The 72089-nt window shown below is 39.8% G+C and overlaps 2 non-coding genes across 2 annotated transcripts; one reads left to right on the forward strand and one right to left on the reverse strand.

The window, feature by feature from the left end:
• Positions 1–35188: 35188 nt before the first annotated feature.
• On the reverse strand, positions 35189–35292 carry LOC112764034 (small nucleolar RNA R71). The gene has a single exon (XR_003182983.1). It is a non-coding gene; the product is annotated as a small nucleolar RNA R71 (small nucleolar RNA).
• Positions 35293–51263: 15971 nt separating this feature from the next.
• LOC112764635 (small nucleolar RNA R71) lies at positions 51264–51370 on the forward strand. Its single transcript, XR_003183268.1, has one exon. It is a non-coding gene; the product is annotated as a small nucleolar RNA R71 (small nucleolar RNA).
• Positions 51371–72089: the final 20719 nt, after the last annotated feature.

The raw sequence follows: 72089 nt of genomic DNA on the forward strand, positions 1-72089 counted from the left end.
CAGAAAAAAGGGGAGGTCTCAGTCGTTTGCCGACTCTGCGACCTCCGGCTATGCTAAGATACAGCTCTCTGACAAGGATAAGGCAGATCAACTACTGCCTACTGCCGACTTAGAGAGATTCCCTAATCTATACTATAAGCTTTGCTTCCTGCTCTTTCAACAGTGGCACCTCAATTTGGAGAAGAAGCTGGCAATTCCCTCCGATTTGAGGCGGTCTATTGAGCTTTGAATTGAGGGGATGGGCCTGTCCTTCGTGGATAAAGAGCTACCACGAGTGAACGAGACATGGGTTCATGAATTTTACTGTAATTTCTTTAGACCGACCCTTGAATCAGTTCACTTGAGAGGCGGGCAGATTATGATGATAGAGGCCGACATTGAGGATGCACTCCACTGTCAGCCTAAGGTCGGTGATAGAGACGCTTTTCAGAGAGCTGAAGCGGAGAACATTGTCTGACATATGATTATGATGCCTTGAGGAGTGTGATTGCTCACCCGGATGCACCTTGGGAGATGGATGCCAACAAACTAAAATGCAAGGGGATGATGTTTGATTATTTGACGAGGGAGGCGAGGGTATGGCAGCAGATTCTTGCTCACTATGTCATACCTACCACGCACTTCACTGAGATTCTGGTGGACATGCTCGTCTTGATTGGATGCATTATCAAGGGGAAAGAGTTGTACTTTCCCCCACTGATCAAGAAGTTCATGTGGTGAGCCCATGTCAGAGGCACACTCCCATTCCCTACTTTGGTCACAGAGATGGCTCAACGAGCTGGAGTACCATGGCTTCCAGATGATGAGTCGTCACCCGTAGTCCACAAAAAGAAAGAGTTATTCCGTGGAGGACTTGGGTGAACGACAGACCACCAGTCCTGTGGAGAGCCCGAGCATCTACAATAGTACCACCAGCTGCAGCACCAGTACCACCACCATCAGCACCCCAGCCGATATACTGACTTGTGTAGCACCTCATTGAGCTCATGGAGCAGAGTGAGCGTCGCAATAGGCGACGATTTGAGCATGTGAGTCGGATGCTAGCTTCACTGGGCGTTGTCATGCCCTCTGATTCTGACACTTCTTCTGATCATTTTGAGGCGGATGAGGGGGTTCGGGAGGAGGAGGCCCAGCAGCCAGAGGCACGTACACAGATCCAGGCTCCCACAGAGACACAGCAGGTCCTTGTGGAGTCACAGCCTCAGCCTCATCCAGCAACAGATGTTGACCTTCTCACCCAGTCTCAGTCGTAGCATCGAGGACGATGTTGTCTTCTAAGTGTAAGGAGGTCGTTGTCGTCGACGTCGGCGGGAATTTCTATCTTGGATGACCATTTTGAGACTTTTGTTTTATTTAGCTTTATTCTGTTTTATTTTTAGTATTTGCACATTTTACATTATTGCACTTTTTGGGATTATTGTATATATTAGCTATTTTGAATACTTTTGTTTAGTTTATTGCATTTGGCATCTTTTATTTGTATATATATTTTTAGATTTCTAGTTTGAATTGCACTTTTAGTCGGTAGTATATATATATATATATATATATATATATATATATATATATATATATAGTTAATTTAGTTCATTGGTTGTGATTGGAAAATATGGATTATTGAGCTTAGTTTACCCTTTTGCATGTGAGAAATTGGTTTGATTGAAAAAGGGAGTTAAACTAAGGAATTTTAAAAAAAAAATTCAATCACAACATTGCATATATATACATAATAAGTTTAGTCAAAATAATGAAAATTTTCAAGAAATTTATCTATAGAGCATTGACATCTCAATTGATTGAAAAAAAATTTTAGAACTTGCTTGAATTATATATTGTGGAACATGATTTTTGAACTAAGAAGATAAGCATGTGAGATTTGAGCTTAATTATGTGGTTACATCATATAACCACTTACTTTCATTCTGGTGTGATTATTCTCTTCCTATTATTGTAATTTTTGATTTGTTTGTTTCTATATGTCCATTATTTTGTGTATACATGCATTTATATGATTGAGGCTATTGTTTTATTTAGCTCACTTACCCAACTAACCTACCTTTTGTCTTCCATTGTTAGCCAATTTTGAGCCTATGCTTAACCCAATTGTTCTTAATTTTAGCACATTACAAGCCTTAAGTGAAAAATAATAAATGTCCCTTGTTTGGATCTTTGATTAGCTTAGGCTAGTAAGAGTGCTTATCATTCAAGTTTGGGAGAGTTGGGAACATTGGTTGGGATAAAAAGGTGTTTTTGTATTTTGTGTCCAAATTTTGGGAATTGGGTACATACTCATGCATTAAATATGTAAACCATATGCATTGACGTTCTTGTATATGTGATGAGCGGATAATTTGTACGCTTTTGGCATTGTTTTTAGTATGTTTTTAGTATGATCTAGTTCGTTTTTAGTATATTTTTATTAGTTTTTAGTTAAAATTCACTTTTCTGGACTTTACTATGAGTTTGTGTGTTTTTCTGTGATTTCAGGTATTTTCTGGCTGAAATTGAGGGACCTGAGCAAAAATCTGATTCAGAGACTAAAAAGGACTGCTGTTGGATTCTGACCTCCCTGCACTCGAAGCGGATTTTCTGGAGCTACAGAAGCCCAATTGGCGCGCTCTCAACGGCGTTGGAAAGTAGACATCCTGGGCTTTCCAGCAATATATGATAGTCTATACTTTGCCCAAGATTTGATGGCCCAAACCGGCGTTCAAAGTCACCCTCAGAATTCCCAGCGTTAAACGCTGGAACTGGCACCAAAATGGGAGTTAAACGCCCAAACTGGCACTAAAGCTGGCGTTTAACTCCAGAAGGAGTCTCTACACGAAAATGCTTCATTGCTCAGCCCAAGCACACACCAAGTGGGCCCGGAAGTGGATTTTTATGTCATTTACTCATCTCTGTACACCCTAGGCTACTAGTTCTCTATAAGTAGGACCTTTTACTATTGTATTGAGATATCTGGGTAGTTATCTTTGTTTTGATGCTATCTTAGATCATTGAGAGGCTGGCCATTTGGCCATGCCTAGACCTTGTTCTTATGTATTTTCAACGGTGGAGTTTCTACACACCATAGATTAAGGTGTGGAGCTCTGCTGTACCTCGAGTATTAATGCAATTACTATTGTTCTTCTATTCAATTCCGCTTGTTCTTGTTCTAAGATATCACTTGTTCTTCAACTTGATGAATGTGATGATCCGTGACACTCATCATCATTCTCACCTATGAACGTGTGACTGACAACCACCTCCGTTCTACCTTCGATTGGGTGAATATCTCTTGGATTCCTGATACACGATGCATGGTTGATCGCCTGACAACCGAGTGCTCGCCTGACAAACGAGCCAGCCATTCCGTGAGATCAGAGTCTTCGTGGTATAGGCTAGAACTGATGGCGGCATTCAAGAGAATCCGGAAGGTCTAACCTTGTCTGTGGTATTCTGAGTAGGATTCAATGATTGAATGACTGTGACATGCTTCAAACTCCTGAGGGCGGGGCGTTAGTGACAGACGCAAAAGAATCACTGGATTCTATTCCGGCCTGATCGAGAACCGACAGATGGATAGCCGTGCCGTGACAGGGTGCGTTGAACATTTCCACTGAGAGGATGGGAGGTAGCCACTGACAACGGTGAAACCCTTGCATAAGCTTGCCATGGAAAGGAGGAAGAAGGATTGGATGAAGACAGTAGGAAAGCAGAGAGACGGAAGGGAAGGCATCTTCATACGCTTATCTGAAATTCCTACCAATGAATTACATAAGTATCTCTATCTTTATCTTTATGTTTTATGCGTTTATCACCATACCCATTTGAGTTTGCCTGACTAAGATTTACAAGGTGACCATAGCTTGCTTCATACCAACAATCTCTGTGGGATCGACCCTTACTCGCGTAAGGTTTATTACTTGGACGACCCAGTACACTTGCTGGTTAGTTGTGCGAAGTTGTGTTTATGCCATGGTATTGAACACCAAGTTTTTGGATTCATTACCGGGGATTATTTGATTTATGAAAAGTATTGATCACAATTTCGTGCACCAAGTTTTTGGCGCCGTTGCCGGGGATTGTTCGAGTATGGACAACTGACGGTTCATCTTGTTGCTTAGATTAGGTATTTTTTTCTTCAGAGTTCTTGAGAATGAATTCTAGAGTTTCATGATGATCTGTTGAAATCTGGCTGGCTGTGAAGCCATGTCTAATTTCATTGGACCGAGGTTTCAACTTATCATCACAAAAGCTTATTGATCTCTATCAATCTTGCTTTTGGAGCAGTGATCTGCTAAGGCTTGGCTGGCCATTGGCCATGTCTAGTGTTTTGGACCGAAGCTTTCCTTGAAAGCTTGGCTGGCTGTGAAGCCATGTCTAATTCCTGGACCGGAGTCTTAGACTAGCATTGCATTGATTCCTGGAATTCTCATTAAGAATTTTGATACCTTTATTTTCTTTTTCCACTTAATTTTCGAAAAAAAGCACAAAAAAATTTACAAAGTCATAAAATCCAAAAATATTTCTTGTTTGAGTCTAGTGTCTCATGTTATGTTTGGTGTCAATTGCATGCATTCATTCATGTGTCTTAGTGATCTTCAAGATGTTCTTGATGATTTCGTACTCTAATCTTTAAATTCTCTTGACTTGAGTGTTTTGTGTGTCTCATATGCATTCTCATTAGTGTCAGTAGTATACAAACTGCTAAGTTTGGTGTCTTGCATGCATTGTTATTTGATTCTTGTTGCATTTTGATTTTTCCTTATTATTAAAAATCCAAAAATATTTTTAATTTGTGTCTTCTCAAGTCAATAATACAAAGAATTGAAGATTCAGAACATACAGCAGAGGAATTACACAGAAAAAGCTGGGCGTTCAAAACGCCCAGTGAAGAAGGACAGACTGGCGTTTAAACGCCAGCCAGGGTACCTGGTTGGGCGTTTAACGCCCAAAAGGGTATAGTTTTGGGCGTTAAACGCCAGAATGTGCACCATTCTGGGCGTTTAACACCAGGATGGCATAAGAGGGAAGATTTTGTTTTTAATGCAGATTTTTTTTCAGTTTTCAAACTTTTTCAAAATCAAATCTTTTTCAAATCATATCTTTTCAATCATATGTTTTCAAAATCAATTTCTTTCTATTTTTAAAAATAATTGCTATCAATTAATGATTTGATTCAACATTTCAAGTATGTTGCCTTTTCTGTTGAGAAAGGTTTAATGTTTGAATCATATCTTTTCTTGTTAGCCAAGTTTTTAATTTTCAAAATCAAATCTTTTTAAAGTTTTTTTCAAATCATATCTTCTCAATCACATCTTTTTAAAACTAATCATATCTTTTTAACCACATCTTTTTCAAAATAGTTTTCAATCAAATCTTTTTGATTTCTAATTTCAAAATCTTTTTCAAAAATCACTTGATTTCTTTTCCACTTTCATTTTTGAAAATCAATTAGTGTTTTTCAAAAATGTTTTCAAAATCTTTTACTTAATTTTCGAAAATTACTTCCCTTCTTCTCACATCCTTCTATTTATGGACTAACACTATTCCTTAATGCAAAATTCGAACTCCATCTCCTTTGATAAGTTCGAATTTTCTACTTCTGTCTTCTACTTTTCTTTTCCTCTGACACCTAAAGGAATCTCTATACTGTGACATAGAGGATTCCACATTTTCTTGTTCCCTTCTCTTTCTTATGAGCAGGAGCAAGGACAAAAGCATTCTTGTTGAGGCTGATCCTGAACCCGAAAGGACCTTGAAGTGAAGCTAAGAGAAGCCAAGGCACAACTTTCTGTAGAGGACTTAACAGAAATCTTCAAGGAAAAAGAACACATGGCAGCCGAAAACAACAACATTGCCAACAATGCAAGGAAGGTGCTGGGTGACTTTACTGCACCTACTCCCGACTTCTATGGGAGAAGCATCTCTATCCCTGCCATTGGAGCAAACAACTTTGAGCTTAAGCCTCAATTAGTTTTTCTAATGCAACAGAATTGCAAGTTCCATGGACTTCCATTGGAAGATCCTCATCAATTTTTAGCTGAATTCTTGCAAATCTGTGACACAGTCAAGACTAATGGGGTTGACCCTGAGGTCTACAGACTTATGCTATTCCCTTTTGCTGTAAGAGACAGAGCTAGGACATGGTTGGACTCACAACCTAAAGAAAGCCTGGACTCTTGGGAGAAGCTAGTCAATGCCTTCTTGGCAAAGTTCTTTCCACCTCAAAAATTGAGTAAGCCTAGAGTGGAAGTCCAAACCTTCAGACAGAAGGAAGGAGAATCCCTCTATGAAGCTTGGTAAAGATACAAACAATTAATCAGAAAGTGCCCTTCTGATATGCTTTCTGAATGGAGCATCATAGGTATTTTCTATGATGGTCTCTCTGAACTATCCAAAATGTCTTTGGATAGCTCTGCTGGAGGATCTCTTCATCTGAAGAAGACGCCTACAGAAGCTCAAGAGCTAATTGAAATGGTTGCAAATAACCAATTCATGTACACTTCTGAAAGAAATCCTGTGAACAATGGGACTAGTCAGAAGAAAGGAGTTCTTGAGATTGACACTCTGAATGCCATATTGGCTCAGAACAAAATATTGACTTAACAAGTCAATATGATTTCTCAAAGTCTGTCTGGAATGCAAAATGCACCAAGCAGTACTAAGGAGGCTTCATCTGAGGAAGAAGCTTATGATCCTGAGAACCCTTCAATGGAAGAGGTTAATTACATGGGAGAACCCTATGGAAACACCTATAACCCTTCATGGAGAAATCATCCAAATCTCTCATGGAAGGATCAATAGAGACCTCAACAAGGTTTCAACAACAATAATGGTGGAAGAAACAGGTTTAGCAATAGCAAGCCTTTTCCATCATCTTCTCAGCAACAGACAGAGAGTTCTAAGCAGAATAACTCTGACTTAGCAACCATGGTCTCTGATCTAATCAAAACCACTCAAAGTTTCATGACTGAAACAAGGTCTTCCATTAGAGATTTGGAAGGACAAGTGGGTCAGCTGAGCAAGAAAATTACTGAACTCCCTCCTAGTACTCTTCCAAGCAATACAGAAGAAAATCCAAAAGGAGAGTGCAAGGCCATCAACATGGCCGAATTTTGGAGGAAGGAGAGGCAGTGAACGCCACTGAGGAAGACCTCAATGGACGTCCACTGGCCTCCAATGAGTTCCCCAATGAGGAACCATGGGAATCTAAGGCTCAAAATGAGACCATAGAGATTCCATTGGACTTACTTCTGCCATTCATGAGCTCTGATGAGTATTCTTCCTCTGAAGAGGATGAGTATGTCACTAAAGAGCAAGTTGCTAAATACCTTGGAGCAATCATGAAGCTAAATGACAAGTTATTTGGAAATGTGACTTGGGAGGATGAACCCCCTTTGCTCACCAAAGAACTGGATGACTTGTCTAGGCAGAAATTACCTCAAAAGAGACAGGATCTTGGGAAGTTTTCAATACCTTGTACCACAGGCACCATGACCTTCAAGAAGGCCTTGTGTGACTTAGGGTCAAGTGTAAACCTCATGCCTCTCTCTGTAATGGAGAAGTTAGGGATCTCTGAGGTGCAAGCTGCAAAAATCTCACTAGAGATGGCAGACAATTCAAGAAAACAAGCCTATGGACTTGTAGAGGATGTTCTGGTTAAAATTGAAGACCATTACATCCCTACTGATTTCATAGTCCTAGAGACTGGGAAGTGCATGGATGAATCCATCATCCTTGGCAGATCCTTCCTAACCACAGCAAGGGCTGTGATTGATGTTGATAGAGGAGAGTTGATCATTCAAGTGCATGAAGAATCCTTGGTGTTTAAGGCTCAAGGATATCCCTCTGTCACCATGGGGAGGAAGCATGAAGAGCTTCTCTCAAAACAGAGCCAAACAGAGCCCCACAGTCAAACTCTAAGTTTGGTGTTGGGAGGCCACAACCAACTTCTAAGTTTGGTGTTGAACCCCCACATTCAAACTCTAAGTTTGGTGTTGGGAGGTTCCAACATAGCTCTGAGCATTTCTGAGGCTCCATGAGAGTCCTCTGTCAAGCTAATGACATTAAAGAAGCGCTTGTTGGGAGGCAACCCAATGTTTTATAATTAACTATTTTCTTTTGTTATTTTATATTTTTTTAGGTTGATGATCATGAGAAGTCACAAAATCAATGAAAAGAGCAAAAACAGAATGAAAAACAGGAAGAAAAATAGCACACCCTGGAGGACGCACCTACTGGCGTTTAAACGCCAGTAAGGTTAGCAGATGGGCGTTTAACGCCCAGTCTGGCACCATTCTGGGCGTTTAACGCCAGAAAGGGGCACCAGACTGGCGTTAAACGCCAGAAAAGGGCAAGAAGCTGGCGTTAAACGCCAGAAATGGGCACCAGCCTGGCGTTTAACGCCAGAAATGGCTAAAAACGCAATTTTGCTTGCCATTTGGTGCAGGGATGACTTTTCCTTGACACCTCAGGATCTGTGGACCCCACAGGATTCCCACCTACCCCACCACTCTCTCTCTTCTCCACCCACTCACCAATCACCTCAACACCTCTTCCCCAAAAGCCCTTCACCTATCAAATCCCATCTTTCTCTTCCCCACTCACATCCATCCTTCATAAAACCCCACCCAAACCCACCCATACATGACCGAACCCTACCCTTCCCCCACTCCTATATAAACCCTCCTTCACTCCTTCATTTTCACACAACATACACACCACTTCTCCCCTTCTTGGCCGAAAATAAAAGCCATTCCCATCTCCTTCATTTCTTCTTCTTCTACTCTCTTCTTTCTTAATTTGCTCGAGGACGAGCAAACCTTTTAAGTTTGGTGTGGTAAAAGCATTGCTTTTTGTTTTTTCATAACCATTTATGGCATCCAAGGCCGGAGAAACCTCTAGAAAGAGGAAAGGGAAGGCAAAAGCTTCCACCTCCGAGTCATGGGAGATGGAGAGGTTCATCTCAAGGGTAAATCAAGACCACTTCTATGAAGTTGTGGCCTTGAAGAAGGTGATCCCCGAGGTCCCTTTTTCACTCAAAAAGAGTGAATATCCGGAGATCCGACATGAGATCCGAAGAAGAGGTTGGGAAGTCCTTACCAACCCCATTCAACAAGTCAGAATCTTGATGGTTCAAGAGTTTTATGCCAATGCATGGATCACCAAGAACCATGATCAAAGTGTGAACCCAGATCGAAAGAATTATCTTACTATGGTTCGGGGGAAATACTTGGATTTTAGTCCGGAAAGTGTAAGGTTGGCATTCAATTTGCCCATGATGTAAGGAGATGAACACCCTTACACTAGAAGGGTCAACTTTGATCAAAGGTTGGACCAAGTCCTCACAGTCATATGTGAAGAGGGCGCCCAATGGAAGAGAGATTCAAGAGGGAAGCCGGTTCAATTGAGAAGGCATGACCTCAAACCCGTGGCTAGAGGATGGTTGAAGTTTATCCAACGCTCAATCATCCCCACTAGCAACCGGTCCGAAGTTACCATAGACCGGGCTATCATGATTCATAGCATCATGATTGGAGAAGGAATAGAAGTTCATGAGGTTATAGCTCAAGAGCTTTATAAGGTGGCGGACAAGCCCTCTACCTTGGCAAGTGGTGGACGAAATTGTATCTCTTTATAGAATATGATAATAGAGCCTTCGTCCAACTAACCAGCAAGTGCACTGGGTCGTCCAAGTAATACCTTACGTGAGTAAGGGTCGATCCCACGGAGATTATTGGTTTGAAGCAATCAATACTTATTTTATTAATCTTAGTCAGGAGACTAAAGAAGTTATTTGGATTTATTTGTAAAAAGCCAAACTACAAATTTCATAAAATTGTAAGTTAAAATAATAGAGTTACTTGTTGTGCAGTAATGAGAAACATGTTGGAGTTTTGGAGATGCTTTGTCCTTTGAATTTCTACTTCTCCTTGAAATCCTCTTCTCACACGCAGATTCCTTCCATGGCAAGCTCTATGTAGGGTGTCACCGTTGTCAGTGGCTACTTCCCATCCTCTCAGTGAAAACGTTCCTATGCTCTGTCACAGCACGGCTAATCATCTGTCGGTTCTCAATCAGGTTGGAATAGAATCCATTGATTCTTTTGCGTCTGTCACTAACGCCCAGCCCTCAGGAGTTTGAAGCACGTCACAGTCATTCAATCCCGGAATCCTACTCGGAATACCACAGACAAGGTTTAGACTTTCCAGATTCTCATGAATGCCGCCATCAATCCGGCTTATACCACGAAGATTCTGTTGGGGAATCTAAGAGATATTCATTCAATCTGATGTAGAACGGAGGTGGTTGTCAGGCACACGTTCATGGATTGAGGAAGGTGATGAGTGTCACGGATCATCACCTTCTCCACAGTTAAGCGCGAATAAACATCTTAGATAGGAACAAGCGTGTTTGAATGGAAAACAAAGGAATTGTATTAAATCATCGAGACGCTGCAGAGCTCCTCACCCCCAACAATGGAGTTTAGAGACTCATGCCGTCACAAAGTATGTAATTTAGATCTGAAAATGTCATGAGGTACCAGAAATGTCTGTAAAAGTTGTTTAAATAGTAAACTAGTACCCTAGGTTTACAGAAAATGAATAAACTAAGATAATTGGTGCAGAAATCCACTTCTGGGGCCCACTTGGTGTGTGCTGGGGCTGAGACTAAAGCTTTCCACGTGTGGAGGCCTTTCTTGGCGTCAAACTCCAGGTTATGACGTGTTTTGGGCGTTCAACTCCGGATCATGACGTTTTTCTGGCGTTTAACTCCAGACAGCAGCATGAACTTGGCGTTTAACGCCAAGTTACGTCGTCTATCCTTGCGCAAAGTATGGACTATTATATATTGCTGGAAAGCCCTGGATGTCTACTTTCCAAAGCCGTTGAGAGCGCGCCAATTGGACTCCTGTAGCTCCAGAAAATCCATTTCGAGTGCAGGGAGGTCAGGATCCAACAGCATCAGCAGTCCTTTTTCAGCCTAAGTCAGATTTTTGCTCAGCTCCCTCAATTTCAGCCAGAAAATACCTGAAATCACAGAAAAACACACAAACTCATAGTAAAGTCCAGAAATATGATTTTTGCCTAAAAACTAATAATATTCTACTAAAAATTAATTAAAACATACTAAAATCTACATGAAATTACCCCCAAAAAGCGTACAAAATATCCGCTCATCACAACACCAAACTTAAACTGTTGCTTGTCCTCAAGCAACTAGATAAATAAAATAGGTTTTAACTGAAATAAAGAAGTAATAATATTCTCGAGTTTTAAATGAAGCTCAGATTCTTATTAGATGAGCGGGGCTTGTAGCTTTTTGTCTCTGAACAGTTTTGGCATCTCCCTGTATCTTTAAATTTTCAGAATGATTGGCATCCTTAGGAACTCAGAATTCAGATAGTATTATTGACTCTCTTAGTGTAGTATGTTGATTCTTGAACACAGTTATTTTATGAGTCTTGGCTGTGGCCCTAAGCACTTTGTCTTCCAATATTACCACCGGATACATAAATGCCACAGACACATAACTGGGTGAACCTTTTCAGATTATGACTCAGCTTTGCTAGAGTCCACAGTCAGTGGTGTCCAGAGCTCTTAAGCACACTCTTTTGCTTTGGACCACGACTTTAATCACTCAGTCTCAAGCTTTTCACTTGGACCTTCATGACACAAGCACATGGTTAGGGACAGCTTGGTTTAGCCGCTTAGGCCTGGATTTTATTTCCTTGGGCCCTCCTATCCATTGATGCTCAAAGCCTTGGATCCTTTTTACTCTTGGCTAGTGCCCATGGCTTGTGAATATTGTGTTGTTTTTTTTTTTTGACTGCTTTTTCTTGCTTCAAGAATCAATTTTATGATTTTTCAGATCATCAATAATATTTTTCGTGTTCCTCATCCTTTCAGGAGCCAATATTCATCAAATTCAAAGTACAAATTATGCACTGTTCAAGCATTCATTCAGAGAACAAAAAGTATTGCCACCACATATAATTAATTATAAATTTTATTATTAAGAACTCGAAAAATATAGATTACTTCTTTATTCTAAAAAAAATCTACTACTTTATTCATGCCTGATGATGATGAGAAAAATAAATTATAGCTTAATTGGAAATAAAATCAAAATAGACATACTAATTACTACTAAATATCTCCTAAGGTGAATTTTTATAATAATACTATCACAAAGTTAAAGCTAGAATTAGAACTTAACAACCTGTATTTTGGGGAGTGGATGTTCCTCTAGTCTGTAGGGTGCCTTCAAGAATTAATTTCTGACGCTTCTGCTCCCTTAAGTTCACATCCTTGCTCTTCTTGTTCCCTTAGGTGCCATGATCTTGATGAGTTTTAGCTCAGTGATCATGGCAACTCACACCAAACTTAGAGGTTTGCTTGTCCTCAAGCAAAAGAAATGACAGGAGAGGAATAGAGGGAAAGGCAATTTTGAAATTCAGAAGATATGATGAGTTGAAAAAGATTTGAAAAAGATTTAGATTGGAAAAAGACTTGGGCTTTTGAATTAAGATATATTTGATATTTTTGAAAAAAGAGATTTTAGAAATTAGTGTTTTTAGAAATTAGGATTAAAAATTTTGGAATTGAAGGATGACATTTTGAAACATGTTTATGCAAGAAATCATGAATTGAAACATAAAAATTTAGAAAAATTATAAAGAAAAACGAATTTTACCTCCTCCCCACCATCCTGGCGTTAAACGCCCAAATGCTGCTTCTCCTGGGCGTTCAACGCCCAGCTGATGCTTCTTTCTGGCGTTGAACGCCCAGATGGCTACCCTTACTGGCGTTGAACGCCCAGTGGGTGCTTCTTTTGGGCGTTCAACGCCCAAAATGTTTCTCACTGGCTTTTTCACGCCAGTGAGCTTCCAAATTTCCCTGTAACTCTGTGACTTCAACCAATTGCTATTTCACCTTTTGAAGATACTGTAGCATCTACCTGTAAAACGAATAAAATTAAATTTTGTGATTGGCTGGGTTGCCTCCCAGCAAGCACTTCTTTAATGTCATTAGCTGGACTATTACTGAGCTTTTAATCAAGTCTCAGTTTTGAGCATTCTTGCTCAAAATTGCCTTCAAGATAATGTTTAACTCTCTGTCCATTAACAATGAACCTTTTGTTAGATTCATTATCCTGAAGCTCTACGTATCCATATGGTGATACACTTGTAATTACATATGGACCTCTCCACCGGGATTTTAATTTCCCAGGGAATAATTTGAGCCTAGAATTGAATAACAGAACTTTCTGCCCTGGCTCAAAGACTCCGGATGACAATTTCTTATCATGCCATCTTTTTGCTTTCTCTTTGTAAATTTTTGCATTCTCGAAAGCATTGAGTCTAAATTCCTCTAGCTCATTTAGTTGGAGCAATCGTTTTTCTCCAGCTAACTTGGCATCAAGGTTTAGGAATCTGGTTGCCCAGTAGGCCTTGTGTTCCAGTTCCACTGGCAAGTGACATGCCTTTTCATACACAAGCTGGTATGGAGAGGTCCCTATGGGGGGTCTTGAATGCTGTTCTGTATGCCCACAGAGCATCATCCAAGCTTCTTGCCCAATCCTTTCTACGGTTAATTACAGTCCGTTCCAGGATTCTTTTAAGTTCTCTATTTGAGACTTCAGCTTGCCCATTAGTTTGTGGGTGATATGGAGTAGCCACCCTGTGGTTGACTCCATAACGTACCAGAGCAGAATAAAGCTGTTTATTACAGAAATGAGTGCCCCCATCACTGATTAACACTCTAGGGACACCAAATCTGCTGAAGATATGTTTCTGGAGGAATTTTAACACTGTTTTAGTGTCATTAGTGGGTGTTGCAATAGCCTCCACCCATTTGGATACATAATCCACTGCCACCAGAATATAGGTGTTTGAGTATGATGGTGGGAAAGGTCCCATGAAGTCAATGCCCCATACATCAAACAACTCAATCTCCAAGATTCCTTGTTGAGGCATGGCATAACTGTGAGGCAGGTTGCCTGATCTTTGGCAACTATCACAGTTAAGCACAAATGCTCGGGAATCTTTATAGAGAGTAGGCCAGTAGAAGCCACTTTGGAGGACTCTTGTGGCTGTTCGTTCACTTCCAAAATGTCCTCCATACTGTGATCCATGGCAATGCCAAAGGATCTTCTGTGCTTCTTCTTTAGGCACACATCTACGGATTACTCCGTCTGCACATCTCTTAAAGAGATATGGTTCATCCCAAAGATAGTACTTTGCATCTGTGATTAATTTCTTTGATTGCCTCTTACTGTACTCTTTGGGTATGAATCTTACTGCCTTGTAGTTTGCAATGTCTGCAAACCATGGCACTTCCTGGATGGCTAGTAGTTGCTCATCCGGAAAGGTTTCAGAAATTTCAGTGAGAGGGAGGGACGCCCCTTCCACTGGTTCTATTCGGGACAGGTGATCTGCTACTTGATTCTCTGTCCCTTTTCTGTCTCTTATTTCTATATCAAACTCTTGCAGAAGCAACACCCATCTGATGAGTCTGGGTTTTGAATCCTGCTTTGTGAGTAGATATTTAAGAGCAGCATGATCCGTGTACACAATCACTTTTGATCCTACTAAGTAGGATCTGAATTTGTCAATGGCGTAAACCACTGCAAGTAGCTCTTTTTCTGTGGTTGTGTAATTCTTCTGTGCATCATTTAGCACACGGCTGGCATAGTAAATGACATGCAGAAGCTTGTCATGCCTTTGTCCCAACACTGCACCAATGGCATGGTCACTAGCATCACACATCAGTTCAAATGGTAATGTCCAGTCTGGTGAAGAGATGATTGGTGCTGTAACCAATTTAGCTTTCAGAGTCTCAAATGCCTGCAGACACTCTTTATCAAAGATAAATGGCATGTCAGCAGCTAGCAGGTTGCTCAGAGGTTTGGCGATTTTTGAAAAATCTTTTATAAACCTCCTATAGAATCCTGCATGCCCCAGAAAGCTTCTGATTGCCTTAACATTAGCAGGTGGTGGTAATTTTTCAATTACTTCTACCTTAGCTTGATCCACCTCTATTCCCTTGTTCAAAATTTTGTGCCCAAGGACAATTCCTTCAGTCACCATAAAGTGACATTTTTTCCAGTTTAAAACCAGGTTAGTCTCTTGGCATCTTTTCAGAACAAGTGCTAAATGGTTAAGACAGGAGCTGAATGAGTCTCCAAATACTGAAAAGTCATCCATGAAGACTTCCAGAAATTTTTCCACCATATCAGAGAAAATTGAGAGCATGCACCTCTGAAAGGTTTCAGGTGCATTGCACAAGCCAAATGGCATCCTTCTGTAAGCAAATACTCTAGATGGACATGTGAATGCCGTTTTCTCCTGATCCTGGGGATCTACTGCAATTTGATTATAACCTGAGTATCCATCCAGGAAGCAGTAGTATTCATGACCTGCTAGTCTTTCTAGCATCTGGTCTATGAATGGTAAAGGGAAATGATCCTTTCTGGTGGCTGTATTGAGCCTTCTATAATCAATGCACATACGCCACCCTGTAACTGTCCTTGTAGGAACCAGTTCATTTTTTTCATTATGAACCACTGTCATGCCACCTTTCTTAGGGACAACTTGGACAGGGCTCACCCAGGGGCTGTCAGAAATAGGATAAATAATCCCAGCCTCTAGTAATTTAGTGACCTCCTTCTGCACCACTTCTTTCATAGCTGGATTCAGCCGCCTTTATGGTTGAACCACTGGCTTGGCGTCATCCTCCAGTAAGATCTTGTGCATGCATCTGGCTGGGCTGATGCCCTTAAGATCACTAATGGACCACCCAAGAGCTGTCTTGTGCGTCCTTAGCACTTGAATTAGTGCTTCCTCTTCCTGTGGCTCTAAGGTAGAGCTTATAATTACAGGAAAGGTTTCACCTTCTCCCAGAAATGCATATTTCAGGGATGGTGGTAATGGTTTGAGTTCGGGTTTTGGAGGTTTCTCCTCTTCTTGAGGGATTTTCAAAGGTTCTATTATTTTCTCTGATTCCTCCAGATCAGGCTGAACATCTTTAAAGATGTCCTCTAGCTCTGATTCGAGACTCTCAGCCATATTGACTTCTCTTACCAGAGAGTCAATAATATCAACACTCATGCAGTCATTTGGGGTGTCTGGATGTTGCATGGCTTTGACAACATTCAACTTGAACTCCTCCTCATTGACTCTCAAGGTTACTTCCCCTTTTTGGACATCAATGAGGGTTCGGCCAGTTGCTAGGAAAGGTCTTCCTAGAATGAGAGTTGCACTTTTGTGCTCCTCCATTTCCAGCACCACAAAGTCAGTAGGAAAGGCAAAGGGCCCAACCTTGACAATCATGTCTTCAATCACGCCTGATGGGTATTTAATTGAGCCATCAGCAAGTTGAAGACATATCCTGGTTGGTTTGATTTCTTCAGTCAAACCAAGCTTTCTGATAGTAGATGCAGGTATTAGGTTGATACTTGCCCCAAGATCGCATAAAGCTTGCTTGGTACAAACACCTTCTAATGTGCATGGTATCATAAAGCTCCCAGGATCTTTAAGCTTCTCAGGTAAGCTTTTCAGAATGACTGCACTGCATTCTTCAGTGAGGTAAACTTTTTCAGTTTCCCTCCAATCCTTCTTATGACTTAAGATCTCTTTCATGAACTTAGCATAAGAAGGTATTTGCTCAAGTGCTTCTGCAAACGGAATCTTTATTTCAAGAGTCCTGAGATAGTCTGCAAAGCGGGCAAATTGCTTATCCTGTTCTGCTTGGCGGAGTTTTTGAGGATAAGGCATTTTGGCTTTGTATTCCTCAACCTTAGTTGCTGCAGGTTTATTACCTACAGAAGTGGGTTGGGAAGCCTTTTTAGAAGGGTTGTTATCAGCACTTGTATGTGGCTGATCACCCACTGGTATTTGAATGCCAGTTGTGGAAGCTGGGGTGGCGTTAAACGCCACCTCCTTGTTTGTTACTGGCGTTTGAACGCCAGAACCATGTTCCTTTTGGGCGTTCAACGCCAGATCCATGCTTGTTTCTGGCGTTGAACGCCAGGAATGAGCATGGTCTGGGCGTTCAGCGCCAGCTTTCTCCCTTTCTGGGCTCTGCCTGTCCTCAGAGGGATTTTGAGCAGCTATTTGTTCATTTCTTGTCTTCTTGCTGCTTTGAAGTGAGGTATTTAATGTTCTCCCACTTCTTAATTGAACTGCTTGGCATTCATCTGCTATTTGTTTTGACAGTTGCTTCTCTGTCTGTTTTAATTGCACTTCCATGTTCCTGTTAGCCATTCTTGTTTCCTGTAATATTTCCTTGAATTCGGCTAGCTGCTGAGTTAGAAAGTCTAATTGCTGATTAAATTCATTAGCCTGATCCACCGGACTGAGTTCTGCAGTTACTGTTTTAGCTTCTTCTTTCATGGAAGATTCACTGTTTAGATACAGATGCTGATTTCTGGCAACTGTATCAATAAGCTCTTGAGCTTCTTCAATTGTTTTTCTCATATGTATAGATCCACCAGCTGAGTGGTCTAGAGAAATCTGAGCTTTTTCTGTAAGCCCATAGTAAAAGATGTCTAATTGCACCCATTCTGAAAACATTTCAGAGGGGCATTTTCTTAGCATCTCTCTGTATCTCTCCCATGCATCATAAAGGGATTCATTATCTCCTTGTTTGAAGCCTTGGATGCTTAGCCTTAGCTGTGTCATCCGTTTGGGAGGGAAATAGTGATTCAGGAATTTTTCTGACAGCTGTTTCCATGTTTTTATGCTGTTCTTAGGCTGGTTATTTAACCACCTCTTAGCTTGATCTTTCACAGCAAATGGAAACAGTAATAATCTGTAGACATCCTGATCTATTTCCTTATCATGTACTGTATCAGCAATTTGCAGAAATTGTGCCAGAAACTCTGTAGGTTCTTCATGTGGAAGACCAGAATACTGGCAGTTTTGCTGCACCATGATAATGAGCTGAGGATTCAGCTCAAAGCTACTAACTCCAATGGAGGGTATGCAGATACTACTCCCATATGAAGCAGTAGTGGGGTTAGCATATGACCCCAGAGTCCTCTTGGACTGATCATTCCCATTTAATTCCATAATGGAATAAAAGAGATGATATGTATGTTGCTATTATTTATTTTATAGTAGTGGAATAAATAAAAATGGAATATATAAAAAGAAGTTAAAAATATATTTATTTAATTTTTTTTTTAAAAAGTGTTTTCGAAAAAGTAGTTTTAAAAATTGGTTAGAAAATAAATTTTTTTTGAATTTTGAATTTTATAATGGAAGAGAAAAACACACAAAAGACACAAGACTTAAAATTTTTAGATCTAGTGCTCCTTATTTTCGAAAATTTTTGGAGGGAAAACACCAAGGAACACCAAACTTAAAAATTTTAAGATCAAGACACAAGAAAAATTCAAGAACACCTTGAAGATTCACAAGAACACCAAGAACAAAAGAAAGAACACCAAACTTAAAATTTTTAGAAAATCAAGATAAATTTTCGAAAATTATAAAAAGATTAACAATAAAACACCAAACTTAGAGTTTGGCACAAGATTAAATCAAGAAAAATTATTTTTTGAAAAAGATTTTCAAAAGTATTGGTGCTCCCTTATCAAGAATATGACCCTTCTATTCTAGCCAAATGGGCAGCAAATATAACAATTGTTTTGAAAAAGCACAAGAAAAACAAGAAAAGACTCAGAACAAGAAAAATTAAAGATCAAACAAGAAAAATAGGCAAGAACAACTTGAAGATTAAGGAAAAAAAAAACAAAGGATACTCACACGAAAATTTCAAAGAAAAATATAAAAGATGCAATTGACACCAAACTTAGAACAAGACACTAGACTCACAAAGAATTAACAATTAATAAAGAAAAATAATATTTTTGAAAAATATTTTTAAAAAAAAAAGGGAATAAAGGACTCAGATTTAATGACTCTGTAACATCAATACTATATTCCTAATCTAAGAAATAAAATAAGTCTTCAATTGTTCAAACTCAATAATCCCCGGCAACGGCGCCAAAAACTTGGTGGACGAAATTGTATCTCTTTATAGAATATGATAATAGAGCCTTCGTCCAACTAACCAGCAAGTGCACTGGGTCGTCCAAGTAATACCTTACGTGAGTAAGGGTCGATCCCACGGAGATTATTGGTTTGAAGCAATCAATACTTATTTTATTAATCTTAGTCAGGAGACTAAAGAAGTTATTTGGATTTATTTGTAAAAAGCCAAACTACAAATTTCATAAAATTGTAAGTTAAAATAATAGAGTTACTTGTTGTGCAGTAATGAGAAACATGTTGGAGTTTTGGAGATGCTTTGTCCTTTGAATTTCTACTTCTCCTTGAAATCCTCTTCTCACACGCAGATTCCTTCCATGGCAAGCTCTATGTAGGGTGTCACCGTTGTCAGTGGCTACTTCCCATCCTCTCAGTGAAAACGTTCCTATGCTCTGTCACAGCACGGCTAATCATCTGTCGGTTCTCAATCAGGTTGGAATAGAATCCATTGATTCTTTTGCGTCTGTCACTAATGCCCAGCCCTCAGGAGTTTGAAGCACGTCACAGTCATTCAATCCCGGAATCCTACTCGGAATACCACAGACAAGGTTTAGACTTTCCGGATTCTCATGAATGCCGCCATCAATCCGGCTTATACCACGAAGATTCTGTTGGGGAATCTAAGAGATATTCATTCAATCTGATGTAGAACGGAGGTGGTTGTCAGGCACACGTTCATGGATTGAGGAAGGTGATGAGTGTCACGGATCATCACCTTCTCCACAGTTAAGCGCGAATAAACATCTTAGATAGGAACAAGCGTGTTTGAATGGAAAACAAAGGAATTGTATTAAATCATCGAGACGCTGCAGAGCTCCTCACCCCCAACAAGGGAGTTTAGAGACTCATGCCGTCACAAAGTATGTAATTTAGATCTGAAAATGTCATGAGGTACCAGAAATGTCTGTAAAAGTTGTTTAAATAGTAAACTAGTACCCTAGGTTTACAGAAAATGAATAAACTAAGATAATTGGTGCAGAAATCCACTTCTGGGGCCCACTTGGTGTGTGCTGGGGCTGAGACTAAAGCTTTCCACGTGTGGAGGCCTTTCTTGGCGTCAAACTCCAGGTTATGACGTGTTTTGGGCGTTCAACTCCGGATCATGACGTTTTTCTGGCGTTTAACTCTAGACAGCAGCATGAACTTGGCGTTTAACGCCAAGTTACGTCGTCTATCCTTGCGCAAAGTATGGACTATTATATATTGCTGGAAAGCCCTGGATGTCTACTTTCCAACGCCGTTGAGAGCGCGCCAATTGGACTCCTGTAGCTCCAGAAAATCCATTTCGAGTGCAGGGAGGTCAGGATCCAACAGCATCAGCAGTCCTTTTTCAGCCTAAGTCAGATTTTTGCTCAGCTCCTTCAATTTCAGCCAGAAAATACCTGAAATCACAGAAAAACACACAAACTCATAGTAAAGTCCAGAAATATGATTTTTGCCTAAAAACTAATAATATTCTACTAAAAATTAATTAAAGCATACTAAAATCTACATGAAATTACCCCCAAAAAGCGTACAAAATATCCGCTCATCAGCAAGGTTAGCCTTCCCTCATCTCATTTGTCACCTCTGTTTTTCAGTTGGAGTTGACATAGAGGGAGACACCCCTATTGATGAGGACAAGCCCATCACTAAGAAGAGGATGGAGCACACAAGAGACCCCACTCATCATGAGATCCCTGAGATACCTCAAGGGATGCACTTTCCTCCACAAAACTATTGGGAGCAACTAAACACCTCCCTAGGAGAATTGAATTCCAACATGGGACAACTAAGGGTGGAGCATCAAGAACACTCCATCATCCTCCATGAAATTAGAGAAGATCAAAGAATCATGAGAGAGGAGCAACAAAGACAAGGAAGAGATATTGAGGAGCTCAAGCACTCCATAGGATCTTCAAGAGGAAGAAAGAGCCGCCATCACTAAGGTGGACCCGTTCCTTAATTTCCTTGTTCTTTATTTTCCTGTTTTTTGAATTTTAGTGCTTATGTTTATCTATGTTTGTGTCTTGTGATCATTAGTGTCTTAGTGTCTATGCCTAAAAGTTATGAATGTCCTATGAATCCATCACCTTTCTTGAATAAAAAACGTGCTTAATTGAAAAAGATAAGAATTGCATGAATTTTGAATTTTATAACAGTTTAATTATTTTGATGTGGTGGCAATATTTTTGTTCTCTGAATGTATGCTTAAACAGTGCATATGTCTTTTGAATTTGTGGTTCATGAATGTTGGCTCTTGAAAGAATGATGAAAAAGGAGACATGTTACGGAGGATCTGAAAAATCAATAAAATGATTCTTGAAGCAAGAAAAAGTAGCGATTCAAAAAAAAAAGAGAAAAAAAAGAAGAAAAAGAAAGAAATAAAGTTGTGATCCAAGGCAAAAAGAGTGTGCTTAAGAACCATGGACACCTCTAATTGGGGACTCTAGCAAAGCTGAGTCACAATCTGAAAAGGTTCACCCAATTATGTGTCTGTGGCATGTATGTATCCGGTGGTAATACTGGAAGACAGAGTGCTTTGGGCCACGGCCAAGACTCAATAAGTAGCTATGTTCAAGAATCATCATACTCAACTAGGAGAATCAATAACACTATCTGGATTCTGAGTTCCTAAAGAAGCCAACTGGTGGACGAAATTGTGATTCCTATTTTCTTGTAATTGGATTTTAGAAATTGGCACTAGTGGACACAACTCCGTTCAACTAACCAGCAAGTGTACTGGGTCGTCCAAGTAATAAACCTTACGTGAGTAAGGGTCGAATCCACAGAGATTGTTGGTATGAAGCAAGCTATGGTCACCTTGCAAATCTCAGTTAGGCAGATTAAAAATGGTTTATGGGTTTTCGAATAATTAATAATAAAAAGAAGAAATAATAAAAGGGATAGAACACTTATGCAGATTTATTGGTGGGAATTTCAGATAAGCGGATGGAGATGCTGTAGAGCTCTTGGACGCCTGTTCTCCTACTCCTTCTACTCAGTCCTTCTTACTCCTTTCCATGGCAAGCTTTGTATAGGGGTTCACCATCAACTGTGGCTACTTTCATTCCTCACGGGGAAATATCCTGTGCGGCTGTCACTCGCACAGCTAACCAGTCTGGAGGCATCACCCATGGCTGATGGCTACATCCCATCCTCGCAGTGAAAACTATGCTAACGCACTCTGTCACAGTACGGCTAATCACCGGTTGGTTCCCGCTCCTACTGGAATAGAATCCCTCTTTTGCGTCTGTCACTAACGCCCAGCAGGTTAAAGTTTGAAGCACGTCACGGTCATTCATTACCGGAATCCTACTCGAAACACCACAGACAAGGTTGAACTTTCCGGATTCCCAGGATCCTACTCGGAATACCACAGACAAGGTGAGACTTTCCGGACCCTCATAAATGCTGCCATCTATCTAGCTTATACCACGAAGATTCTGTTGGGGAATCTAAGAGATACACATTCAAGCTCTGTTGCATGTAGAACGGACATGGTTGTCAATCACGCGCATTCATAAGTGAGAATGATAATGAGGGTAATCTGACTCATAACATTCATCATGTTCTTGGGTACGAATGAATATCTTGGAATAAGAATAAGAGAGATTTGAATAAAAGAAGATAGAATTTCATTAATACTTGAGGTACAGCAGAGCTCCACACCCTTAATCTATGGTGTGCAGAAACTCCACCGTTGAAAATACATAAGCAAAGAGTTCAGGCATGGCCGAATGGCCAGCCTCCCTAACATGATCAATGATCCCCTAAGATGAAGAATAAAACAAAACTGAGATCAAAGATGTCTAATACAATAGATAAATGTCCTATATATACTAGACTAGCTACTAGGGTTTACATGAGTAAGTAATTGATGCATAAATCCACTTCCGGGGCCCACTTGGTGTATGCTTGGGCTGAGCTTGATCATTCCACGAGCTAAGGCATTTCTTGGTGTCAAACTCCAGGTTATGACGTGTTTTGGGCGTTCAACTCCGGATCATGACGTTTTTCTGGCGTTTAACTCAAGACAGCAGCGTGTACTTGGCGTTTAACGCCAAGTTACGTCGTCAATCGTCGAATAAAGTATGGACTATTATATATTGCTGGAAAGCCCTGGATGTCTACTTTCCAACGCCGTTGAGAGCGCGCCAATTGGAGTTCTGTAGCTCCAGAAAATCCATTTCGAGTGCAGGGAGGTCAGAATCCAACAGCATCAGCAGTCCTTTTGTCAGCCTTCTTCAGAGTTTTGCTCAAATCCCTCAATTTCAGTCAGAATTTACCTGAAATCACAGAAAAACACACAAACTCATAGTAAAGTCCAGAAATGTGAATTTAACATAAAAACTAATGAAAACATCCCTAAAAGTAGCTTAAACTTACTAAAAACTATATGAAAACAATGCCAAAAAGTGTATAAATTATCCGCTCATCACCAACCATTCTGAATTTCAAAGGATAGAGTGAGATGCCAAAACTGTTCTGAGGCAAAAAGCTAAAAGCCCCGCTCATCTAATTGATACTAACCTTCATAGATGTTTTTGGAATTCATTGCATATTCTCTTCTTTTTATCTTAATTGATTTTCAGTTGCTTGAGGACAAGCAACAATTTAAGTTTGGTGTTGTGATGAGCGGATAATTTGTACGCTTTTTGGCATTGTTTTTAGTATGTTTTTAGTATGATCTAGTTAGTTTTTAGTATATTTTTGTTAGTTTTTAGTTAAAATTCACTTTTCTGGACTTTACTATGAGTTTGTGTGTTTTTCTGTGATTTCAGGTATTTTCTGGCTGAAATTGAGGGACCTGAGCAAAAATCTGATTCAGAGACTAAAAAGGACTGTAGATGCTGTTGGATTCTGACCTCCCTGCACTCGAAGCGAATTTTCTGGAGCTACAAAAGCCCAATTGGTGCGCTCTCAACGGCGTTGGAAAGTAGACATCCTGGGCTTTCGAGCAATATATGATAGTCCATACTTTGCCCAAGATTTGATGGCCCAAACCGGCGTTCAAAGTCACCCTCAGAATTCCCAGCGTTAAACGCCGGAACTGGCACCAAAATGGGAGTTAAACGCCCAAACTGGCACTAAAGCTGGCGTTTAACTCCAGAAGGAGTCTCTACACGAAAATGCTTCATTGCTCAGCCCAAGCACACACCAAGTGGGCCCGGAAGTGGATTTTTATGTCATTTACTCATCTCTGTACACCCTAGGCTACTAGTTCTCTATAAGTAGGACCTTTTACTATTGTATTGAGATATCTGGGTAGTTATCTTTGTTTTGATGCTATCTTAGATCATTGGGAGGCTGGCCATTCGGCCATGCCTAGACCTTGTTCTTATGTATTTTCAACGGTGGAGTTTCTACACACCATAGATTAAGGTGTGGAGCTCTGCTGTACCTCGAGTATTAATGCAATTACTATTGTTCTTCTATTCAATTCCGCTTGTTCTTGTTCTAAGATATCACTTGTTCTTCAACTTGATGAATGTGATGATTCGTAACACTCATCATCATTCTCACCTATGAACGTGTGACTGACAACCACCTCCGTTCTACCTTCGATTGGGTGAATATCTCTTGGATTCCTGATACACGATGCATGGTTGATCGCCTGACAACCAAGTGCTTGCCTAACAAACGAGCCAGCCATTCCGTGAGATCAGAGTCTTCGTGGTATAGGCTAGAACTGATGGCGGCATTCAAGAGAATCCGGAAGGTCTAACCTTGTCTGTGGTATTCTGAGTAGGATTCAATGATTGAATGACTGTGACGTGCTTCAAACTCCTGAGGGCGGGGCGTTAGTGACAGACGCAAAAGAATCACTGGATTCTATTCCGGCCTGATCGAAAACCGACAGATGGATAGCCGTGCCGTGACAGGGTGCGTTGAACATTTCCACTGAGAGGATGGGAGGTAGCCACTGACAACGGTGAAACCCTTGCATAAGCTTGCCATGGAAAGGAGGAAGAAGGATTGGATGAAGACAGTAGGAAAGCAGAGAGACGGAAGGGAAGGCATCTTCATACGCTTATCTGAAATTCCTACCAATGAATTACATAAGTATCTCTATCTTTATCTTTATGTTTTATGCGTTTATCACCATACCCATTTGAGTTTGCCTGACTAAGATTTACAAGGTGACCATAGCTTGCTTCATACCAACAATCTCTGTGGGATCGACCCTTACTCGCGTAAGGTTTATTACTTGGACGACCCAGTACACTTGCTGGTTAGTTGTGCGAAGTTGTGTTTATGCCATGGTATTGAACACCAAGTTTTTGGATTCATTACCGGGGATTATTTGATTTATGAAAAGTATTGATCACAATTTCGTGCACCAATATGCTTTAGTTTGAAAAAAATAAAATAAAATAAAAATGATGAAAAAATAAATAAATAATAAAATAAAAAAAATATAGAAAAAGAAAGAAAAAGAAAAGCAATAAAAAGGAGACAAAATACTCCAAAGTAAAGTTCAATAACATCAATGTATATGTGTGGTGATAAAAAAGAGGATGCATGAATGTGTAAAAAGGTGAGGATTATGGGTAGTTAGGTTAGCTTTGAAATTGTATAGGTTGTTATATAGGTTAGGTGGGAAGTTTAAGTTAATCAAAGATTCAAATTCTAGCTCACTTAACCATATACAATCCTACCTTGACCCTAGCCCCAGTACAACTTTTGAGAAGCCCTCATGATATTGTATGCATGCATGAAATAACTGTTGATTGTTAGATGAAAAACAAATCTTGGAAAGCATGATTAGGGGAGAATTGAGTGAATCAACCCTATACACTTGAGTGACTAGGCGGATACACATCCGGAGAGGGTTCGATTGCTCAATTACATGTTTCCACCATGATCATCCCTTTCTTACAAGTTTGTAAAATCTTTCAATAACTCGATTCAATTGTAGGTTTGATTTTATTGCTATTGCTTTAGGCCCTATGCTTATATATGTTTTCTTGGAAATTGACTTGTTTTGACCAAGTGATTACATGCATTTAGATAGGTTGCATTTAGATAGTATATTTGCATTGAATAAAGGTCATAACCCTTGTTTCCTTCTTGATTTTAGCATGAGGACATGCTTGGTTTAAGTGTGGGAAGGTTTAATAAATCCCAATTTTGTAGTTTATCTTGTGCTTATTGTGGGGGATTTTATCACCTTTTCCCATATTTATTCAATGAAATAGCATGGTTTTGTAATTCTCCCTTAATTTGTGCTTAAGTGTAAAAACATGCTTTTTAGGCCCCTAAATTGGTAATTTTAATTCACCTTTGATTCCACTAGATGCCTTGATGTGTTTGTTAGTGAATTCAGGTTGAAAAGGCTAGGAATGGATCAAAGGAGTGAAGAGAAAAGCATGCAAAGTGGAGAATTCATGGAAAGTCAAGGATTTGGAGGGCATACATTGATGCGTATGCGCAACAGGTGCGCACACGTGTATATGAAGTCGCATGGCGACGCGTACGCGTGGATGGTAAAATGTCAAGCGACGCGTATGCGTGACCCATGCGTACGTGTTGATGCTCGCACGTGACCTCGTTAAAGTGAAAATGCTGGGGGCGATTTCTGAGCTTCCTAGGCCCAAATCCAACTTATTCCAAAGAGTATTTCATGCAAAATTGAAGATTGAACAGGGGGGAGCACTTAGTTAGTCATGATGAGCCTTTAGTTAGTTTTCTAGAGAGAGAAGCTCCCTCTTCTCCTAGAATTAGGTTAGGATTAGGTTATTCTCATCTTAGATGCAGGGTTAAATTCTTGTTTTCGTCTTGTTTCCTTTACAATTTCTTATTCCTACATTTTTGTTCTTTTTAGTTCTCTTGTTAAATTTCCCTTTTCATGCCTCTTTTATGATTGATGAACTCTCGTTGGATTTGCCTTTTCAACTAATGCAATTGATGTTTCTTTTATGTTTTTATGGTTAATTGCTTTGTTTATGGTTGATTGCTTGCATTGGGTAGTTGTTAGATTTTATGTTTTTTTGCAATTTATTGTGCTCTTCTTTATTGCCTTCCAAATGGTTGACAAAATGCTTGGTTGCATGTTAGAGTAGCTTTTTGAGCATTCTTGATTTGGAAAGAGAAATTGGGCAATCTTGAGCCATGAACATCCAATCTATGTTGGTGATCTAGAGTTGTTAGTTAATATGATTTCCATTGACTCTAATCTCTTGCTAATTCAATTAGTGGGTTGATTAGGACTTTTGGACTGAGATTAGCTAGTCTTATTTGACTTTCTCTCGTGTGAATATAATATTATACCTTCTTCCAACATTGGAGATGACGAAATAAGATAAATTCTTGTTAATTATTGTATTAGTGATTAGGATAGAAAGCCTATATTCTTAATTCTTGCCATGAATGTCTCTTTTCATTACTTGCTCTCTTTATTTGCTTGATTTACTTTTCTTGTCCATTTTATTTTCTTGCCCCTTTTATAAACCAAACCCCTTGTTCCTTCAGAGCCAATAATTGACCACTTCATTGCAATTCCTTGTGAGACGACCCGAGGTTTAAATACATCGGTTAACTATTCATTTGGGTTTGCACTTGTGACAACCAAATTTTGATTGGGAAGATTGTTTGTTGGTTTAGAACTATACTTGCAACGAGATTTCATTGAGAAATTCTTTACCACAACACTACTCTCTTGTCAATCAAGAGACCGGTTCTGTCCCTCCCACAGTAGGGACACTTACCCAAGCCTGTTCTGCACCTGATCTCCCACCTGAACATCAAAGCATCGTGGAAGAAACCCTAAGAGGGACAACGAGCGTGCAGAAACCCACGTTCAGACTTTCTGCCACCCCCCGAAAGAATGAAATGTCATGGTGAGACCTGGAAAAGCGGGGGAAGGAAAAGATGGGACCCCATTGTCATGGAAGCAACCCTTTTCCACCTCTCCATCCTTAAAGTCTGGTTGCTGAAATACTTTGACAGGCCGACGAACCTGAGATATGAGGGACTAAAGACCCCCAGGAACACGTGATGGCCTTCGAAGCCAAAATGAACCTTGAAACGCTTTTGTTCCAAATGCTCATTGCGGTGGATATCGTGCAAGATGTCTTTGAACAATTCGGGAAGAGGACAGAGAATGGGTAAATCAGTTGATGAGGTTGGTAGACTTGGTGGTGGTGCTATGGGTGTCTTCCTCTTGGAGGGGGTGGTTAATTTTTTCAAATCGCCCCTCGGGATGAACTTGTTGCCTTTAGCAACCATGAACATGATATCTTGCGGACGCCATTCTACCCCTGCTACTATTGCTAAACGCATCACTATCGATGGAAAAAGAATGCTGACGTTCTTTTTCTCAATTAGGTTCCATGTGCGTAATTAAGGCACAATAGCTATGCTCTCCTTTCATAATAGCCCGAAGTAGTAACGCAGTCTTGAATCTCACATGGATAACATAAGTGCTGGGAATGATATAGTCCGCTACAATTTGATACCATATACGAGCTTCGGTATTCAGGTCGGAGTAAGCTATAGTCGCAGGAACAGAATTTCTCCTTTTTCTAAACTCCCAAGAAGTACCAGGACGGCCAATTCTTTGAAGTATGGGAGTCAGAGACATCCTCCCCTTAGACGCCTTCGCCTTAATCCAAGGATAGTCATCCTCTTCGGGCGGAGCGTGGGGGATCTTCAGAATAGCTTCAAGAGTCTAGTTGGAAGTATCCAACCTCTTTCCCCGGAGGAGTACCGACTCTGCTTCCCATCTTTGGTAATTGGCGTAGAATTTCCGCACCATGGTTTCATTGACTTTGATTGGGTCTTGCTCTAAGAACTCCCAATGAAGTGAGGTAATCCACTCATGGATAACTGCTTTGTACTTGATCGGGACCTTGAGTGTCCGTTCCCAATGGATTAACCTTTTCTTAAAGTTGTCGTAATGGAACTGTGCTCTTCGGTTGATCAAGATGTCCGGTTTGTGACTCGGTTGATCCATGAAACATGGTAGTGATGCGTGGGTTGAAGGTTTCACAACCGGTAAAGTGACCGGTTTTTTACCCTTTTTCCGCATCCTACGAGAAAGCAGAAGAAAATTGAGGTTACAGGACAACAACAAATTTAGAACAAGGAGGAAACACTTAATAATATCTAGAAAACTAAATTCTTAATTGGAAGCTTGATGATAGTGTAATTCACATGAATGACGGTGTATATATTCCAATGGTGCGCACGGTTGGAACATACACACCGGCCACATACAACGGCGATCACACTCTCAATTTAATTAAAGGCTCAAAGCTTCACAATTAAGTGCTCATGTTGCAAGAAAGTGAAATATAGACATGCAAGAAACTCTAACCAATACCAAAAGAGGAAAGTCAATTGTTCATCATCGACAAATGGTAATCACATATACAATGTTCTTTAATTTGAGGCCAAAAGATGCTTGATCAAGACACCATTAAAAGGTTGAATGTTTGTAAAAGGATTACCTAATTTAGATTCCAAGATGAACATTGAACTTAGATTCTATCAACACAATGCAATTGCTACTTATGCTCACTCATTGACAAAATACACAATTTCTTGGCAAACATGGGAGGTTTAACTCAAAGCATGTGAGCATGAAAATGCATTGGTGACACGAATTCATCAACATCAAAATTCACAAATGAAGTTGCACAATTCACATATAATGCCTAACAAAAGATAAATTGAAAACATATGATGGCCAAGTCATATGAATCAAACAAAACGTTCATTGAGGCATTTTATCGAACATACGGTATGCAATGTGCAAACCCATCACAATTAAGCTCAAAATTGACAACAAGCAACCCAATAATCAAGAAATAACACTTTGCAATACGAGAAAATAATAAGAAGAAAGCAACAAATTTAATCCAAACAACATAAAAGAAATTAAAGAAAATGCAACAATATTAGCAAAAATAGGAAGAAAGAAAGAAAAAAAAGAAAATAAAACCAAGAACCTTTGGTATGAAGGTTGAGTAGAACAAGAACTAGGCAGGAACAATGGCACTTCTTATAGCCACTGCGAAATCACGGCCGTTGGCTCGGCCGGAAGAGAAAATTCATGATGGTGAATAGAGAGAGAAGAAGAAAAGAGAAGAAGGAAAGAAGAGAGAAGAGAAATAAGAGAAAAATAGAGATATGGTGGTGGTGGCTCGGTGGCTGACGGTGGCAGCGGACCGGCGAGACTGGGCAGAGGAGAGGGGGAGATGAGAGAGAGCAAGAAGAAGAAAGGAAAAGAAAAGAATGCTGCCCCTCAACAGGGCAGCTCACACTATTAACGCCCAGTTCGCAACCTGTGCGGACGCACAATACCTGTGCAAACACACAAAAGTGACAACTTAGGGAGGGAGCGAACGCACACAGCGTGCGATAACTGCAACCAGAGAGGTTGCAAAAGGGCGTGCGAGCGCACCAAAAGGTGTGAACGCACAGAAGGACTCTTTCTCTCTCTTCTCTTTCTTTTTTTATAACTTGAGGACAAGAGCATATGCGTGCGTGCACGCAGATCCGTGCATACGCACAGATGATAAGAAAGGGGAAAGTGTGCGCTCGCACAAGCCGTTCCCTCGCTCCCACCAGAGGGGCTTACAAGCGGTGTGCAAACGCACACGTCTGTGCGGCCGCACAAACAAGACACAAAAGGGAACGTGTGCGTACGCACGCAGCTGTGCGCACACACAGAGCAGAGAAAAGGGGTAGTGCACACGCACAGACTGTTCTGGCACTGCCACCAGAGGACTTGTCAAAGCGAGTGCGGACGCACAGGCTTGTGCGCCCGCACAGATGGCGAAAAAGACAACTTTGTGTGCACGCACAGGGTGGTGCGGACGCACAAATGCCCTGTTTCAGAAAATTCTTTTCTCTATAAAACTAAGGTTCTCAACCTTGGCAAATCAAAATACCAACCCCAAATCATTCAAACAAGCATACAATCACAGTCCATAAGGAATTCTAACCTCTTTAACTTCAAAGTTATTAAACCAAACCTACGCTAATCACTATATGACAAAAAATCAAGTAATTCAAAAAGCTATAAACAAGAGATAGAGTTAGAAAAATGTCACCATGGTGGGGGTGTCTCCCACCAAGTACTTTGGTTTAGAGTCCTAAGTTGGACTTGCATAGCTTCATTGGTCACTTAGGAACTTCTCCAAGGAGAAAAATCTCCAACTCCTTGGCATTCTTGGGTTGAGTATGATCCTTTGAATTTGACTTCTTGGTAACCTCCTCTTTTCCTTGTTCCTTGATATCCTCAATCACTTTGTCTTCAACTATGTCACACCCAAAAATAGAATAGGCCTTAAGAATGGGTTTGTTGGACTCCTCCAGGGTGAACTTGACTAACCTGCCATCCGACTCAAAAGAATAGACTCCCGAGTGTGCGTCTAGCTTGAAATGGGCCGTCTTCAAGAATGACCTTCCAAGGAGTATTGATGATGGGTTAGTCAAATCAATAGGTGGAGTCTCCAAGATGTGGAAGTTGATGAGCGGATAATTTATACGCTTTTTGGCATTGTTTTTAGGTAGTTTTTAGTAAGTTCAAGCTACTTTTAGAGATGTTTTCATTAGTTTTTATGTTAAATTCACATTTCTGGACTTTACTATGAGTTTGTGTGTTTTTCTGTGATTTCAGGTAATTTTTGGCTGAAATTAAGGGATTTGAGCAAAACTCTGAAAAAGGCTGACAAAAGGACTGATGATGCTGTTGGAATCTGACCTCCCTGCACTCGAAATGGATTTTCTGGAGCTACAGAACTCCAAATGGCGCGCTCTCAACGGAGTTGGAAAGTAGACATTCAGAGCTTTCCAGCAATATATAATAGTTCATACTTTATTCGAAAATTGACGACATACCTTGGCGTTGAACGCCAAGTACATGCTGCTGTCTGGAGTTAAACGCTAGAAACACGTCATGATCCGGAGTTGAACGCCCAAAACACGTTATAATTTGGAGTTCAACTCCACGAAAAGCCTCAGCTCGTGGATAGATCAAGCTCAGCCCAAACATACACCAAGTGGGCCCCGGATGTGGATTTATGCATCAATTACTTACTCATGTAAACCCTAGTAGCTAGTTTAGTATAAATAAGACTTTTTACTAGTGTATTAGTCATCTTTTGACCATCAGGTCTTTTGACCACGTTTCATCTTTGGTCTCAGTTTTGTTTTATTCTTCATCTTAGGAGGCTATTGATCACGTTTTAGGGGGCTGGCCATTCGGCCATGCCTGAACCTTTTACTTATGTATTTTCAACAGTGGAGTTTCTGCACACCATAGATTAAGGGTGTGGAGCTCTGTTGTACCTCAAGTTTCAATACAATTATTATTACTTTCTATTCAATTCTCTTCTATCCTTATTCCAAGATATACGTTGCACTTAACTTTGATGAATGTGATGATCCGTGACACTCATCATCATTCTCACCTATGAACGCGCGTGACTGACAACCACTTTCGTTTTACTCTAGGCCGGGCGCATATCTCTTAGATTCCCCAATAGAATCTTCGTGGTATAAGCTAGATAGATGGCGGCATTCATGAGGATCCGGAAAGTCTAAACCTTGTCTATGGTATTCCGAGTAGGATTCTGGGATTGAATGACTGTGACGAGCTTCAAACTCCTGAAGGCTGGGCGTGATGACAAGCGCAAAAGAATCAAGGGATTCTATTCCAACCTGATTGAGAACCGACAGATGATTAGCCATGCTGTGACAGAGCATAGGAACGTTTTCACTGAGAGGATGGGATGTAGCCATTGACAACGGTGATGCCCTACATACAGCTTGCCATGGAAAGGAGTAGGAAGGATTGGATGAATGTAATAAGAAAATAGAGATACGAGAGGAGCACAGCATCTTCACACACTTATCTGAAATTCCCACTATTGCTTTACATAAGTATTTCTATCCCTTTTTATTTTCTATTTATTTATTAATTTTCGAACTCACCATAAACCAATTTAATCTACCTAACTGAGATTTACAAGGTGACCATAGCTTGCTTCATACCAACAATCTCTGTGGGATCAACCCTTACTCACGTAAGGTATTACTTGGATGACCCAGTACACTTGCTGGTTAAGTTGAACGTAGTTGTGATCACACATGCCAAAGAGTCATTAAATAAATCTCATGCAAATACAAAGAGGGCAATCACAATTTCGTCCACAATGTTTTTGGTGCCGTTGCCGGGAATTGTTTGAGTATGGACAACTGACGGTTCATCTTGTTGCTCAGATTAGGTAATTTTCTTTTCAAAAACTTTTTCAAAATTTTTCTTTTCCTTTTTTCGTTTTTTTAAAAATATTTTCGAAAAAAATTTATAAAAAATCCAAAAAAATTAGAAAATCATAAAAATCAAAAATATTTTGTGTTTCTTGTTTGAGTCTTGAGTCAATTTTTAAGTTTGGTGTCAATTGCATGCCTTAAAAATTTTTTTCTTGCATTTTTCGAAAATCTTATGCATTCATAGTATTCTTCATGATCTTCAAGTTGTTCTTGACAAGTCTTCTTGTTTGATCTTGATGATTTCTTGTTTTTTGTTGTTTGTTGTTTTTCATATGCATTTTTCGTTTGTTAGAGTCCATGCATTAAAGATTTCTAAGTTTGGTGTCTTGCATGTTTTCTTTGCATAAAAAATTTTTCAAAAATATGTTTTTGATGTTCATCATGATCTTCAAAGTGTTCTTGGTGTTCATCTTGACATTCATAGTGTTCTTGTATGCATTATGTGTTTGATCCAAAATTTTCATATTTTGGGTCATTTTTATGTTTTTCTCTCTCATCTTTAAAAATTCAAAAAATAAAAAAATATCTTTTCCTTATTTCCCTCCAAATTTTCGAAATTTTGGGTTGACTTGGTCAAATTTTTTTAAAAAATTAGTTGTTTCTTACAAGTCAAATCAATATTTCAATTTTAAAAATCTTATCTTTTCAAAATTTCTTTCAAAAATCATATCTTTTCCATTTTTTCTTTTTTTTGAAAATTTTCAAAAATCTTTTTTAAATTATTTTCAAAATCTTTTTCTTATCTTTATATCATATTTTCGAAAAATAGCTAACAATTAAGGTGATTGGTTCAAAAATTTGAAGTTTGTTACTTTCTTGTTAAGAAAGGTTCAATCTTTAAGTTTTAGAATCTTATCTTGTAGTTTCTTGTTAGTTAAGTCATTTTAAAAAAATTAAATCTTTTAATCTTTTATCTTACCTTTTTCAAAATTTGATTTTAAAATATCTTATCTAACTTCTTATCTTCTTATCTTTTTCAAATTTGATTTTAATATCTTTTTCAAAACCAACTAACTACCTATCCCTCTCTAATTTTCGAAAATACTTCTCTCTTTTTCAAAAATTCTTTTTAATTGTTTTAAATTTTAATTTTAATCTTATCTTATCTTTAATTTTCGAAAATTACTAACCCCTTTTTCAAAATTATTTTCGAAATTCTCCCCTTATTTTCTTATTCTATTTATTTATTCAATTACTAACACTTCTCTTCACATCTCTCCACCTAATATCCGAATCCCCCTCTTCTACTTTCTTCTCCCCTTTCTTTCTTCTTCTAACATAAAGGAATCTCTATACTGTGACATAGAGGATTCCTCTTTCTTTTCTTGTTTTCTTCTCTTTCATATGAGCAGGAATAAGGATAAAGGCACTCTTGTTGAAATTGATCCAAAAGCTGAAAGGACTCTGAAGAGAAAATTAAGAGAAGCTAAATTACAACAATCTAAAGGTAACCTTTCAGAAATATTAGAACAAGAGAAGGAGATAGCAGCCGAAAACAATAATAATGCAAGGAGAATGCTAGGTGACTTCACAAAGCCAACGTCCAAATTTGATGGAAGAAGCATCTCCATTCCTGCCATTGGAGCCAATAATTTTGAGCTGAAACCTCAGCTAGTTGCTTTAATGCAACAAAACTGCAAGTTTTATGGACTTCCATCTGAAGATCCTTATCAGTTTTTAACTGAGTTCTTGCAGATCTGTGAGACTGTAAAGACGAATGGAGTTGATCCTGAAGTCTACAGACTCATGCTTTTCCCTTTTGCTGTAAGAGACAGAGCTAGAATATGGTTGGATTCACAACCCAAGGATAGCCTGGACTCCTGGGATAAGCTAGTCACTGCCTTCCTGGATAAATTCTTTCCTCCTCAAAAGCTGAGCAAGTTGAGAGTGGATGTTCAAACCTTCAAACAAAAAGATGGTGAATCCCTCTATGAAGCTTGGGAAAGATACAAGCAGCTGACCAAAAGATGTCCATCTGACATATTTTCAGAATGGACCATATTAGATATATTCTATTATGGCCTATCTGAATTTTCGAAAATGTCATTGGACCATTCTGCAGGTGGATCTATTCACCTAAAAAAAACGCCTGAAGAGGCTCAAGAACTCATTGACATGGTTGCAAACAACCAATTCATGTACACTTCTGAGAGGAATTCCGTGAATAATGGGATACCTTAGAAGAAAGGAGTTCTTGAAATTGATACTCTGAATGCCATATTGGCTCAGAACAAAGTGTTGACTCAACAAGTCAATATGATCTCTCAAAGTTTGAATGGATGGCAAAATGCATCCAACAGTACTAAAGAGGCAGCTTCTGAAGAAGCTTATGATCCTGAGAACCCTGCCATGGCAGAGGTTAATTACATGGGTGAACCTTATGGAAACACCTATAACTCATCATGGAGAAATCATCCAAATTTCTCATGGAAGGATCAACAAAAGCCTCAACAAGGCTTTAACAATGGTGGACGTAATAGGCTGAGCAATAGCAAGCCATATCCATCATATTCTCAGCAACAGACAGAGAATTCTGAACAAAACACTTCTAATTTAGCCAATCTAGTCTCTGATCTGTCAAAGGCCACTTTCAGTTTCATGAATGAAGCAAGATCCTCCATCAGAAATCTGGAGGCACAAGTGGGCCAGCTGAGTAAGAAAGTCAGTGAAACCCCTCCCAGTATTCTCCCAAGCAATACAGAAGAGAATCCAAAAGGAGAGTGCAAGGCCATTGATGTGATCAATGTGGCCGAATGCACAAGGGAGGAGGATGACAAAAATCCTAGTGAGGAAGACCTCCTGGGACGTCCTTCAAGCAAGAAGGAGTTTCCTATTAAGGATCCAAAGGAATCTGAGGCTCATACAGAGACCATAGAGATCCCATTAAATCTCCTTCTGCCATTCATGAGCTCTGAAGACTATTCTTCCTCTGAAGAGGATGAAGATGTGACTGGAGAGCAAGTTGCTAAATATTTAGGAGCTATCATGAAGCTGAATGCCAAGTTGTTTGGTAATGAGACTTGGGAAAGTGAACCTCCCTTGCTCATTAATGAACTAGATACCTGGATTCAGCAAACTCTACCTCAAAAGAAACAAGATCCTGGCAAGTTCTTAATACCTTGTACCATAGGCACCATGACCTTTGAAAAGGCTCTATGTGATCTGGGGTCAGGGATAAATCTTATGCCACTCTCTGTAATGGAGAAGCTGGGGATCATTGAGGTACAACTTGCCTTGTTCTCATTACAATTGGCAGACAAGTCATTGAGACAAGCTTATGGAATAGTGGAGGACGTGTTAGTAAAGGTTGAAGGCCTTTACATCCCTGCTGATTTCATAATCTTAGACACTAGGAAGGAAGAGGATGAATGCATCATCCTTGGAAGACCTTTCCTAGCCACAGCAGGAGCTGTGATAGATGTCAACAGAGGTGAATTAGTTCTTCAATTGAATGCGGACTACCTTGTGTTTAAGGCACATGGCCATCCCTCTGTGACAAAAGAGAGTAAGCATGAAGAGCTTCTCTCAGTTCAGAGTCAAGAAGAGCCCCCACAGTCAAACTCTAAGTTTGGTATTGTGAGGCCACAACCAAACACTAAGTGTTAAGATCCCATATCCAAACTCTAAGTTTGGTGTTGGGACTATACAACATTGACCTGATCACCTTGTGGCTTCATGAGAGCCACTGTCAAGCTATTGACATTAAAGAAGCACTTGTTGGGAGGCAACCCAATTTTATCTAATTTTTATTTTATATTATTTTATTTTTATTTTGTGTTTTATTAGGTACATGATCATGAGGAGTCACAAAAAAATCATAAAAATTAAAAACAGAATCAAAAACAGTAGAAGAAAATATCATATCCTGGAGGAAGCACAGGTTGGCGTTCAACGCTAGTAAGATGCATCTGGCTGGCGTTCAACGCCAGAACAGAGCATCATTCTGGCGCTGAACGCCAGAAACAAGCAACATTCTGGCACTGAACGCCAGGAATGTGCCTAGAGAAGAAAAGCTGGCGCTGAACGCCAGTAACAAGCATGAAACTGGCGTTCAACGCCAGAAACATGCTTTACATGGGCGTTGAACGCCCAGAATGTGCACCACACGGCGTTTAAACGCCAGAATGGTGTGCAAAGGCAATTTACATGCCTATTTGGTGCAGGGATGGAATTCTTTGACACCTCAGAATCTGTGGACCCCACAGGATCCCCACCTACTATATTCCCACCTTACCTCCTAATCCTATTTTTGTGATGAGTATTCCCCATGTCACACTTCCCAACACTCTTCACCAATCACCTCAATCCCTCTTCCCAATCACCCCCTTCACCACTCACATCCATCCACTCTTCCCCATAAACCCCACCTACCTTCAAAAATTCAAATCAAAAACATTTTCCCACCCACTCCCACCCTAAATGGCTGAACATTCACTCCCCCCTCTCCCTATATATACCCTTCCATTCTACTTCATTTTCACACAACACAACCCCCTCTCCTTCACCTTGGCCGAACCTACATCTCTCCCTCTCTACTATATTCTCTTCTTCTTCTCCTTATCTTCTTTCTTCTATTGCTCGAGGACGAGCAATCTTTTAAGTTTGGTATGGTAAAAGCATAAGCTTTTTGTTTTTCCATTACCATCAATGGCACCTAAGGCCGGAGAATCCTCTAGAAAAGAAAAAGGGAAGACAAAAGCTTCCACCTCCGAGTCATGGGAGATGGAAAGATTCATCTCCAAAAGCCATCAAGACCACTTCTATGTTGTTGTGGCAAAGAAGAAGGTGATCCTTGAGGTCCCTTTCAAGCTCAAGAAAAATGAGTATCCGCAGATCCGACATGAAATCCGAAGAAGAGGTTGGGAAGTCTTAACCAACCCTATGCAACAAGTCGGAATCTTAATGGTTCAAGAGTTCTATGCCAATGCATGGATCGCTAAGAACCATGATCAAGTATGAATCCAAATCCAAAGAATTATCTCACAATGGTTCGGGGGAAATACTTAGATTTTAGTCCGGAAAATGTGAGGTTGGCGTTTCACTTGCCCATGATGCAAGGAGATGAACGCCCCTACACTAGAAGGGTCAACTTTAATCAAAGGTTGGACCAAGTCCTAATGGACATATGTGTGGAAGGAGCTCAATGGAAGAGAAACTCCAAAGGCAAGCCAGTTCAACTAAGAAGACTGGACCTCAAGCCTGTGGCTAGAGGATGGTTGGAGTTCATTCAACGCTCCATCATTCCCACTAGCAACCGATCTAAAGTTACTGTGGATTGGGCCATCATGATTCATAGCATCATGATTGCAGAGGAAGTAGAAATTCATGAGGTCATCTCCAATGAATTCTACAAAATAGCCGACACGCCCTCCACAATGGCACGGCTAGCTTTTCCTCACCTTATTTTCCATCTATGTTACTCAGCTGGAGTTATCATAGAAGGAGACATCTCCATTGAGGAGGATAAGCCCATCACCAAGAAGAGGATGGAGCAAGCAAGAGAGACCCTTCACGGTTCTCAAGAGATGCATGAGGAAGCTCATCATCAAGAAATCCCTGAGATGCCTCAAGGAATGCACTTTCCTCCCAACAACTATTGGGAACAACTCAACACTTCCTTAGAAGATTTGAGCCACAATGTTGAACAATTAAGGGTGGAACATCATGAGCACTCCATCATTCTCCATGAAATAAGAGAAGATCAAAGAGCAATGAGGGAGGAGCAACAAAGGCAAGGAAGGGACATAGAAGAGCTTAAGGACATTGTTGGTCCTTCAAGAAGAAGACGCCATTAAGGTGGATTCATTCCTTGTTCTTATTTCTTTCTGTTTTTCGGTTTTTAATGTTGTGTTTATCTATGTTTTGTGTCTCCACTTCATGATCATTAGTATGTAGTAACCATGTCTTAAAGCTATGAATAAATTCCATTAATCCTTCACCTCTCTTAAAGGAAAAATGTTTTAATTCAAAAGAACAAGAAGTACATGAATTTCGAATTTATCCTTGAATTTAATTTAATTATATTGATGTGGTGACAATACTTTTTGTTTTCTGAATGAATGCTTGAACAGTGCATATTTTTGATATTGTTGTTTATGAATGTTAAAATTGTTGGCTCTTGAAAGAATGATGAACAAAGAGAAATGTTATTGATAATCTGAAAAATCATAAAATTGATTCTTGAAGCAAGAAAAAGCAGTGAAAAAAATGGCGAAAAAAAATATAAAGAAAAAGAAAAAGCAAGCAGAAAAAGCCAATAGCCCTTAAAACCAAAAGGCAAGGGTAAAAAGGATCCAAGGCTTTGAGCATCAATGGATAGGAGGGCCAAGGAAATAAAATCCAGGCCTAAGCGGGTAAATCAAGCTGTCCCTAACCATGTACTTGTGTCATGAAGGTCCAAGTGAAAAGCTTGAGACTGAGTGGTTAAAGTCGTGATCCAAAGCAAAAAGAGTGTGCTTAAGAGCTCTGGACACCTCTAACTGGGGACTCTAGCAAAGCTGAGTCACAATCTGAAAAGGTTCACCCAGTCATGTGTCTGTGGCATTTATGTATCCGGTGGTAATACTGGAAAACAAAGTGCTTAGGGCCACGGCCAAGACTCATAAGTAGCTGTGTTCAAGAATCAACATACTTATCTAGGAGAATCAATAACACTATCCGAAATTCTAAGTTCCTAGAGAAGCCAATCATTCTAAACTTCAAGGGAAAAAGTGAGATGCCAAAACTGTTCAGAAGCAAAAAGCTACAAGTCCCGCTCATCTAAATATAATTAATATTCATTGATAGTTTGGAATTTATAGTATATTCCTTCTTTTTATCCTAATTGATTTTCAGTTGCTTGGGGACAAGCAACAATTTAAGTTTGGTGTTGTGATGAGCGGATAATTTATACGCTTTTTGGCATTGTTTTTAGGTAGTTTTTAGTAAGTTTAAGCTACTTTTAGGGATGTTTTCATTAGTTTTTATGTTAAATTCACATTTCTGGAATTTACTATGAGTTTGTGTATTTTTCTGTGATTTCAGGTAATTTCTGGCTGAAATTAAGGGATTTGAGCAAAACTCTGAAAAAGGCTGACAAAATGACTGCTGATGCTGTTGGAATCTGACCTCCCTGCACGTGAAATGGATTTTCTGGAGCTACAGAACTCCAAATGGCGCACTCTCAACGGCGTTTGAAAGTAGACATTCAGAGCTTTCCAGCAATATATAATAGTCCATAATTTATTCGGAAATTGACGACGTAACTTGGCGTTGAACGCCAAGTACATGCTACTGTCTGGAGTTAAACGCCAGAAACACGTCATGATCCGGAGTTGAACGCCCAAAACACGTTATAATTTGGACTTCAACTCGAAGAAAAGCCTCAGCTCGTGGATAGATCAAGCTCAGCCCAAACATACACCAAGTGGGCCCCGGAAGTGGATTTATGCATCAATTACTTACTCATGTAAACCCTAGCAGCTAGTTTAGTATAAATAAGACTTTTTACTAGTGTATTAGTCGTCTTTTGACCATCAGGTCTTTTGACCACATTTCATCTTTGGTCTCAGTTTTGTTTTATTCTTCATCTTAGGAGGCTATTGATCACGTTTTAGGGGGCTGGCCATTCGGCCATGCCTGAACCTTTTACTTATGTATTTTCAACAGTGGAGTTTCTGCACACCATAGATTAAGGGTGTGGAGCTCTGCTGTACCTCAAGTTTCAATACAATTATTATTACTTTCTATTCAATTCTCTTCTATCGTTATTCCAAGATATACGTTGCACTTAACTTTGATGAATGTGATGATCCGTGACACTCATCATCATTCTCACCTATGAACGCGTGTGACTGACAACCACTTCCGTTCTACTCTAGGCCGGGCGCATATCTCTTAGATTCCCCAACAGAATCTTCGTGGTATAAGCTAGATAGATGGCGGCATTCATGAGGATCAGGAAAGTCTAAACCTTGTCTATGGTATTCTGAGTAGGATTCTGGGATTGAATGACTGTGACGAGCTTCAAACTCCTGAAGGCTGGGCGTGATGACAAGCGCAAAAGAATCAAAGGATTCTATTCCAACCTGATTGAGAACCGACAGATGATTAGCCATGCTGTGACAGAGCATAGGAACGTTTTCACTGAGAGGATGGGATGTAGCCATTGACAACGGTGATGCCCTACATATAGATTGCCATGGAAAGGAGTAGGAAGGATTGGATGAATGTAATAAGAAAATAGAGATACGAGAGGAGCACAGCATCTTCACACACTTATCTGAAATTCCCACTATTGCTTTACATAAGTATTTCTATCCCTTTTTATTTTCTATTTATTTATTAATTTTCGAACTCACCATAAACCAATTTAATCTGCCTAACTGAGATTTACAAGGTGACCATAGCTTGCTTCATACCAACAATCTCTGTGGGATCGACCCTTACTCACGTAAGGTATTACTTGGATGACCTAGTACACTTGCTGGTTAAGTTGAACGTAGTTGTGATCACACATGCCAAAGAGTCATTAAATAAATCTCATGCAAATACAAAGAGGGCAATCACAATTTCGTCCACCAGAAGTCAACCGAAAAAAGCAAACCTTAAATGTTGATTATGACGTTCTCCACAATTCCAACCACAGACACAATACTCTTGTCAGCCAAGATAAACCTTGCCCTGGATCTCTTGAGGGGTGGTAAGTTCAATCTTTGGTATATGGGCAGTTGCATGATGCTCACATACGCTCCCAAATCACACATACAATCCATGAACTTAATCCAACCAATCAAACAAGTCACCAAACATGGGCCGGGATCATTACATTTTTCAGGAAGCAAAGAAGAGATAGAATCATCTACTGGCTTTTCGTTAAGATTTCCAAGCTTGTCTTTGTGAGTGCACACATCTTTAAGGAACTTGGCATATTTTGGCACTTGTTGAATGGCTTGAAAGAGAGGGACAGTAACTTCAACTTTCTTAAAAACTTCTACCAAAGTGGGGTCAAGATCTTCTTGCTTCTTTGCCTTCTTAGCCAAAGTTGGGAATCGAATGGGTGAAGGCTCTTCAAGCAAGGTCTTTCTCTTTGGCTCCTTGACTTTTGGTGGCTCCTCCTCACATTTCTCAACTTTTTCATCTTCACCTTTTGTCATCTCCACCTCTTCTTCTACCTCATCATTGTTGGTCTTATCACTTGCCTTTGCGGGTATAGCGACATTCTTGTCCAACTTAGTACCACTTTGGAGAGTAATGGCATTTATGCTCTCCTTAGGGTTGGGTTGAGGTTGAGAGGGTAAACTACTTGAGGTTGACGCTTGTTGGGTGCTTTGTGCGGTTTGAGGAGGGAGAGTTAAACGGGTAAGGGCTTCGGCCATTGTAGCCATGTATGCATCTTGTTTCTTTTGAAACTCTCTTTGCTCTTGCATGAAGGTGTGGATTGTGTCATTCATGTGGGTTTGATTGGGAGGAGGGGCTTGGTTAACTTGAGAAGGATTGGATCTACTATTTGGATATTGATACTTCACTTGAGATTGAGGTTGTGGGGGTTGTTGGTATTGTTACGGACTTTGGGGGTGTTGGGAATAATAGGCTTGAGCATTTTCGTTAGGTTAAGCTTGGGGAGCTTGGTTCTACCTTTGGTTTGAGTTATCTCTCCACCCTTGGTTTTGATTACCTCCATGTTGGTAGGGTTGAAGAACTGAAGATTGATGGTTTAGAAGTTATAGTAAACTCTCGTTGTGAGTATAGTTACTAAACCAAGCAATCAACCTTTCTTACAAACGTTTTGGTTGTCACAAGTAACAAATCCCTAAATAAATTGATAACCGAAGTATTTAAACCTCGGGTTGTCTTCTCAAGGAATTATAGGGAGGTATGTTCTTATTATTGGTTATGAGTTTTGTAAATTGGGGGTTTTGGAATTTGGGCAATGGGCACAGATATAAAGGAAAATAAATTAATAATTATAAAATCTCTTAGCAAGGTATGAGAAATTGGAAGTCCTATCCCAGTTATCCTTATCAATTGTGATGAGAATTGAATTTTTCTCCCACTATGTTAACCTCTAACTATGAAGGTAAGTTAAGTGGATGAATTAATTCGAATCCTCGAATTCCAGTCTTTCCTTGGGAAAAGTTAGAATTATTGGATCTTGAATTAATCCTTGAAGAATTCCAATTTTCAGTCAACACCTCGAGTTTGATAACTTAAGCGTCACCAATTATTTAACCCAAGCCAAAAGGGAAAATTCTAAATTAAATTAAAAGCATTCATGTAAATAAAGCAATCATAAGTCTGACACATATCAAATTACGTCTAAACATAAATTCAAGTCATAACATGGAAAGGTTCATAAGCCAATTAGGCAACATAATTCAAATACAAATAAAAGTATTAGAGTAAATAAAAGTAGAAAATAAATATTGAAGGAACATAGAACCTGGAATGAAGATGAATTGAACTAAACTAATAGAAATCCTAAAATCTTAAATCCTAAGAGAGAGGAGAGAGCCTCTTTCTCTAAAAACTACATCTAAAACTAAAAATTATGAAATATGAAAAAGCCTGTTGAGTCTTTGCATGTTCCCTGACTTTAATCTGTGTTTCTGGGCCAAAAACTAGGTTGAAATACGGCCCAGAATCTCTGCCAGCGACTTTTGTAATTCTGCAGATTGCGCATGTCATGGGTCTGCGTCGTCCACGCGATCGCGTCACTCATCGTTTTTCTTTTCCATGCGGGCGCGTCGTCCATGCCTCCGCGTCATTCGTGTAGCTTCCAATGCGCACGGTCGCGTCAGGCACGCAATTGCGTCACTCTGATTTCTTCCATTTCACGCGGTCGCGTGAACTATGCGACCGCGTGACTTCTCGCTGGTCATCTCCTCAATTCCTTGTGTTCCTTTCATTTTTGCACGCTTCCTCTTTATTCTCTAAGCCATTCCTGTCCTATGAAGCCTGAAACACTTAACACACAGATCAAGGCATCGAATGGTAATAGGAGAGGATTAAGATTAGCTAAATTAAGACCAAAGAAGCATGTTTTCAATCATAGAACTAAACTAGGAAGGAATTATAAAATCATGCAAATCATATGAATAAGTGGGTGAAAAGCTTGATAAAACCACTCAATTAAATACAATATAAACCATAAAATAGTGGTTTATCAACCTCCCCACACTTAATCATTAGCATGTCCTCATGCTAAACTCAAGGAGACCAAATAAATGAATAGGGAAAGGCAAGACTCATGCAATGCAGCCTATGAATGTGAATGCAACTACATGCAAAATGTTTCTACCTACTTGGTAAAAAGTAAATAAATCCTTCAAGAATAAATATGAACTAGATTTCACTAATTCAAATCATACAGTGAAAATAAGTAAACTTGTAAGAAGATTGCTCATAAAAGCAGGGAACATAGAATCAAGCATTGAACCCTCACTGGTAGTGTATATCACTTTAATCTCTCAAGTGTATAGGGTACTTCACTCTAATCTTCTCTAATCATACTTTCTAAACTTTGTTCTTCAGCTAACCAATCAACAAATATTTAGTATACTAATGCAAACATCATGAGGTCTTTTCAAAGTTGTAATGGGGCTGAGGTAAAGGTGGGGATGTATATATAAGGCTAAGTGAGCTAACAGAGTGAATCCTTAATTAGTCTAAGATCTCACCTAACTTATACATACTTTATAAAATTTAAAATTCCTTACCTAGCTACCCAAATTTTTTCCACTTTTGTATTACATGCTCATGTATCAAACTTATTTTTGAATTTTGTCCCATGTGCATAGCTTTATTTTGCATTTGGGGAATTCTTTTGTATCCCTTTATTTAAATACTAATTTTTTTTAAATGCACATGGTAATTTAATTACTTTGATTTCACATGAGCATGCTTCCCAATTTTTTTTTTATTTTGAAATATCTTTATTCTTTTTAACTTTCTACATTGTTTCTATCATCCGTGTTCCCATAAAGTTTCCCGACACTTAAACATTTACACAATTTCTATCTTAAGCTAACCAAGGATTCAACTTGGGATTTTTATTTTGTTTTTCTGCTTAAGGCTAGTAATGTGGTTATAAAACAAGGGGGAATTTAAAAGCTCAAGGGGGCTAACAAGGGTGATGTAGAAGGTAGGCTTTATTTGGGATAAGTGAGCTAAAATCAAATAATGGCCTCAATCATATGCAAGCATGTAAATATACTAAACAATGGACATATAGACTGAAACAAAGTAAAGATTGCAATTATAGGGAAGAAAACACACAAGAATAAAATATTATGGTTAAATAATGTAACCATGCAATTAAGCTCAAAATCTCACAGGTTGTGTGTTCTTTGGCTCAAAAACCATGTTCCAAATACAACTTCAAACAAATTTAGCACAAATTTTTTCAATTTAAATTAGTGAAATACTATAAAAATTTCTTGAAAAAGAAAATATTACTTCAACCAAGTGGCAAAATATGCAAAAAATCAAACAAACATGCAAATGCAACAACTAACAAGGAAAATAAACCATTGGTGTTGAGACAGAAGAGTAACTAACCCATGGAGATCGGTATCGACCTCCCCACACTTAAAGATTGCACCGTCCTCAGTGCATGCTAAGATGTACAAGTGGACGGGGGTTGTTGTTCCTCAGCTGGTGCTATCTTTGTTACTTTCCTTGCCGGTGGTTTGGGAGTAGCTTTTTCTGTACCCTTTTTGGTGGCCATCCTGAAAAGGGAAAAAGAAAGTAACAAGTAAAGCTAGGGGATCCAGCAAGGAGGAGAGCGGAAAAGGTTGTAATCAATGCACAGTAAAGAAGAATGATGTTAACACATGGTCATGACTACATGTGAAAAGTCATCAATGGAAATATAGTAAGTGCATGTGATGACAGTTAAATGCAAGATGTTTATTGGCATGCTGGCAATGGCATGAGTAGCATAGATCAAGCATTCAATGTCCAAGTTAGATTACCAAGTCTTCCAAACTAATAATATGTTTGTAAAAACAATTATATTTAAATAATAAAATCGAGAAGGGGTTATATGAAAAGCAGGCATTTAGAGTAGTAGATTTAAAAAAAATCTAAAAATAGTGCAAAATGCCATATGGGCGTTTTCACAAACACATAGCATGCATCTTAAATAAGGTATGGAAAATATTAATTAGAACATGCAAGCACCATTATAATAATATATAATTGTTTAAACAAATCCCAAATAATCCATAAGCAAAATATGGAAAATAATGACTCAAATAAATTTCCAACACCAATTAAAAGAAAAAAGAAGAAAAAGAAAGGAAGGAAGAAAGAAATAAGAAGGGAAAGAAAAGATTTAGATTTGGGGAAGAAAAGATGAGATATCTTGGCTGATTTGGGTAAGCTGTGCGGCGCAGGCGACGCGAACGCGTGAGGGACGCATTCGCGCGGTTGGCGCTATTGTCAAGTGACGCGGCCGCGTGGGGCACGCGGTCGCGTGAGTGAATTCGTGCTAGAGGCTGCGCAACTTTTTGTTTGAAACTCATTTTGCCAAGATTTTGGGTGACGCGGCCGCGTGGGTGAGGCGATCGCGTGATAGGCCATAGTTTGGGATTGACGCGAACGCGTGGGGCACGCGTTCGCGTGACAAGGCTTGTGCTGCTAGCATGAGTCCAGCCCAATTTTAGCGCAACTTTCGGCCATACACCCTTTTTACGTCGAATTTGAGGCACGCGTTCGCGTGGGTGACGCGGATGCGTGGGATGCATTTTTTCACATGACACAAACGCGTCAGCGACGCGGTTGCGTGGATCAATTTGTGCCGAAGGCACACTTCCAGCCACGCTCTCGCGTGACTCTCTGTTCAATTTATTTTCTCCCTAATGCACATACGACACGAACGCGTCGGCGATGCTTACGCGTCACGTGCGGAACCATTTTTTTAATGATTTTGCAGTATGCAGAGTGTAATGCTTAATATGAATGCTATGCATGATTCCAGGTTCAATAAAAATTCAGAAACAAACAAAACATATTAGAATTAAAACTAAAAAGGGACGATCATACCATGGTGGGTTGTCTTCCACCTAGCACTTTTAGTTAAAGTCCTTAAGTTGGACATTTGGCGAGCTCCTTGTCATGGTGGCTTATGCTTGTACTGATCCAGGAATCTCCACCAATGTTTGCAAATCCAATATCCTCCGGGATCCCAAATCTTGTTTCTACACCCGTCTTCAAGTTGATTATCATGATTCCATCCGGGTGGTTCAGTTTTAGAATTCTCACTGAAGCGTCCAAACAACTTCCTAGACCCATTCAATTGAGCTCTATACCAACCTTTGCAGTTAAACTTAAAGCTTCCAACCATAATGAACTTTGCGGGACAATTCTCACCACTGACCATCTTCCTCTTACTCTTAATGCCACAAAGAGCTCTAAGTTGACCATCCGTCTCCAGTAGCCTATATTCAAGTGGAATTAGGAAGCTAAGGGATATGAATTTTACCCACTTGAATGTTGTGAAGGATGATGGCAACTTAAGGGAAGGTGTTTCTAATGAACGTGCAAGCTCTATTCCCTTGTGCTCTTCTTTGACATCTTCCACCTCTTTGCAAGCTTCTTTAATATCAACCTCTTCCTCTTGGTAGCTTTCTTCTGATTCAATTTCTTCTTTATTGTTCACCAAGGGCATGGGAGGTTGTGCCTCTTCTTGAATCTCCATCTCTTGATCAACCTCTTCCAAGTCTTCAACCATGATATGCCTTGGGGGTTGTACACACTCCTCAACAACAAATTCAAACTCCTTAGAAGAGGGTTCTGTGACTCGAGGTTCCCGTGGAGGTTCTGCATCTCCTAAATCTTCAACCACTTCTTCCTCTGTAACTATTATGGTTTTCTCCACTTGTTCCAGTACAAAGTCATGCTCCTTATTCTCCACTGGAGTCTCTAATGTCTCCTTCATGCTACGTTCTTCATTAGATTCTCCACATGAAGCCATGGGGGTTCCTTGAGTGTCCGAACATCTAGAAGGTAATTGATTTATTGCTTGCTCCAATTGATGAATGGTTGCATGAAATTGATCTATTGTTTCCTTGAAATGATCCCTTGAGTTTTGTTCCTCCTTGATGATTACCTTTCATGACAACTCCCTTCAATTACTCCTTTACCTTCAAGGGTCTCTTCTACCTTCACCTTTAGTGCCTTCTCTAGCTCCTTATGAAGTATGGATTCGCGAAGACGATCCTTTCTCTCTTGTCCCCTATCAATAGCATAATTGGGATCATCTTGCTCTTGGATTGATAGATGTGGGTGCTCTTCCATGGATGGAGGTGATGGGATGGTTGGATTATTATGCGGTTGAGATGGAAGTGCATTGGAGCTTGAGGGTTGAATATTGAAGGTATTGAGTGGTCCGATTTGGGCGGCGAGGGCTTGTATAGCAGAGTTTAGATCGGTAAATGCTTTCTCCAAGGCGGCTTGGGATGGATGGGAGGGTTCATTTGTTGGGAGAAAGGGTTCATGGTAGGAAGGTGGTTCATCTTGATAAGGATATGGAGATGGTGAAGATTGAGGTGGTGGTTCTAAGTATGGCTCGTAGGGTGGTTTGTGTGGTGGATAAGGATTAGGGTCATATGGAGGTGTTTGGTGGAAAGAGGCTTGTGAGTATGGTGGTCCAAAGTCATGTTGAGGATATCTATCATTTTGGTATGCATTGCAGAATGGTCTTCATCCATGATATCTTGGAAGGTGTTATTGCCTAAAGGGTTGACCAGATCCTCTTGGCTCCGTCCATCTTTGATTGCTTTGACCTTGATACATATTCTTATTCTCATTATAGTGTCCATTCCTAACAATAACATTGTAATCAAACTTGAAGCCAGAGGGGTGAGAATTCATAGTACTAGAAAAAAAAAATAGAAACAAAAACTAACAAAAAGAAAATATTTTGAAAAAGATAAGATAGGATTTTGAAAAAGATATGATTTTTTTTTGAAAAATATTTACAATAACCAATAATAAGGCACACGTTTGCAATTCCCCGGCAACGGCGCCATTTTGAAAAACTGAAGATTGATGGTTTAGGAGTTATAGTAAACTTTCGTTGTGAGTATAGTTACTAAACCAAGCAATCAACCTTTCCTACAAATGTTTTGGTTGTCACAACTCACAAGTAACAAACCCTTAAATAAATTGATAACCGAAGTATTTAAACCTCGGGTCGTCTTCTCAAGGAATTGCAGGGAGGTATGTTCTTATTATTGGTTATGAGTTTTGTAAATTGGGGGTTTTGAAAATTGGGCAATGGGCACAGATATAAAGGAAAATAAATTAATAATTATAAAATCTCTTGGTAAGGTATGAGAAATTGGAAGTCCTATCCCAGTTATCCTTATCAATTGTGATGAGAATTGAATTTTTCTCCCACTATGTTAACCTCTAACTATGAAGGTAAGTTAAGTGGATGAATTAATTCGAATCCTCAAATTCCAGTCTTTCCTTGGGAAAAGTTAGAATGATTGGATCTCAAATTAATCCTTGAAGAATTCCAATTTTCAGTCAACACCTCGAGTTTGATAACTCAAGCATCACCAATTATTTAACCCAAGCCAAATGGGAAAATTCTAAATTAAATTAAAAGCATTCATGTAAATAAAGCAATCATAAGTCTGACACATATCAAATTACGTCTAAACATAAATTCAAGTCATAAAATGGAAAGGTTCATAAGCCAATTGGGCAACATAATTCAAATACAAATAAAAGTATTAGAGTAAATAAAAGTAGAAAATAAATATTGAAGGAACATAGAACCTGGAATAAAGATGAATTGAACTAAACTAATAGAAATCCTAAATTGCTAAATCCTAAGAGAGAGAAGAGAGCCTCTCTCTCTAAAAACTACATCCAAAACTAAAAATTATGAAATATGAAAAAGCCTGTTGAGTCTCTGCATGTTCCCTGACTTTAATCTGTGTTTCTGGGCCGAAAACTAGGTGGAAATGCGGCCCAAAATCTCTATCAGCGACTTTTGTAATTCTGCAGATCGCGCACATCACGCGTCTGCGTCGTCCACGCGATCACGTCACTCAGCGTTTTTCTTTTCCATGCGGGCGCATCGTCCATGCCTCCACGTCGTTCGTGCAGCTTCCAATCCGCACGGTCGCATCAGGCATGCGATCGCGTTACTCTGATTTCTTCCATTTCATGCGGTCGCGTGAACCATGCGACCTCGTGACTTCTCGCTGGTCATCTCCTCAATTCCTTGTGTTCCTTCCATTTTTGCACGCTTCCTCTTTATTCTCTAAGCCATTCTAGCCCTATGAAGCCTGAAACACTTAACACACAGATCAAGGCATCGAATGGTAATAGGAGAGGATTAAGATTAGCTAAATTAAGACCAAAGAAGCATGTTTTCAATCATAGAACTAAACTAGGAAGGAATTGTAAAATCATGCAAATCATATGAATAAGTGGGTGAAAAGCTTGATAAAACCACTCAATTAAATACAATATAAACCATAAAATAGTGGTTTATCAAGGGTCCTTGGTTGTAATTTGTCCTTTGTGGATAAGGGTTAGCAACCGCCAATGTAGTGTCCTCTTGGATTTGAGGGCACTTATCGGTGTAATGAGTAGTACAAGAACAAACACCATATATCCTTGGTGGTCCTTCAATCCTAGGAGGTTGAGGTGGAGCATTTATCAAAGCTTGAGGGATTTGTTGACCGTGGGTGATTTGACGCAAGAAGATCGTCATTTCACTGAGGGTCTTAATCAAAATAGCATCTCCGGAAGGAGAAACCTCACTCAACGCTTTTGGATGTGGAGTCCTTGCCCGGCAGTGTTGAGTTGAGTCAGCTAGGTCCGATATAACTTCCTATGCCTCTGTTGCAGTCTTGTTTTTGGTCAATGATCCCCCACTCGTGGCATCTAGGAGAAGCTTATCTTGGTGTTGCATCCTTTGATAGAAATAACTGATCAGAACCAAATCATCAATCCGGTGGTGAGGGCAAGTTTCTAATAACTTCTTGAATCTTTCCCAGTATTCATACAAGGTCTCCCCATCTTGTTGCACAATACAAGAGATCTCTCTTCGTAACTTGTTTGTTTTCTGAGGAGGGTAGAACTTTTCCAAGAACTCCTTACGCAATAAGTCCCAGTTGGATTTAATTTCACTTGACTGAGTATAAACCATTATTTTTCTTTCCTCTCCAAAGAGAAAGGGAAAGCAAAGACCAACACTGCGGATTCATCCGCCCCATGTCTCCTTGCGGTTGCACATGTAACTTGGAAATCCTTAAGGTGCTTTAGCGGATCTTCCCCAAGCAGCCCATTGTACTTGGGAATGAAATTGATTATGCCGGACTTAAGCTCAAAATTTGGGTCCAAGGCCGGATATAAAATCTGAAGTGGTTGCAAGTTAAGATCAGGTGCTCCAGCTTCTTTCAAAGTAATCCTTCGCGGAGGGTCCGCCATGACAGCGTCACCTGAGTCACTCAAAGACAATTCAGTACTCCCCACAGATGAATATAGAGTCTCCTCGTTGATCGGAGAATAAGAGTCACGGACGGTTGGTGATAGTGAATGGGAGTGATCCTCAAGGGAACCCGATTTAGTATTCACAAAAGCTAGCCGGCGCCGAGCTTGCCTTATACGAGTTAAAGTTCTTTCAATTTTCGGATCAAAAGTGGCCAAGCTCGGGTCTGAAAGTGACCATGTCATTCAACTAAGGAGGCATTGAAAGAATGCAATTATGAAAAACAAAACACAAGCAGGCAAGTAAACAAAAGCTAACTTAACAACTTGTAACTACTAAAATTACTAAAGAGGAAAGTAGTATCTACAACTAGTGCCAAGTAGCAAAGCAAAAATCAAGTATTCATACTATTCACATATCTACACAACCAAAATCATGGCACTCGCACTCAAAGTGACATTCCCCGGCAACGGCGCCAATTTGACGAGCGGCCGATTTGCATAGGTTAGGAATTTGATTATCAAAATTGAATCAGTGTTGTAAGTATAGTCCTAACCCAACAAATTGACCGTCAATCAAATGTTATCACAATTCAAACCAAATATAAACCGAGAGTATTTAGCTCCCGGGTCATCCTCCCTAAGAAATCACTCAATGGCAAAAAGTGTGCAAATTTTAGTTGTAGTGATCAAGGGGTTTTCAATGAAGATATGAACATATAAAGCAATAAAAGAACATGAAAAATTGTAATGATTGAACTAATAAAGCAATTAAAGAACTGAGTGTGTAATATAAACAAGTAAAGTTTGAAAGAGATTAACATAACAAAATATGAAAGATTGAAAGCATAAAAAGGGGTCTTGGCTTGGAGTGAGCTAGAGATCCTTTCCTTGTTGGAACCATAACTATGACAATTATAATAGATTAGCCTCACTTGATTAACCCTCACATCGGAAGATAAGTTAAATGAGCATAAGTGTCGTTAACCCACAAATCCTTAATTGCTTGCTAATTGCCTTAGCAACAACTTAGCGTTAGTGGGAACAAGAGCAATTAACAATCCAAGAATTGACACTAAATGTTGGACATCCCAACTCTAGGAACCCAATTGCTCACTTTACCCAAGCCAAGAGGTAAAAACTTAGCCTAAAATCATATTTGGCATTTTGTGAAACACTTGGTGGGCAAAAAGCTTAAACATGGTGAAAATGAGAAAAGACCTGAAATTAAAAACAACAATTGATCTCAATCAACAAGAATGACATAAGAAAGCATGAAATGAACATCAAACATCAAATTCATCAACAAGAAATTTAAATTGCAAGAGAAAAGTAAAATTAAACTATAACTTGCATTAGAAGAAAATGTAAGAACCAAGTAACTAGAAAGAGTAATAACAAGAGAATACTTACAATGAGACTTAGCAAAATCCAATATCAAAAATGGAAAATGGCACTTGATTGTAAAACCCTAATGAAAACCCTAGTTGAGGTTGAAGAAAACTTAGAGAAAAACTAAACTAAAATTTCCTACTACTACTCCTAAAACTACCCTAATGATATGCTATCTTATTCCCTTCATTCTTTATCCAATATGAGTTAAGAGACTTTAGAAATAGGCCTCCAAAACCCTCAAATCGTGAGTCACGTGTATTTTTAATGAAGTCATGTGCGAACACCTGGAGGCGTGTGCGTCCGCACACTTTGCGAATTTTCCTTTCTGTGCGCACGCACGAGAGGCTGTGCGCACGGACACTAGACGATGCTTGGCTGGACACACGACGCGCTCTGATTGGTCCACATGCTCTGATTGGGTTCTTGTACGGACGCACAGGGGGCTGTGCGCACGCACACGTCTCAAAACTCTTCTCCTTTGATTCTTCATGTTTCCTCCACTTTGCATGCTCTCTTTCCATTTTCTCCTACACATTCCTACCTTATACACCTGAAATCACTCACAAACAATATCAAGGTATTGAATGGAAGGCAAATGGAATAAAAATAGATCAAATAGAGCATAAAAGAGCATGTTTTCACAATCAAGCATAATTTAGAAGGAAAGATCAAAAGCATGCTATTCAAGGGAATAAGTGCAAGTTTATGTGATGAAATCCATTCAATTCTAGCCAAAAATCACCATCAATTATGGATTCATCAATTCTCCCACACTTAAACACTAGCATTTCCTCATGCTAAACACATTCAAAGGAGATAGTTGAAAGGGAAAAATGACTTATTTTATAAACTATTTAGATGTATGCAACTATCCTAAGCTAATCACCTACATGCACTACAATGAGAGTTAGTAGAAACATCCATGAAATTCCAATCCATCACAAGAAATCTTTAGGGCTAATGCAAAGAGTGCATTCACTAATATCAAAGTCCAAAGAATGGAATTGAAACTTTCAAAATTAAACAATCAAAGAACTTTCAAGAAGATATGATATAAGGCGTAAAAACATAGAATTAGCGATCAAACCCCTCACCGGATGTGTATGTACTCAATTAGCTCAGTGTTTAGGGTTTAACCACTCAATTCTCCTTTTTTTTATGCTTTTCAAAGATTTGTAAGTCATCCAACAATCGACTAGTATTTAATGCATGAATAACAATTATCATGAGGTCTTTAGAGGGATGTAATGGGGTTAGGGTTTAGGTAGGATGGGATATGGTCAAGTGGACTTAAGAAATTAGTTCTTTGATTAGCTTGAATATCCACCTAATCTTATATCACCTATATACACATATTAGCATACCCTATTTACCCATTTTCTTTTCTCTTCTCTTTTTTTCTAACTTACCTCACTCATGCATTTTCTTTTCAAACATGGCATATGCATCCTTTATTTAGCTCTTTATTTCATACTTTGTTATGCACAAGTTTTTTTTAATTGAACTATGAATGCATATGTCTTCATTAGTGAAATGCATGAGCTTTACCTAATTGCCAAAACTTCTTTTGAATTAATGCTTCTATCACCCATGTGTTCCCAAGTTCCCCCCTCAGACTTAGAATTTACACAATAATCCACCTAAGCTAATCAAAGAGTAATTCAAGGACATCAATGGTTTTTTGCTTAAGGGGAGCAATGTGCTATTATCAGAACAAAGGGGATTCATAGGCTCAAAGGGGGTTTATAAAGGTGCATGCAAGGGTTGGCCATATAGGTTAGTGAGGTTATCATCAAACATGGCCTCAATCATGCTAAATGCATTCAAACACAAATAAGGACATAAGGAATCATGCAAATCAATGATCACAATAAAAAAGGAGTAATAACCACACAAGAACAACATTATGGTTGAAAAGTGCAACCATCTATTACGGCTCAAAACTCACAAGGTATGTTGTTCGAGCTCTTTCCCATGTTTTACAAACAAAATACTTAAAGCAAGTTGGAAAACACCACATTTCTTCAATTCAATCAATGGTACGCCCTAAAAAAGATCTCATGGAAATTCCTTGGTGTTTCACCAACTTATTCATTCTATCATGCAACATGAAAATACTAACTACTAAGGATCCATACGACAGAGAAATATTTACAACTAACTAAGCGAAATGAAATAAAAAATAAAACTACTCAAAACGAGGAAAAGTACTACAAAAAAAACATTGCAAAAGTATCTTGAAAGGAGAAATTTTTACCCCCCTTGGAATCATATGTCCTCTCCCATACTTAGTATGTGCACGATCCTCCATGCATGCTTACGCTCCGGGAGAGTGAAGAAGGGGGCCATCTTCAGCTGGTGGACTTGGAAGTGGGTTGATCAACCGCATCATACTCCTCCCAAGTTGGCTCGGATGAGGATCTAGGGATTGGGCCGGGGTCTCTTCCTTCTAGCCTTGCCGCTATCCACTCGAAATGCTTTTGCTCCAAATGCTTCTTGCGGTGGATATCGTCCAAGATGTCTTTGAACAATTCGGGAAGAGGACGGAGAATGGGTAAAACAGTTGATGAGGTTGGTAGACTTGGTGGTGGTGCTATGGGTGTCTTCCTCTTGGAGGGGGTGGTTAATTTTTCCAAATCGCCCCTCAGGATGAACTTGTTTCTTTTAGGAACAATGAACATGATATCTTGCGGACGCCATTCTACCCCTGTTGCTGTTACTAAACGCATCACCATCGATGGAAAAGGAATGTTGACATTTTTTTTTCTCAATTAGTTTCGATATCAATGTGCATAATAAAGGCATAATGGCTATGCTCTTTCCTTCCATGATAGCCCAAAGTAGTAACACAGTCTTGAATCTTACATGGGTAACATAAGTACCGGGAATGATATAGTCCGCTACAATTTGATGCCATATACGAGCTTTGGCATTCAAATCGGAGTAAGCTATAGTCACAGGAACAGAATTTCTCCTTTTGCTAAACTCCCATGAAGCACCAGGACGGCCAATTCTTTGAGGTATGGGAGTCAAAGACATCCTCCCCTTGGACGCCTTCGCCTTAATCCAAGGATAGTCATCTTCTTCGGGCGAAATGTGCGGGATCTTCAGAATAGCTTCAAGAGCCTGGTTGGAAGTATCCAACCTCTTTCCCCGGAGGAATACCGACTCTGCTTCCCATCTTTGGTAATTGGCGTAGAATTCCCGCACCATGGTTTCATTGACTTCGATTGGGTCTTGCTCTAAAAACTCCCAATGAAGTGAGGTAATCCACTCATGGATAACCGCTTTGTCCTTGATCGGGACCTTGAGTATCCGTTCCCAATGGATTGACCTTTTCTTAAAGCTGTCGTATTGGAACTGTGCTCTTCGGTTGATCAAGATGTTCGGTTTGTGACTCGGTTGATCCATGAAACATGGTAGTGATGCGTGGGTTGAAGTTTCCATAACTGGTAAAGCGACTAATTTTTTACCCTTTTTCCGCATCCTACGAGAAAGCAGAAGAAAATTCAGGTTACAGGACAACAACAAATTTAGAACAAGGAGGAAACACTTAATAAAATAAAAAAAAACTAGATTCTTAATTGGAAGCTTGATGATAGTGTGATTCACAAGAATGACGGTGTATATATTCCAATGGTGCGCGCAGTTGGAACATACACACTGGCCGCATACAACGGCGATCACACTCTCAATTCAATTAAAGGCTCAAAACTTCACAATTAAGTGCTCATGTTGCAAGAATGTGAAACATAGACATGCAAGCAACTCTAAGCAAGCACCAAAGAGAAAAGTCAATTGTTCATCATCCACAAATGGTAATCACATATACAATGTTCTTTAATTTGAGGCCAAAAGATGCTTGATCAAGACGCCCTTAAAAGTTGAACGTTTGTAAAAGGATTACCCAATTTATATTCCAAGATGAACACTGAACTTAGATTTTATCAACACAATGCAATTGCTACTTATGCTTACCCATTGAGAAAATACACAATTTCTTGGCAAACATGGGTGGTTTAACTCAAAGCATGTGAGCATGGAAATGCATTGGTGACATGAATTCATCAATAGCAAAATTCACAAATGAAGTTTCACAATTCACACATAATGCCTAATAAAAGATAAATTGAAAACATATGATGGCCAAGTCATATGAATCAAACAAGAGGTTCATTGAGGCATTTTATCGAACATACGGTATGCAATATGCAAACCCATCACAATTAAGCTCAAAATTGATAACAAGCAACCCAATAATCAAGAATAACACTTTGCAATATGAGAAAACAATAAGAAGAAAGCAACAAATTTAATCCAAACAACATAAAAGAAATGAAAGTAAATGCAATAATATTAGCAAAAATAGGAATAAAGAAAGAAAAAAAAGAAAATAAACCAAGAACCTTTGGTATGAAGGTTGTGTAGAACAAGAACTAGGCGAGAACAATGACACTTCTTATAGCCACTGCGAAATCACGGTCGTTGGCTCAGCCGGAAGAGAAAATTCACAATGGTGAATAGAGAGAGAAGAAGGAAAGAAGCGAGAAGAGAAATAAGAGAAAAGTAGAGATATGGTGGTGGTGGCCCGGCAGCTGACGGTGGCGGCAGACCGGCGAGACTGGCCGGAGGAGAGGGAGAGATGAGAGAGAGCAAGAAGAAGAAAGGAAAAAGAAAAAAATGCTGCCCCTCAACAGGGCAGCTTACCCTATTAATGCCCATTCACGACCTGTGTGGACGCACAGCAGTGACAACTTAGAGAGGGAGCGAACGCACACAGCGTGCGATCGCTGCAACCAAAGAGGTTGCAAAAGGGCGTGCGAGCACACCAAAAGGTGCGAACACACAGAAGGACTATTTCTCTCTCTTATTTTTTTGTTTTTTTAATTATTTTTTTATATCTTGTGGACAAGAGAATATGTGCGTGCGCACACTGGTCCGTGCGCACGCACAGACGATAAGAAAGGGGAAGGTGTGCGCTTGCGCAAGCCGTTCCCTTGCTCCCACCAGAGGGGCTTACAAGCGGTGTGTGGACGCACACGTCTGTGCGGCCGCACAAACAAGACACGAGAGGGAACATGTGCATACTCACGCAACTGTGCGCACGCACAGAGCAGAGAAAAGGAGCAGTGCGCACACACAGGATTTGCTGGCGCTGCCACCAGAAGGCTTGTCAAAGCGAGTATGGATGCACAGGCTTGTGCGCCCGCACAGATGGCAAAAAACACAGCTTTGTGCTCACGCACAGGGTGGTGCGGACGCATAAATGCCCTGTTTCAGAAAATTCTTTTCTCCATAAAACTAAGGTTACCAACCTTGGCAAATCAACATACCAATCCCAAATCATTCAAACAAGCATACAATCACAGTCCACAAGGAATTCTAACCTCTTTAACTTCAACGTTATTAAACCAAACCTACGCTAATCACTATATCACAAAAAAAGCATAAGTAATTCAAAAAGCTATAAACAAGAGATAGAGTTAGAAAAATGTTACCATGGTGGGGTGTCTCCCACCAAGCACTTTGGTTTAGAGTCCTAAGTTGGACTTGAATGGCTTCATTGGTCACTTAGGAACTTCCCTAAGGAGGAAAATCTCTAACTCCTTGGCATTCTTGGGTTGAGCATGATCCTTTGAATTTGACTTCTTGGCAACCTCCTCTTTTCCTTGTTCCTTGATATCCTCAATCACTTTGTCTTCAACTATGTCACACCCAAAAATGGAGTAGGCCTTAAGAATGGGTTTGTTGGACTCCTCCAGGGTGAACTTGACTAACTTTCCATCCGACTCAAAAGAATAGACTCCCGAGTGTGCGTCTAGCTTGAAACGGGTCGTCTTCAAGAATGGCCTTCCAAGGAGTATTGTTGATGGGTTAGTCGAATCAATAGGTGGAGTCTCCAAGATGTGGAAATCAACCGGAAAAAAGCAACCCTTGAATGTTGATTATGACGTTCTCCGTAATTCCAACCATAGACACAATACTCTTGTTAGCCAAGACAAACCTTGCCCCGGATCTCTTGAGGGGTGGTAAGTTCAATCTTTGGTATACGGGCAGTGGCATGATGCTCACACACGCTCCCAAATCACACATACAATCTATGAACTTAATCCCACCAATCAAATAAGTCACCAAACATGGGCCGGGATCATTACATTTTTCAGGAAGCAAAGAAGAAATAGAATCATCTACCGGCTTTTCGTTAAGATTGCCAAGCTTGTCTTTGTGAGTGCACACATCTTTAAGGAACTTGGCATATTTCGGCACTTGTTGAATGGCTTGAAAGAGAGGGACGGTAACTTCGACTTTCTTAAAAACTTCCACCAAAGTGGAGTCAAGATCTTCTTGCTTCTTTGCCTTCTTGGCCAAAGTTGGGAATGGAATGGGTGAAGGCTCTTCAAGCAAGGTCTTTCTCTTTGGCTCCTTGACTTTTGGTGGCTCCTCCTCACTTTTGTCAACTTTTTCATCTTCACCCTTTGTCATCTCCACCTCTTCTCCTACCTCATCATTGTTGGTCTTCTCACTCGCCTTTGCGGGTATAGCCACATTCTTGTCCAACTTAGTACCACTTCAGAGAGTAATGGCATTTATGATCTTCTTAGGGTTGGGTTGATGTTGAGAGGGTAAACTACTTGAGGTTGAGACTTGTTGGGTGCTTTGTGCGGTGTGAGGAGGGAGTATCAAACGGGTAAGGGCTTTGGCTATTGTAGCCATGTATGCATCTTGTTTCTTATGAAACTCTCTTTGCTCTTGCATGAAGGTGTAGATTGTGTCATTCATGTGGGTTTGATTGGGAGGAGGGGATTGGTTAACATGAGAAGGATTGATCTACTATTTGGATGTTGGTACTTCACTTGAGATTGAGGTTATGGGGGTTGTTGGTATTGTTGCGGACCTTGGGGGTGTTGGGGGTAATAGGATTGATCATTTTGGTTAGGTTGAGCTTGGGGAGCTTGGTTTCACCTTTGGTTTGAGTTATCTCTCCATCCTTGGTTTTGATTACCTCCATGTTGGTAGGGTCCTTGGTTGTAATTGGTCCTTTGTGGATAAGGGTTAGCAACTGCCAATGTAGTGTCCTCTTGGATTTGAGGGCACTCATCGGTGTAATAAGTAGTACAACCACAAGCACCACATATCCTTGGTGGTCCTTCAATCCTAGGAGGTTGTGGTGGAGCATTTATCAAAGCTTGGGGGATTTGTTGACCTTGGGTGATTTGATGCAACAAGATCGTCATTTCACTGAGGGTCTTAGTCAGAATAGCATCTCCGGAAAGAGAAACTTCACTCAACGCTTTTGGATGTGGAGTCCTTGCCCGGGAGTGTTGAGTTGGGTCAGCGAGGTCTGATATAACTTCCCATGCCTTTGTTGCGGTCTTGTTTTTGGTCAATGATCCCCCACTCGCAGCATCTAGGAGACGTTTATCTTGGTGTTGCATCCCTCAAGGGAACCTGATTCACTATTCACAAAAGCTAGCCGGCGCTGAGCTTGCCTTATACAAGTTAAAGTTCTTTCAATTTCCGGATCAAAAGTGGCCAAGCTCGAGTCTGGAAGCGACCGTGTCATTCAACTAAGGAGGCAATGAAAGCATGCAATTATAAAAAGCAAAACACAAGCAGGCAAGTAAACAAAAGCTAACTTAACAACTTATAACTACTAAAATTACTAAAGAGGAAAGTAGTATCTACAACTAGTTCCAAGTAGCAAACCAAAAATCAAGTATTCACACTATTCACATATATACACAACCAAAATCATGGCACTCATTGCACTCAAAGTGACATTCCCCGGCAACGGCTCCAAATTTGACAATGGCCAAATTGCATAGGTTAGGAATTTTCCATCAAAGTAGAATTGGCATTGCAAGTATAGTCCTAACCCGACAATTCGACCATCAATCAAATATTAAATTCAATACAAAATATAAACCGAGAGTATTTAGACTCCCGGGTCATTTTCCCTAGGAATTGCAATAAAATGTTCACATTATTGGCTATGAGGGAATTGGGGTTTTGATTGCAAGGAGCAAGAAAATTAGAAGGCAAGAAAGTGAAGAAGCATACAAGGGCATTGAATGAAAAGCAATTAAAGCAATGAAAATAGAATTCAAGTGACAAAAAGGACTATTGGCAAGGATTGGGGAATTGAGGATTCCCATCATAATTATATACCACAAACATGATAATTGCTAAGAATTAATCCCAATTAGTCAACCCTACATCGAGGATAAGTTAACTAGGCATAATTAATCTCAATCCCTAAGTCCTAATCAACTCACTAATTAGCTTAGTGAAAGATTAGCGTCAAGGAAAACCAAATTAATTAACAATCCTAAGCACAATATCGAATGAACATCTATGACTAAAGATCACCTAATTATCCAATTCCAAGCCAAGAGTGTGAAAAGTTAGGCAAAAGCTAAAAGAGACATTTTATCAAACACCTAACATGCATAAAAGGGGAAAGCATATTAAATTGCAATAATAATAAAATCTATAACTACCAATTGCAATAAAATGATGATAACAACTCAAATAAGCATTAAAGAGAAACAAAATATCAAAATTGCATTAAATGAAATTAAAAGTGACAAGTGTTCATAAACTTGAAAGTAAAATTAACAAAGAAAACTAAGAGATTAAAGGCAATAAAACATGAAAATGTAAATGAAACACAATAAAACAAGAATTAAAGAGAGAAATTAAAGAAAGAACAAAGATAAAAACCCTAATTTTAGAGAGAAGGGGGAGCTTCTCTCTCTATAAAATGACCTACAACATGATAAAACCTAAACCTAAGTGCTCCCCCTTCATCCTTCTTCACTTTGGCCTTAAATATCTTCAGAAAATGAGACTGGGTTTTGGAGGCCCAGAAATTGCCCCAGTGATTTGCATTAATGACCTCATGTGCATGCAAACGTGCGTTCACATGACCTACGGTGCGTAGGCATCTTTGCACAAAAATTCCATTGTGCATACGCACGACATATGGTGCGTACGCATCTTTGCATGAAGTCACCATTGTGCGTATGCAAGCATCACCGTGCGTACGCATCTTTGCAACAGCTTCCAAACTTCATTTTCTTCATGATTTCACCCCTTTTGGATGCTCTTTCTTTACTTCTTCAACCTAAACTTGCCTTGAAAACCTGAAATCACTTGATAAATACATCAAGGCACCAAATGGGATCAAAGTGAATAAAATTTAGCAATAAAATGGCTTAAAAATCATGTTTTCACTTTCAAGCACAAATTAGGAAGACATCATAAAACTATGCTATTTCAATGTATAAATGCAAGAAAAGTCAACGAAATCCACCTAATTAAAGCAATTAAATACCATGAATTGTGGATTCATCAGTGATGCAGTGAGGTGCTGAGCTTTCCTGGTAACGTTAGCAGGCCTCGCGATACGGTGGTTCAACACGCTTCCGCAGGGGTCCATTACGGCTTTCTCGGATATAACTCGCAGTTTCTTAGCGCAGTTCACCACACGCATCACCAAGGCTAAACACCTAATCAATCTACTGAGTATCACCCAGAAGGCCGGGGAGCTGACCAAGAAGTTTCTGGATAGATTTAATGATGAATGCCTAAAAATCGAGGGCTTGATCGATTCGGTAGCAGTCTATGCTTGACGAATGGCCTACTGAACTAAAACTTTAGGAAGCACCTTACCACCAAGCCCGTTTGGACCATGCAGGAGATCAAGAACGTGGCAAGAGAATACATCAATGATGAGGAGTTTAGCCAAGTATTGGCAGCGAATAAGCGACAACCGGCCAACCCGCCTCTCCGCCAACCCGTGAATGCAGACAAACCAAGAGAGATACCAAAGGAAGGGGCATCAGCAAAGCAGTCCAAGCTGTTTCCTTGGGTGGGAAAATTCACGAACTATACTCCTTCACGGCTTCTATAGTCGAAGTTTATCAACAAATTTGAACAAGGGCATCCTAACAAAACCCCGGCAGCTGAAGGACAAGATAGGCAAGAACAAGAGCTTGTATTGCGACTAACACAAAGGCTTCAGTCACAACACTCAGGACTATTTCGACCTAAAAGATGTCTTGGAATAGGCTATTTGTGAAGGCAGGTTGACTGAGTTCTCCCAGTTCATAAGGGAGCCGAGAAGAAGAGAACGTTGGTTGCGCGTATACGCGAAACCCACACTATTTTGTACAACAGCAGCAGTACCAGCAAGTGCACTGGGTCGTCCAAGTAATACCTGAGCAAGTCAGGGTTGATTCTACGAGGATTGTAGCTTGAAGCAAGCTTATGGTTGTCTTGCAGGTCTTAGTCAGGTGGAATCAGAAGGAGTAGTTTGTATGTTAAATTTTGTATTTGTAAAACCAAGTGTTTCGGGGAATAGAATAGAGTTGAGAGTTGGAGTTGCTTTGTCTTTTTGAAGTAACTCTAGTACTACTATCTTCTTTGCTTGTGAATGATCTTCTTCTATGACAGGCTGTAAGTGATCAAAGCCTTGCCAATGGTTCTTAATCTCCTCTGCTACAGAATTAACGCCAGTGCTATTGTCATTCATTCCAATGGAGGGTGAAGCTCTAGCAGGCTAGGCGATCTTACTCAAAATGCCACAGACAAGGTCGAATCTTTTGGATCAGAGATCGTTGCTTCTTTGGAATTTAGCCTATACCACTGAGACCTTAATCTCCCCGAAGACGGCTGAACTGGTGTCTCGAGAAGTCCCCAAGGAAATCATGGATTAATCGTCTTAGAGATGTAAATCCATAGCTGTTGGCTCGTGCTTTTCTTCTAGATACTCACACGTACCCAAATAGACACGGGTGTTTATCAGGCACGTTCGTCTTAATGTGATGAACAGAGCCAATTTGTCAGATCGTCCTGATCATCACGATAAAGGTCGGGATATACATCTTAGAGATAGATCAAACACGGATCGAAGAAGAAGAAATAGTACTTTTATTAATTCATATGATTCAGCAGGGCTCCTCCCCTCAACCTAGGAGGTTTATAGACTCACACTGAAATAAAAACACAAAGATGAAAACAATGGCAGACCTCCCTCAGCGAGAGGTCTGAAAAAGATGATAAAAAAGGTCTAAGACTTCTCTCCTGAATCAGAAAGTGTGAAAAAGGTCAAAAGAGGACTGAATTACATAAAGTTAATCCCTTAAATACTAAACAGATGACTAGTAAGGATAAAATAGTCTATTTAGTGCTAAAATCTACTTCTAGGGCCCAATTGGTGAGTGTTTGGGCTGAGATTTGATGAGATCCACGTGCATGAGGCTCCTTGGGTATTGAATGCCAGCTAAGGGGTCCTCTCTGGGCCTTTGGACATTAGACTCTGCTCTTTAGGCGCTGGATGCCTAGAAGGGGGCAGGAAGCTGGCGTTGGTTGCCAGTTTTGGGCCTTCTAATCCGAAGCAAAGTATAGATTATTATATATTTCTAGAAATCTCTAGAAATCAGATTTCCATAGCTGTTAAGAGCGCTCCATTTGGACTTCTGTAGCTCTAGAAAAGATCTTCCGAATACAGGCAGGTCAGATCTGGACAGCATCTGCAGTGCTTTCTCTGTCTCTGAATCAAACTTCTACTCTAGCTCCACAATTTTAGCCAGAAAGTATCTGAAATCACCCAAAAACACAAAAACTCATAGTAGAATCTAAAAATGTGAATTTAACACTAAAACCTATAAAAACTCAATAAAACTAAATAAAAACTACTAAACTATATGAAAATGATGTCAAAAAGCATATAAAATACCCGCTCATCACAACACCAAACATAAACCGTTGCTTGGCCCCAAGCAACTAAAAACACAGTAGGATAGAAAAGAAAATTAAGATACAATAAATTTCTAAGTTTCAAATGAAGCTTAGTTAAAATCAGATGAGCGGGACTTAATAGCTTTTTGCTTCTGAATAGTTTTGGCATCTCACTATCCATTGAAACTTAGAGATGTTGGCATCTTTAGAAACTTAGAATCCAGATGATATTATTGACTTTCCTAGTAAAGCTTATTTTGAATCTTGAACACAGCTTTTTGAGTCTTGGCCGTGACCCTAAGCACTCTGTTTTCCAGTATTACCACTACATACATTCATGCCACAGACACTTTACGTGGGTGAACCTTTTCAGATTGAGACTCAACTTTGCTAGAGTCCCCAGATACAGGTGTCTAGAGTTCTTAAGCACACTCTTTTTGCGTTGGACCACGACTTTAACCGCTCGATCTCAAGCTTTTCATTGGACACCTTCACACCACAAGCACATGGTTAGGGACAAGTTAGATTGAGCCGCTTAGACCAGGATTTTATTCCTTTGGGCCCTTCTAACCACTAATTCTCAAAGCCTTGGGCCCTTTACCCTTGCCTTTTGGTTTTAAGGGCTATTGGCTTTTTCTGCTTGCTTTTTATTTTTTTCTTTTTTTTTGCCCATTTTTTTTTCATGCAAGCTTTTCTTTTTCTTTTTGCTGCTTTTTCTTGCTTCAAGAATCAATTTTTAGATTTTTTATATTATCAATAATACTTTTCCATTTTCCTTATTTTTTTAAAAGCCAACATTCATAACTTTCAACTTCAAATATGCATTGTTTGTTTCATATATTTAGAAAATAAAAGCATATGACACCACATCAAACTAATTAAACTACTCTTATTTTAAACTTGAAATTCATGCATCTCTCAGTTCTTTTCAAATAAAAAATTTGTATTTAAGCAAGGTGAGAGATATATGGAACATTTTACAACTTTTAAGACATCAAATGCAAATGAACATGAAACTAGAACAAGAGAACAAATAAATAGATAGGCAGAAAATAGGAAAATAACAGAAAAGGAGTAAAAGAGAACGAATCCACCTGAATGTAGGAGCCTAAGACTCTCCTTTCTTGCCCATCATGATTGACTGGGCCTCCTCTGGCATGGTTATGAACTTCTTCCTCATGGTGATTCTCCATATTCTCCTCCATGTTTGTTTCAAAGTACTCTTCCTCTTCCTCAGCACCAACAACTCTATTCCCTCTTGCTTCCCTCCTTAATCTAAAGAAGGTTCTCTCAGGTTCAGAATCAAAGGAAGTTGAAGCTCCGCTTCTCCTACCTGTCATACAACCAATCAAGGCAAAAAGCAAGAAAGAAAGTGGGTGAATGAATTACTTATGTCAAAGTGGTTGTTAGTGTGAGTGGTGCAATTGATCAAACAGTTAGAAGGGTGGAAATGTGGATAATCAAGAAGAAAGAAATAGAGCTCAAAATAAAATAAAAAAAGCTAAATAAAAGAAATTAAAATAACAAGGAAATTAAATTGCTTAATCCAGCTCCTCAATCAATTTAATCACTGTCAAATTTAAGCCAATCCCCGGCAACGGCGCCATAAAACTTGATGACCTGATTTCACTGCCCCTTTTAAAAAATTAGTGGATCAGTTCTTTTGGCAAGCACACCAAAATTATCACCAAGTAATAATCCACAATGGAGTGGGATTGTATCCACAGAGATTGGCAAATCCAAGCAGTTTTAATTGATTGATGAATTAGTCAAGCGGATCAATAAGATTGTGAAGTGCAGAATTGTAAATAGCATAAATGTAAATGACTGGAATGTAAAGAAAAGCAATAAAGTGCAGAATTAGAAATTGCAGAATGTAAAGTGTTGAATCATAAATGACTTGAATGTAAATAGGAATGGGGAATAGCTGAATGTAAAATTAAGCTATAAAGAAATGGATAGATAAGAATAGGGGAATTCATTGAGATTGGGAGATGTTGTCTCTTTGGATCAAATCTAGCTTATATCTTCTTCAATCATGCAACTCACTGATCTCTTGGCAATCATGATTGATTGAGCCCCAATCCCTTGGTGACTCAATCTCTCAGATCTTGATCAATAGCCAATTCCTTGGTCTAATTGCTCATGAAGAGAGATATGCTTGGTCCCTGATTATACCGCATACCCTTGTAGGTCCAGGTAGAGGGGAGATTATATGTCACATATCCCATCACCAAAACCCAGAATCTACTCAAATGTGAGAAGGGATTTCAAGCATGGCTTCATGTTTTCTTTCCCAAGGTTCCCATGAAACCCAATTGCATTCAATCTCTTTCCTAAGATGATTGAATACTAAGCATTAAGAACAAAATTCTTCCTAGCAAATTAAGAGAAGATGAAGAGAAGAAGAATTTCACTATTATCAATCCATCAAGTACAATAGAGCTCCCTATCTCAATGAGAGGGAAGTTAGCTACTCATAGCTTGAAAAGTACTCAAAAGTGGAGTGTAAAAATGGATCTAGAACTAACTGCTTAACCCCTCTTCAATACTCTTTGGGGGTATTTATACTACTCCCAGTGAAAATAAAGAAATCACAAAAGTGAAAATGGGAAAATTACATTTTGGAGGGAAAGAAAACACTCAATAAACGTGACTCCTTAGCTGGCGTGTGGCTGGCACTTCATCGGCGTGTCACGTGCCCTTCAAAATGGCTTAGCGTGCCACGCTCAATCCTTGAAGTGGCACGCTCATCCCTTGTCAACCTTGGCGTGCCACGCCTTCGAACTCATGTGGCATGACATAGTGGCATTCTTGTGTTGGCGTGCCACGCCTTCGAGCTCAAGTGGCTCGCCCTTTGATTTTTCCACTTCGTTTGCCTCTAGAAACTTGAATTATCGTGGCACGCCCAGGGTTTGGCATGCCACGCCCTTGTTATGTGCTTGGCTAAGCTTCTCTGGAAAGTTACACTAGCGTGGCACGCCCAGGGTCTGGGATGCCACGCCCCTTTGTGAGTGAGTGGTTCCTCTGTTTGGCGTGCCACGCCATGAACTCAAGTGGCACACCCCAATGATGCTTTGGCCTCTGAATGACACTGGCGTGCCATGCTTGTGTGCTCAAGTGGCACACCTAAGTGAAGAATAGTGGTTGGCATGCCACGCCTTCGATACCAAGTGGCACGCCCCATGTAATTGGCCTCTTCCACCCTCTTTGGAAATTTATACCAGCGTGCCACGCCTAAAGGTTGGCGTGCCACGCCCATGATCTTGTCTCACTCCAGTAAGTGGCATGCCATGCCTTGGCCTTCAAGTTGCATGCCAAAGTGACTTTTTGGAACTGGCGTGCCACGCCTTCGACACTAAGTGGCACGCCCAAGTAAGGTTGAGAGGTTGGCGTGCCACGCCTTTGTCTTCAACTGACACGCCCAGTCTTCAATAGCCTTCAGCCCCTTCTCTGGATAATTGTACCAGCGTGCCATGCCATGCTGCTCAAGTGGCACGCCCATGTATTTGTGCACTCTTCAAGCTTAGCGTGCCACGCCTGGGTCTTCAAGTGGCATGCCAAAGTGACTTTTTGGAGTTGGCGTGCCACGCCTTCGACACCAAGTGGCACGCTGTAGTGGAGGTTCTTCTTAAGGTAGTGATTTGGCGTGCCATGCCTTCGACTTCAAGTGGCACACCCATAGTAATTGATGGGTCAGGCATGCCACGCCCAACCTGGCATGTCACGCCCCTTTTGTTTCCTTCATTTCGCTCTCTGAGGTTTTGTACTAGCGTGCCACGCCTAGTCCCTGGCGTGCTACGCCCACATGCATGCTTGGATCTCCCTTCTGAAATTTAGTACTGGCGTGCCACGCCAGTGCATTTTTGTGGCGTTTGCCCCCAAGTGACACACCAGTCTCACACGCCCAGCTTCTTGTTTGTCTTCTTCCCATTTTTGATACCTTTTTCACCTGCAATTCTGCACAACTCATCTTAAAGTAGTGTACCATAATATTCATCAATTAATGCATGAATTATACTGATCAAATGAGATTTGTGCTCTTTTATGGTCTTCTTTATGCAAGAAAGAAGGGTAAATGATGCAAGTCATCACAACACCAAACTTAAGTTTTACTTGTCCCAAGCAAATTAATGTGAGTAATCCTTTATATCTTGAGGCCTTGGCTTCGAAAGATTGTAATACAACTAAGAGTAAAACTAAGTGCCTAACACATGTATGAATGTTTTAATTGTCATGGAAATCTCTTGGGTCCTTGAGGGTTCACTCAGGTATAGGCTTTAGGGGTCCTTTCTATTGATTGTCACCTTGAAGTAGTAAATGTTGTTTTGCTTTCTTGGCCACGACTCTAAGTGTTCTGTCTCAAGACAACCCTTTAATTAGGCTTTCAATAGCACTCCCAAACCAGTTGGTTTTAGGGTACTGGGTGTTGAGACACCCCTAAGAATTTACTTGCCCAGGTCTCTTCTTGACACATCTTCACCACAAGCATCTACTTAGATCATTGATTCCTTTTGAGATTTTTAATGTTTCTTTTTCTTTTTTATCCCAGTAGTTGATGCTCAGAGCCTTGAGTCTTTATTGCTTACTACTTCTTGGTTCTATGGATATTCAAGGAACACCCCTTAGTCTTCCCTTTGTTATACCTTCTAAGACTAGTTCTCTCCATGACTCATTTTCTTTTTAGTTCATCCAAGGTTCTACCCTTAGCTTCTTGTTTCTTAGTTTGTTTGATGATCCCTCTTGGCCTTGGTCTCTCTTATTATTTTTGCACAACTCACACTAACTCTTATGGAGACAAGCTCTACTTTTGTTGAAGTTGTAAAGAAGACTTGAAATACATGACATTTTCTTTCTTGAAAAAAAAAAGACTCATAAAGACTTCAAACAGGAATTGAAACTAAGCATAAAACATAAACTATCCTAGCATGATTATTCAAAAAGTAAATAAAGCAAAAGCTTAAACAGAATTCAAAAATTGGAAAGTGTCAACCATGAAACTCAACAACCTTGGGCAGCTTCATCGTTAGTTCATTGACCCCTTCCCTTTGTCCTTCTTCTTGTGAGGGGATGAGCCACCTTCACCCGGCTTGGAGGAGCCTTCTTGAGCTTTGGTATCCTTGGGCTTGGGCTTCCAATATCCTAGCTTCCTCATATAGGACTTCACATTCTCCTTGTGTTGGTATGCTATTTCTTCTTGCCTTGAGCTGAGTTTTTCCAATTTCTGCATATAGGTGGGGTAATTGGGGTTCATGTTAGCCATTGCATTGCACAAGTAGCTCAACTTTGTTTGTTAATAGCAATCATATTCCACTCTGGCTATAGTCCTTGCTTCATAAAGGTGTCTAAATTCAGCAAGACTCCCCATTTGTTGTAATTGTCACTCCAAAATCATTCCTAGGCTGCCTTACATTTCTCTCCAGTTAATCTACTCTTGCTGTTCCTTGAGGTTCTCAAAGCCCTCTTGGAGTTGTTGAATATTTTGGTTGACTTGGCTTCATTATTGTTCCTGAGCCTCCTTGAATTGGTTGACATCCTCCCTCAAGTGGTGTAGATCTCCCCTCATTTGGTGTAGATCTCCTTGCATTTGCTCCCAATTGAATCGCTCTGAAAATTTTTGATATTGGTATTCTGGTGGTGGTGGTTGAAGTGCTAAAAATTAAGGTTGTTCTTCTACCTCCCCCTCTTCTTGTTGTTGTTGTGGTTCATGAGCATGGGCTCTTCGTTCTCTAGCTCTGTTGAGTGGGTGGACAGCCACCACTTTTGCCATTTTATTGGCAGTGATGAACTTGTCTTGCTTCACAATCACCTCATCAATAATGTTTTCAACACCAGGCTCATCACACAGCCTTTGTATGTGATGACCTGTCATCACATACCCATTTTTCAAGCTAATTTCACTTGTTTTGTTAGTCTTTATGCACTTTCTTGCATCCTAAGTAAGTGATTTGGAGTGTAAATGCATAACTTCTTTAAATCAAGCAACTACTATTAATTTGATGCTAACTCATGAGGTTTAAGCTAATTTTAATTGAATTTTAATTGATTTATAAGCCTTGTGAATTTAGTGATACTTTGAGTGGTTGTTTTGGTTGATTGTAGGTGAAAAAAAGAAGAAAAGAGAAAGCGTGGCCTAAGAAAGTGTGGCCAAAGGAGAAAAAAGCGTGGCGCATAAAGGAGGAGTGCAAGCATTGCCCTCCACAAGGGCACACTGCCCTCTAGGAGGGCAACATAAGGAAACAAGGCTTGAGAGGCAACTCTGCCCTGCCCACGACAAGGGTAGAGCACAAAATTGTGCCTTGGATCAAAGAAGAGAAAAACCTTGCCCTGCCCTCCACAAGGGCAGTATCGGGCCTTCATGGAAAATAAATCAAAGGAAAAAGCCTACCAATGCTTGCCACAAGAATCGAACACGGCACCATGAGGAAGCAAGGAATTAAGCCTCACTTTGGTACCAAGAGAACCAAGGAAAATAGGTAGCGTGCGCAGAACTTCATTTTGGAAGTAGAATTGTTTGATCTATGGGGTATTGATTTCATGGGACCCTTTCTCCCTTCTTATTCTTTCAAATATATCTTGGTAGCAGTTGAGTATGTTTCAAAGTGGGTGGAAGCCATAGCCACAACTACCTGTGATGCACAAATTGTCCTTCAATTCCTAAAGAAGCACATCTTTACTAGATATGGAGTACCTAAGGGTCTTATCAGTGATGGTGGTGGTCATTTTTGTAACAAACAAATGGAGAAACTTCTTCATAAATATGGACTTATTCATAAAGTGGCCACACCATATCATCCTCAGACTAATGGGCAGGCTGAATTAGCAAACAGAGAATTGAAGAAAATTCTAGAGAAAACAGTAGGTAGCACAAGAAAGGATTGGGCTAGGAAATTGGAAGATGCACTTTGGGCGTACAGAACAGCTTTCAAAACTCCCATTGGGAAGTCCCCCTTTCAGTTGTTATATGGCAAATCTTGTCATCTCCCTGTAGAGCTTGAGCACAAAGCCTTTTGGGCTACTAAACTTCTAAACCTTGATTCTGAAGCAGCATGAGAGAAAAGGTTGTTGCAGCTAAATGAGTTGGATGAGTTTAGGCTAGAAGCCTATGAAAATTCCAAGATATACAAGGAAAAAGCCAAAAGATGGCATAACAGGAAGATTTTGAAGAAAGAATTCAAACCTGGACAACAAGTACTCTTGTACA

The sequence above is a fragment of the Arachis hypogaea genome, chromosome 2 (assembly GCF_003086295.3).
Source record: "Arachis hypogaea cultivar Tifrunner chromosome 2, arahy.Tifrunner.gnm2.J5K5, whole genome shotgun sequence".
Lineage (NCBI taxonomy): Eukaryota > Viridiplantae > Streptophyta > Magnoliopsida > Fabales > Fabaceae > Arachis > Arachis hypogaea.